This window comes from Coptis chinensis, chromosome 3 (genome assembly GCF_015680905.1).
Source record: "Coptis chinensis isolate HL-2020 chromosome 3, ASM1568090v1, whole genome shotgun sequence".
Classification (NCBI taxonomy): Eukaryota; Viridiplantae; Streptophyta; class Magnoliopsida; order Ranunculales; family Ranunculaceae; genus Coptis; species Coptis chinensis.
In genome coordinates this window covers 58,918,536-58,990,624 of record NC_141458.1, presented here as the reverse complement: position 1 = coordinate 58,990,624, position 72,089 = coordinate 58,918,536, and the positions used below count along the sequence as shown (strand labels likewise).

Genomic DNA, 72,089 nt, shown 5'->3' with positions numbered 1-72,089 from the left:
CATGGTTATGAGATCGAGGACAACAATCTAGTGATTTTAACCTTGTAGTTATCAAAGGCAGCCCTAGATATTTCACCAACGCGCAATTCACCCCTTAAGAAGAGAAGTGTCTATTCTATATATGTACTTGTGGCATCATCCACCCTTGTAAAGAATAAATTTCTTTTTTGTACATTCACTTCTAATCCTATAACTGTTATGAACTTATGGAGATTCCCTTTTAGTATATTGGTTGTACCATTATCACCATGCATAAATACCATCAAATCATCCACAAAAGATAAGTGAGTAATAATTGGATCAACACACTTGTGATGTAGCTTATACTGGCCTCCTCTCACACTGTGATGCATAATTTCAGAGAATAAGTCCATAACAAGCACAAACAAATATGGCGATATTGGGTCTCCTTGCCTAATTCCTCGACTTCCTCTGAAGTAACCATAAGAAGATCCATTAATCATTATAGAATATGAGGCTGTCTCCACACATACTTTTACACATATAATGAACCTTGCTGGCAGCCCAACTCTTCTCAAAGCAAACTCTTAGCCTCCCATCTTACTGAATCATATGCCTTTCTCAAGTCCACCTTAGCCGCACACCTTGGGGGATACTGATCCCTGTGATAACTATGCATTAACTCCTGAGATAGAAAAATATTGTCCTGGATGCTTCCACCACTAACAAATGTTGACTGGTTAAGATTAACCACTTTAGGCATAATTGCCTTCATCTTTCTTGTCATTATCTTCGTTATGCACTTATATATGACACCACATCATGCAATGGGCATGTTGTCTGACAATGACATAGGGATATGAATTTTTGGTATAAGAATAATACATGTTGCATTTACCTCCTTGAGCATCTGACTCAAGTGGAAGAAATTCCTTATGGCCTTAATGAAATCTTCCCCAATAATTTTCCATGTGCACTTGAAGAAAAAAGCTGAGAATCCATCACTACCAGGTACTTTGTCATTGCCAATATTGGCCAATGCCTCCGTAATCTCATCCCTAGTTACCTCTCGTTGTACTTCCTCATAGTCATTTGGGCTTAACTGCGGTCTCGGCCCAATATCTTGAAACACAGAGAAATCCACCTCCTGCATTGTAGTAGGACTATACAGTTCTCTGTAAAACTCCACACACTCATTACCAATATCATTTAAGTCATGTACAACATTCCCCGCAGTGTCTCGCAAACATGTGATCTTATTTATGACTCTTCTAGCTTGCATAGACTTAAAGAAGTATTTTGTATTATTATCCCCAGTGCCTATCACTTGATCCCTCGACTTCTGCCTATACATATCTTCTTCAGACGTGATTGCTTGGGCATAAGTTGTGATTACTTTCCTCTCTTTTCTTATAATGGCAATATCCCTCGGCTGTACTTGCAAACCAATTTGGATCCTATCCAGTTCAACCTTTATTTCTTGTACCCGACTAGCTACACTTCCAATTCTTTCTCTATTCCAGTGTATCAGTGTTTCTTTTGTCAGTTTCAACTTTCTCATGAATACATTCATTGGATTCCCTACTACCTCATTGCCCCAAGCTGCTGTTACAGTGCTCATGAAATATTTCTCTCGATACCAGAAGTCAAAGAACTTAAATGATTTCCTCTGCTGGTTCCTTTGTACTACTGAGGCTACAATCATAGGCGTGTGATCTGAGCAAGCCCCATAATTCATAAACTCCGTTTCATGATCCCCATACTCACCAACCCATTCTGCATTTTCCATAACTTGATCCAACTTGCAACTAATCCTGTTTTCTTGCTTATTGTTCCACGTAAACATGTTACCCTTAAATTTAATATCAACCAAGCTAGCTGACAAAACATAATCCAAGAGATCAGAGAAGTTCTGAGTTCTCACCTCCAGCCCTCCATCTTTCTCATGAGGTGCCATAATGGAGTTGAAATCTCCCATTAGCATCCAAGGCTTCTGTATAGTGTGTGACATTCACTATATCTCTCCATAGCTCTCTTCGATTATGCATCTTTGTACTCGCATACAAGACCGAAAATCATAAACTCCTCTCCAATTATCGTTGTCATCTCCATAGTTATATGTTGTGTATTCTTTTGTAACACTACTGTTGTGTAATTCCTTGGGTCCTAGCAGCACCATATATTACCTCCATCATTTCTAGTATAGTTACCCTCCATTTGCCACTGATTGAAAGTTCTTGTAAATACTTTCTCTCGATTTTTCAGCTTCACGTACTCTTGTCTCTACCAACCCCATCACACTAATGTCATATTTTCTTACCATATGCTTAACTTCAACTTGCTTAAAAGCTTTATTGAACCCCCCTCATATTCCAACAGGAGAAATTAATCAATTAGATTGAGGAGGGTGTACAAAGTGACTAGTCTTAGTCCCTTCCTTTCTACTGCTACTTGCCTTGTCACTCCTCACTGAAGTTTCTAGTTTCTGTGTTGTATCATTGATTTCTACCATCTCTTCATTTTCTTCAGTGTCCATGAACAAGTGCTTATACCTGTTATCCTCATGCAAGAGTTGCAGTCGTATACTCGTAGTCTCATCACTCTCTAATCCACCCTTTTGTTTATCTGCCACCACCAATTCACACTTCCCCATGTCTCCCCTGTTCTCATCTTCCCTTTCTGAATTTCGGTCATTAATGGTGCTCCTTGCTTTACATATGTGATTTTTGGTTGGTGATTCCCAATTTTTATCATCATCAACAGTGTGTACTTCTTGCACTTCTTGTTCGTTTTTGTCTTTTTCCTTTCGCTCTTGTTGATCGAGATTATTTGTTTCTTTAGTCCCACTTTCTGTTTTTGCATCTTTTTGCAACCATACTTTTCTCATCTCCATCTCTGCCTTTGGTTTCTTTGGGCAAGTTTGATCAGTGTTTCGGCAGTCAACTGCTTCAACACAACGAGAGCAATGGTGATGAACGCACTAATAAACAGAGGATTTTGATGTTGGGGGAGATGAAACTGAACCAAATAATGGCTGCCTACGTACCCAAGATCTATTATCTAGGGATCAAGTTTCCACGTAGTTCCTTATGAAAAATAGTTTGATATTTATAGAGGTAGAGTAGAGAGTCCTTGTAGCTTAAGTAATCTTGTATCTTGAGTAATTGTGATAGAGTATAACTGTCAACTGATAACTATCTCTTTGATGAGAAATGAATCTGGACATAAATCAACGTATATTGGTGGCAAGCCATGTGGCTAAGGTTAATGTACATTAATGGGCCTGTACATTAACCTTAGACACATGAGCTAATGGGCCTGTACATTAATCCATGATATTGCGAATTGGGCTTTAGCCCTGTTGATTAAATGAATAAAATAGAGACCCCTACTAATGGACATTTGCCACGTAGGTGGGGGTCGAAACAATCAGTATGCCCAAACACATTACACCCACTACAACACAATGGCTTCCAGTTGTACTCGAATGTTACCTTGTATGCTCTCCTTGGATCTAAAATCATTGGTATACCAGTAGGATATAGGCATTTAGAATCTATCTCAATACACACTCTTGCATAGGATATTCTAGCCATATTCTCTGTAAGCCTATCTGTAAACATTGGCACACCTATTGTACTCCCTACTTGACTAAACCCCTCTTTATTCCACATTTCCATGGGTAGTTCCTTTACCACAACCCAAATCAGAATCGTTTTCAGTTCTCTTGTTTCTACCTCCACAAAAAGCTTCCACGGCCTTACAACAAATAGCTTGCTCGCAATATGAAAGGAGCCTATGTCCAAGACTGCCTTCCGATCATCTTCCTTCTCAAATTGAAATGTAAACATGGTATCTCCATAAGGTTTCATAGTGAAATTCTTTAGCTGCCATGTTCTACTGACAATTTCCTTGACGTAGTTGTACAATTCAGCCTCTTCCCCATAAAGGACCCAACAACCAAGTTTTCAAACTTCTTATTGAAAGCAATGAATTGTGAGCTCTTTACATGAATGGTCGGTTTCCTATTAACAATGGTAGGCGGTATAAAGCTCAATTCATCTCTTCCCGCTGTTGTTTTCCCTATAACTTCTGCCCAAGTACTTTTAGTAGTAGGCTTCATGGCTGAAACCTTAGTGGTTTGCATATTCTCCTCATTCTCACTATCAACAGCAATATCGATTCCTTTTGTGGTTCTCTCAGTATTCATTGAAGAAGCACTCTCTTTCACTCCCGATGTCTTTGGCTTTGTAAAGTACTGCTCAACATGTTGCTGCAATTTCATGAGCGTATCTTTCATTTCCATTGCTTCTATCTCTGCTACCTTCTTTTCTTTTCCTTCATCTCCATGGATTCTCAAAGCTATGTCCAGTGCAAGATCCTCAATACTATGGTTTTCTAGCCTTCTAGATCCCATTTTTCCACGATTCATTCTTTCCTTGTATCTCTCCAATGAACCATCTCCATATTTCTTGCGTAGTATAGAAACCAATTTCTTCAAAATAATTTTGGTAGGGACACATTGTTCTAGCCGCAATTGTGAGTGGCGAGATTTTTTCTACCCGCCATTCATACTAGCGTGCAGACCATACGCTATATCGCTAAAATTGACGGTATAGATAGCTAAATTAATAGCGATAGTGTTGGTAGGTTAGCGTCTTGACGTACCATTGGATCACAATTTTCGTTATATTTGGTGGGATGGCACACCATTGGACTTAGCCTAAGTTATAATCAAGCAAAACAAGTGGGGTAGCAATGCTTAAAAGCTAGCTGAATTTAACATGTGCGTTTTGGGTCACAGAACTTTGGTGTCGGTGGAGAAGAGTCTGAAGCCTTTGAGTTTGTCACGCTGAAAAACATATCTTCTACCCTATAATGCGGCGTAGGCAAGTGAGCCATTTGGGCATGGCAAATCCGTTCGCACCACTTCAGACGATTTTGTCCTCGGTTTCTATCTTAAATTACAAGAGAGTCAGCTAAATGCAATTGTAATAGCTATTCTAGTTTAGGTGCTAAAATGTAATATACCATTAAGATAAAGTTTCATTTATTGATGACGTGGGCCAATTTCTTGATTGAGTTGTCTCCATCAATACAAACTATTTGGATGATTCTGTCCCTATTTTGCATATTAAATTACGAGATAATTGTTTTTACATCATTATAATAATTGTTATATTTTAGGGATAAAACATTATTAAGTGTTTTTTATTTATTTTTATAATAAAATTGGTCTGTGCAAACTAATGTGGGATATGCCACGTGCTCAAAACTACACAATTAATGGCGTCAAGTAGCAAGTTTGAAGAAAAAATACTAAAAATCATCTCTATAAACATACCAACTTGTTATTATTCACTGCGTAGTAACAAACGTGGTAGCAAATTTGCAGATATGGCATGACCAAAAGCATGTCTCAGTTGTTGTGTTTTTTATATTAATTTTTTGGGAGCGACAAATGAAGTGTAGCATAGAATTTTTCAACTAAAACCCAAACATTCCATCCTCACTTGTTTTGTTTTAGTAGAATTGAACTTTAAAATATTAAAAAATAAAAATATGAAAACCACTTTAACAATTTTATTAGATTTTGTAGATTTGCGGGTCCTTATTTGTTACCATTTACTTTATCAAAAGAAAACTTGTTACCATTTAAGATTTCACTAGTATGTATGTACGTAATTTTAAAATAACACATGAGTGACACATACACATATTTTTAGCCCGTCCATGGTTTGGTTGCAACCGCAGGCCCATTCTCTTTCTTTTAGTTAGGGGCATGTTTTTTTTTTTTTTTTTTTTTTTTTTTAATAATTCAGGGGCATGTTAAACGCATTAAATCCAAGTGTTTTGGTAATAACCTATTTCAACACAACGAGAGAAAATGATAAAGAATGCACTAAGAAACAGAGAAAATTGATGTTGGGGGAGATGAAACTGAACCAAGATAATGACTGCTTACGTACCCAAGATCTACTCTCTAGGGATTAAGTTTCAATGTAGTTCCTTGTTGTGAGAGAAAATGTTTTTTATGAATGAAGAAATTGAGTCCTACGATGACTGTGTTTGTTTGTGTCAAAAAAATTCTTATCTCTTTGAATCTCTATCCTTATATTCTACAATAATGAACCTTGACATATTCATAAATAGACCAATTATTAGGTGTATTTAGGATTAAGCCCTTGGGTTTAATTGATTTGGGTTGGATTCGTAGATTAATGAGCCACAAAGTGGGGGGTCTATATACATCGCCTCTCTTTTGGTGGATGAAAAAGCCCATAATGGCAAAAAAAGTTAATATTGAAAAAAGAATGGAAGAACATCGATTTAAAAAAAAAAAAAAATAGAAAAAAATGTTACTAAGTATTGGTGTGCGGAATCTCATAGTCAAAGGTGATAATAGGTGATGACAGTAGGCGAAAATTATTGGCGACAAAAGACGAAAAATAATTAGCGAAAATTATTTGCGAAAATTATTAACAAAAATAATTAGCGAAAATTATTGACGAAAGTTTATTGGCGAAAATTATTAGCACAAATAATTAACGCGAAAATTATTAGCGAAAGTTATTGGCGAAAATAATGTCTTAACTCTTAACTTAAGAAATAGTATGAGGTTAGCTAAAAGGCTAAAAATAATAGAGTTGTAAAAGTAAGAACATAGGTTGGAACTTGTTTGGTCATAAGAATAAAAGGAAAAAAATTAAATAGGTAAAAGAATTTTAGGGCCTGCTGGCCTGTATCGAGAGTTTAAAACTATATAGGAAGTGGGACGTGCCACACTTAATTGTCTTGGAGTGGGGTTGTGATATAACATTATGACCGGCTTGCTGTATTTTGGCAGGAAGAGACAAAATATTAGACCGGCCTAGTTTAGTCAGACTGTAGAACTTGAAAAAAAAGTAAAGAGTAGTGCAATTTCACTTTTTGAAAAAAGTGAAAGAACAAATTCAGTAGTATAAGGAATGTGTTTGGGCGGTTGACTTTTTGAAAAAAGCGGATAAAACAAATAACAAATAACGTGGTATAAGGAATGGTTGGAGGACCCATATGTGAGAAGGGAACGAATTATTTTTCGATTAGAAAACCAAGAAAAAGGTTTTAGAAGCGGTTTGAACTTAGAGTCCCATTTCATGAGGGAAATAGACGTGCAGTTCCAGTACAACTGAAACAAAATATTTCACCATTATAAATAACAAGGTACGACACATAGATAAAACATATTGAAGGAAAGAAAAAATAACAGAAAAGCGAGATTAAGTAATCTGATTTAACAAATTAGAAGAAAGAATTTGATACGATAATGGTGAGAATTCAACTTCAACGAAGATGGACCTAGACAAAAGGAACTCTATACATAAGAGGTCAACCAAGAAAGACTCCAATAATGGAGATAAAGAAACGTTTTGCATTACAAGAATTCAATGCGGACAGTGTGAAAAGTGTTTTACAAAAAACCAAAGAAGATGAAGTAGTAGCAACATGGCACCAATTATCATATGGGTTGAAATTTCTCTTAGATAATACTGTTGCAAGGATATTAGAATGGTGGCATGTTACACCTGCACAGATAATAGGCGAAAATAATTGGCGGAAGTTATTGGCGAAAATAATTAACAAAAATTATTGGCGGAAGTTATTGGCGGAAATTAGTGGTGAAAGGAGACGGAAATATTGGCGACATGAGACGGAAATAATTGGCGAATTTTTTTGGCGGAAGTTATTGGCGAAAGTAGGTAGAAATAATTGGTGAAAATAATTGGCGGAAGTTATTGGCAGAAAGTATTAGCAGAAATAATGAGCGAAAATTTGTATATGAATACTGTTAAAAGTTGCTCCGAAATGTGTGTGTGTGTGTGTGTGTGTGTGTGTGTGTGTGTGTGTGTTTTTTTTTTTTTTTTTTTTTCAGATGGAAAGTAATAGAACGTTGGTTGTGTAATAAAAATAGGAAAAATAATACCAACCTTTAATGGAAATGCAACATCACTTTTTGTTTTTGATCTTGTGTTGTCCGCTGCATGTTGATAGGTAATATTGATAGAAAAATATGATGACAATATAATGGGGGAATGCAGACGCCCCCAATATAAAATCAGTGTAAGAAAGTGTAAGTCTCGCCAGAATGTCCCGTTATTTTTAAATCGTATTTTTCTATTTAATTAATTAATTAAATTATTTATTTTCAAAATTATTTGGATTGGACTTCGGGATACGTGGGCACATTTTTGGGCCCGAAGTCGGTGTTATTCTTGGGTTTGGACCCAAAGTATATAAACACATTTTAAAATAAAATAGGGTTCGAGAAAAATAATATATTAAAAAATGGAAAATTGAAAGAGAATTTCTTGGAGAGGTGGAAATTGTCGACAGTTCGGACTTCTGATTTTGCTCTTTTTTTGATTCGATAACATTTAATTGGTGAGTAGCTATTTTGCTATTTCACCGGATTTATGGTTTTCGATGTATCGGTGTATATTAAATTGTTTAATGTTTACGTTTTTATATACCGCTCATTATATCGGCTTTATTCAAATCACATGCATTGAAAACTTCTGTTGAATTTGTCGTGTTGTTAAAACTTCAAAACTTCGGAAAAGTGAGGTTGAACTGTCGAACCTTGTTTGGGTCCGTAAAGGCGTTTGCAAAAGAAACCACAAATCGTCCCATATTTTGGTTTGAACTCTTTTTGGGGTGGGTTTTGAAACCGTCTTTGACGATGTGGTTAGGATTGAAGAATGATTTTGATTGGGGATGGTGGTGGTGAAGTGTTGGGGGTATTTGTTGGTTGGTTCCCGATTGGGTTGTAGTGGTTTTGGTGGTTGATTCAGAATGATGAAGTATTGTATGAATTAGAAGTTTTGTCCAATTAAAGTGGGCCTTGAATTTTCGTTTGTTATGAAAGCTCTTCTTTTGGGGTGGGGACGATTTTGTTGGTAGTTTGAACTTTGTGGGTTGTGTTTTTTGAATGTTGTGTTGGTTGTTGTTTGATTGAGTGTTGTAGAGTGGTGGGGGGCTTGTCGGTGGAAGCTTGAAAGCAAGCTTTAATGGTGGCGGTCGAAATTGTAGATCTAGTTTGGATGGAAAATCGGGATTTAATGATTAGGGGATTTTGTATTTGACAAAGTTATAGGGTTTTGTTTGTGATTAAAACCGATATGATGGAGTGGAAGATGGAGAAGAGTTTGTGGTGGCCGATTTTTGGGTGGTTGGTGGGCTTTTCTTGTTGGAAAGATGACCGAAACTTGGGCTTGGGCGAGTTATCGATCTTTTGGGCCAAAAGCTAATTAGTTCATTTATTTCAACTGTTTTAAGTTCTTGGGCCCTAGCTTGTTTTGTTTGGGTTGGATTCTATTTTTTAAGTTGTTGGGCTCGGTTTATATTAAGTTTTGGACCAATTTGGCTTTAGCCTTTATGGACCGGTTTCATTTTAATTTTGGGGCGAACCCTTTTGTTTTTGGACCCGGTTTAATTAAGTTTTGTTTAGGCCTTCTCCACGGATTAGTTTTGGGCGGATTCGATTATCGTTTTGGGCCCGTTTCTAATATTGCTTGGGACCAGTCCATTGGACTTAAAATAGATCTGTTTGGGTTTTCCAATGTTTAAACTTTATTAGTTCTAAGGTTGGGCTCGGCCGGTTTTTATGTCCGAACCATTACCTTGGTCATGAGCCCATGAGCCATGCACCTTTGCCATTAGCCATGAACCATGGCTATGACCCTGAACTGTCGAATCCGGAAAGCGACAATTTGACTTTGACCATGATATGTTGACTTTGACTTTGACCAGGACATGTTGACTTTGACCATGACATGTTGAGTTTGACCTTGACCATGATGCGTTGACCTTTGACTGTTGACTTTGACCTTTGACCGTTGACTTTGACTGTGGAATGTTGACTTTTCTAGTTTTTCACATATTTGATTATATAAAATATTGTCGATATTATATAACTTGGTTGGTCATTATCTAATTTAGATTTGAATTGATGAAATGTAGTGTGTAAAACATATATATATTGGGCTTTGATTGTGGGTTTTGAATTTTTCCATTTATTTGTCTTCGTTTTATGTGTATATTATATGAACACATATAGTAATAAAATCTTTTGTGGAAGCTTGTATAATTTGGTGGTCATTATCTAAGAAAAGATTTGACCTTGATGTTGTGTATTTTTGACACGTGACGATATTGAGATATTAGGAGATATTATATTCCTAATACGTTATAAGAAAAATGTATGTGATCGTTGAAGCATTGTGACATGAGATAATATCTTTGGGATATTTATATTAATACAATATCTTGGAGAAATGTATATACACTCCATTATTTTATATGTGAGATGCTAATATAGTATTGGTGAATATTTGCCTTTTTGGAGTGTGGTGTAGTGCAATAATATATTAGATGTTTCGTGAAAAGAATGAAAGTGACTATGAGATATAATTGAGATGTTTCTAGATATTATGGCTTAGTCTGCAATAAGGTAATTGACCTTGAACCATTGATATAGTAGAAATGTTTATGAGTCATTAATGTATGACACACCGGCCGGATAATAAATTACGTAACGAAAAATCCTAGAACCAACGTTACACTACCACAACTCATGTGATCTGCCTGTGTGGGTTATTTGATATATAAGATGTTGTATATATATGAGATGTTGATTGACCCATGTGTTGGGCAATCGTGAAATAAGTAATAGTGGCTTGATATATAAGATGTTGATATATAAGATGTTGTATATATATGAGATGTTGATTGACCCATGTGTTGGGCAATCGTGGCGAATAGTGGCTTGATTATTCCGTTATGGAAATATTGGAGCGAGACCATGCGATATTTTATGCGAAATAGGGGCATTACTTATATAATTGCTTCCGTGTGAGGATTTACTTATCTCGCGGCATCCCGCTCGGCTTGTGGTTACATTTTCGGAGTTTCATTCATTATATAAGGGGAGGCATGTGGATGTACATGTTAGTATTGGGTTGAGCGATTGTGGTAGCCAGGGGAAACTAGGTAAGACATAGATCTGACGTGATTTTAGGGACACACAAAGAAAACCTGAAAATAATCTAATTATGGTAATATGTTTGGTTGGTTATTTGTTTAGTTAGAACCTAAAATATCGATGGAGGAACTACATGCCTTATTTATGATCGCATTATAGTTTGTTGTGTGGTTAGTGGGAAGTTAAGGTGCCTCGATTGGAGGAACTACCTGCCTTAATTATTGTATTTGAGTATGTTATATTAGTCGTTGAAAGTTAAAATAAAATTTCATTCCATTGAATGCCTCGGTGGAGGAACTAACTGCCCTTATGGATTATGTATATATTTGTATAAGTATATGTTGTTTTAGAGCTACTTCCAAAGATTTTTTTTATAATGTTGACCGATTTGCATGTTTGCTTATCGGGTGTGTTCATTCAATAAACATAGTTGATAAGTTTTGACAGGTTTAGTGTTGAAGAAGAGTGGTTCTTTGCTTGTGGTTTGTGTTAGCGTTGCATCTTTTTTAGATTTGTTTTGTTTTCCCGAGGTGATATAAATTTCAACTAGACAATGTTTTGTATTTCATTTGTAAATTTTATTAAAGAGTTATTGAAAGGAGAGTTGTAACCTAATCTTATTTGTGAATCTTTGTCATGAAGAAGACTTTTGTTTAAGTTAAAATTTTTATGGGTTTTATTATCCTCATATTTAAACCGCTGTTTATGGGTTTTGGGAGTTGAGAAGTCGTCACACCTCGGAGATCGAAGAAATCGGGAACAAATAATGTTTTCAGTGCAATACGAAATTAGGGTGTGACATCGCCCCATTGTTGTCATTGAAAAACTAAGGCAAAAGGCCACGATGGTCCTTAATGACCTTAGCTATTCAAAAGTGTAACAACATATGTATCAAACGTGAGGCAAAGTGCGGAATTTTCAAGTGCAGTGCAAGGTTGTCATTCTTGCAAACTTGGATCAAACTAAAACACAACGTCATTGCCTTAGTAGTGGAATTCACCCACGGATATTAAAATTTGAGAGTATTCCAATAACCGTGATCGAGCAAGAATAACCATCTTATTGACTTCGGATTTTCTTTGATCTTAGGGGCATGAATCGACATACTTGGACCAAACAAGGCATAATATGGATGACCTCTTTGGAATTAATACTAATGAATGACAATATTGTTGAAAGGAGAGTCTGAGGAAGAATAGAGTAATGTAATAAAGGACAACCAAACATATGAGAATGAAAATTGAATGTCTTTATTGATGGATAACATGTTAAAATATAAAAGAACTTATTATTTTCATGCGGTAAAAATGTCGTTTGAGTCTGTTTCAAAGAACCATCGAGATGTCTTTGGAAATCAAATTACGTGGATGAAACCGATTTATTTGCCATATTCAAGGTTGAAAGGTGATAACGCAGTTGAATACTTCGGTGTTGTACTATAAGCCTACAAAATTACAGGTAACTCCTTTACCTAATTCCCCTTGAAAAACGACAAAGCTCTTCATGCCCGTGACCATTATTTGTGGAAGTTACATCAAAGGGACTTTGTGTTAAGCGGGATGCAATCCATTTCATCTAGAAGATTTAAGCAGACAGACGCCCCCGGTCGAGCTTATGTGGAGGATGACACGTGCCATTATATCTTACAAGAGTTGAAGATTTTAGGCGGTACACATGTTCGGGTCCGACTGGAGATTGTCTTTTTCTTTGTGTGTAACTAGCCTATCTAGGCCAGTAGCTTGTCTGGGATCGTGGTCTTCCCTCTAGCTGCTTCTATGACACCTTCCTTCCCTATCGGATCAAACCTGTCTAGGATGGCGATTTTCCTCAGGTCAATGAGGTCGGCCTTCCCTGTCAGCTCGGTCTCGTTTGGGATATTGGTCTTCCTTATATTTTCTTCCGTGATGCCTTCTTTCCCTGTCTGGTCGGACCTGTCTGGGATGACAATTTTTCTCAAATCCGCGAGGTCGGCCTTCCCTGTCAGGTCGGTCCGGTCTGGGATGACGGTATTTCTTATACTTTCTTCCGTGACGCCTTCTTTCCCTATCTGGTCGGACCTGTCTAGGATGGCGATTTTTCTCAAATCTATGAGGTTGGCCTTCCTTGTCAGGTCCATCCGGTTTAGGATGATGGTCTTCTTTATAGTTTTTTCTATTATGCTATATTTTTTTGTTAGGTCGGACCTATCTGGGATGGCGATTTTCCTCAAATCAGCGAGGTCGGCCTTCCCTGTCAGGTCAGACCTATTTGGGATGTCGGTCTTCCCTATCAGGTCAAACCTGTCTGGGATGACATTTTTTCATAACTTATCAAGTACCCTTCCTTGATCGTCAAATTTTAAATTCTGACATCCATTGACTCTCTATCGTTAAGTTCTTTGCAATCTACTATTTCAACTATTGTTCCGTTAGAGTTAAAGTATTTGCTCGAACAGCTAGATGCCCTCGGTCGTGCCCATGTGGAGAAGGATACCTTCCATTGTCTCTTATTGGAGTTAGAGAACTTTGGTGATATGCACAATTAGCTCCAACCGGTGATTGTCTTTCTCTATTCCTATAACCAGCCTTTTTAGGCTAGTAGTCACCCTTGGCAGGGTGGTCAATATAATTATAGCTCCTCAATGTTTTGTTGCTCTTGTCTGCAATGAGACATGTCTAGGATAGTAGTTATCCCTGCCAATCCGATTCTCTCCATAAGTTCGGGTAATAGGGTCATTACTCTTAGAGCGTGCACTGTTGATTGTGCTTGAGAAGTAGCACATTGCTGAGGACTAGAAGTGGATCTTCAAGACAGTCCCATACACTGGGATGGCCTGCATCCCTGCGTGGTTGCCTTGATGTAGTTGAATTGACAACATCGTCCACCGCCCTTTGTCTCTTTGCGAGCTTCCTTCTCAAGTTCCTATTCAAAATGTTGATTCGTCCTAACTCACGCTCAACCGTATTAGGGGTGTATTGGCTGTTACCATCATTTGTTCCATTAGTTGCTGTGGGAGTAATGTCCACTTCCATATCCATGTCAACTGAAGGATCAATATAGACGGACGGCGGACCACATAGAGGATTACTTACTTATAGGTTTTCTTATTGCAAGACTGTTAAGGGTGATGGCAGGGGTGTTTGTACTGTCATTTGCGGCGGCGGAGGGGTGGTGGTGGCGGCAGTACTACTGCAGTTGGATGTTGAAAATTAATCCTACCACTAGGAGCAACTCGATTGTTCAACGGTTCTTGCATTGGCCTAGTTGAATTTCGAGGGTTGTGATTCCTATTGGCAGGAGGAATATGTTGATAGTTCGGTCTACTTCTCGTGCTTACCATCTTGATTGCTTCACGTGATAATGGATTCTAAAAAACCCACAGACAACGCCAATTATGTTTCGGCAATAACCTGCTTCAACACAACGAGAGCAAATGATAAATAATGCACTAAGAAACAGAAGAAATTGATGTTGGGGGAGATGAAACTGAACCAAGATAATGACTGCCTACGTACCCAAGATCTACTCTCTAGGGATCAAGTTTCAACATAGTTCCTTGTTGTGAGAGAGAATGTTTTTTTATGAATGGAGAGATTGAGTCTTATGATGACTGTGTTTGTTTGTGTCAAAAGAATTCTTATCTCTTTGAACCTCTATCCTTATATTCTACAATAATGAACCTGGACATATTCATAAATAGACCAGTTATTGGGTGTAGCTAGGATTATGCCCTTGGGCTTAATTGATTTGGGCTGAATTCGTGGCTTAATTAGCCACAAAGTGGGGGTCTATACACCAAGGTTGGCCACAAAGGTATGAGTACAGTCTTGTCTATAGGATCTATCTAGGGGTGATTTCGGATCGGATAAAAGATTTTCGGAAAAATAAGAATATTGAATAAATTGAGACATGCACTAGAATGACAATATTGATTTTTTGAAGTTGTGAGAGAAACAATGTTTTACATCTGTTACACCCCAACTTTCCAAAAAAATTAAAAATTGATATTCAATCATCTGGAAACCCGGGGTGAAACAAAACCCACTAACATATTATCAACCACGATATTAAAATCTGAGATCAAATTAAAATTGAAAGAATAACTCTTCATTTACAAATAAATTTTTTTACTAACCAACTCTATTACATCTGTTTCAATTCAAAACCGTACACTTTAGAAAAACTTAAACCAGAAGACTCCAAGAGCAAATCCAAGTCACGTGTCTTCATCCACTGCACTCCATCATCTATGTTCCCAAGAACACACCCACGTTGCAAAACAAAGCAAACATGGGTCAGCAAATTGAATTTGCTGGTATGAGTAAACTAACAACAAAATATATATAATAATCTTTCAAATGAATAAATATAACATTACCAACCATTTCAACTTGGAAGACAATATAGTTCCGTTTTTCTAAAACGGCGTGTAGTTTCTTTCCAAGTAAGATTTCACCCCTAATATAAAATTTCAAGAATCTCATATAATAGTACTCATCATTCCCACTTTTCAAAATAGCTCACAACATAAATACCACTTACATTCCATTTATTAAATGCACATATGATAACCTAATTAACTATGAGTTTGGTATACTTTACCTTTAAGCCAACACGTCGTCTTAGGGTAGGATATTTACGTCCCTGCAGAAAAGATTAATAGATCCTACCCTCCTGCAAAACAAAGTTAGACATCACAATAAAATGATTTATCTCAGCCAGTCAAATTTTCATTCATAAGCAAACCTCATTTAAGACATTGAAGTCTAATTAATTCAACATAGTTTGTCCCGTATATTCGGGGAATACCACTTATCATAATACCTATATCAAGGGTAGTCATTCATATGACATCATTACGTCATAAAGTTTCTGCGTGCATAACCATAGATATCAAACTATCACAAGTCATTAATATTTTCTTAATAACATATCAAGTTATAGTCATTTCGCAGTCACGTAGAAATCACAATCATTTACTAATATTATTCACAGTCACACTTCACATCCATAACATCACACAATTCATATACTTTTACTTAAAAATCACTCGTCTACTTATGAGAATGGGGAAACATCACACCCAAGGAGTACATTCACCCTTTGTGAGTATCAACTCATACAAACCACGTATATATTTCTCATAAGAAATCATATACATCATATGCAATAACTCAGTCACACATAAAATCAATATTTTTACTTTGCTTATTAATTATCTTGTTGACTCATTTAATTATTCAAAGACACAGCCCAATCTTTAGTTCCTACTCCATGATTTGCACTACACACATTTGCCAAATCACACATATCCGTGTGCCTCACTCACACCGAGTACCACTATAATACATATGTCCCAAGCGGGATATCGCCTCCAGGAAATATACTTTCATCTTGTAAACTCGTAACTTGTGAGTTACAGCCATCTCTGGAGCTTTTCATACACATAATCACAAAGCCTCCTTTGGGCATAACAAAATATCAAGTCATTCATGGCACATTCAATGAATACCTTGGGTCATTCCCGCCACATTCAAGGAATACCCATCATAATACTAACGAGTCATTCATGACACATTCAATGAATGCCCTGAGTTATTCCCGCCACATTCAAGGAATACCCAAACCTACATTCCCGTACATTCAAGGAATATGACCAACCCGCAAGGCGAATACCTTAGTTCCTCTCTAGGGCAGTCAAAACTATTGGGTCATTCATGGCACATTCAATGAATACCCGGGTCATTCATGACACATTCAATGAATATCCATCTATCACATGACATCACAAGTCATAATATCTCATTACCAAATCCTGAGGCGTGGAGAGTTATAAAGATGTGGGCGACACATTAAAACATTATTATCACTTATAATTATAATAGCATTACTCATGTCAAAACAGACCACACATGCAGAGAGTCATTTTCGCGCGTCAAGGCAAATTAAACACTTAAATATCATTAAATGTAAACAGACTTATAATCAAACAAATACAATTTACATAACTACACTCATATACACAATATCGTAAAAAAATAGTTCATTAGCCCAAATTTAAGTCCACACACACTAATGTCCAAAACAAATCCACATATACTAAAGTCTATATTCATATATAACTTCTATCTCACGCATACATATTTATGTAGTCTCAAAACAACAGTAATTTCTAACACAATCACATAGTTATCACACAAACTAATATATATATTATAGATATAGTATAGTATAGTGGCTGCACTTTTGCTCAAAGTTGTCTACGTATCCAAATCTTTCAAGATTGGAATCAAGCCTTCGTAGTTCTTATTAGCCACATAGTCAATGCTATGGTTTTTCCTAAATTCATCCAAATGACATGTAACTTAATATTTAGAAACTAAGGTATGTAGATATACTTTTTCATGTAGAACTCGAAGTCCCAACCTCAGCCCATCTAGAAGAAAACTTAGGTTGAAAACGGTAAAAATCCTAATTTTCAGCAAACTAGATTTCTGACAGACTATCTTCCGAATGACACAACTCTTTCCACAGGTGTCCAAATGCATCGAGGCTTTTTGTGTTGCAAAGCTGACACACAGAACTTACTTTCTCATGTTTTACAAAAATACTCAATCACATTTTAAATGTGCCAAAACTAGGCTCGAACACAGTGCGCAGAAACTGATTTCTGACGCACTGTTTTCTGCCAGTCAAACTTCCAAACACCATAATTAATTCCACGGGTCTTGGAATACAATAAGGCGAATTGGAATAGAAAGAAGACTTCCAAATCTTACTTTTTTATGTTTTATAAAAATTCTAACTCTCACCCTAACTATTTTAAAACTGGACTTGAATACAGTGCGCAAAAACCGATTTCTGACATACTGTTTTATGTCAACCAAACTTCCAGACCTTATATCTATCACCACAGACCTCGGAATGCGACGAGGCCAATTGGGTTGGAAAGCAGACACATAAAACTTATTTTTTTATGTTTTGACGAGAGTTTGAATCTGACTCTAACTATGTGAAAACTTGATTCCAAACCAGACACAGACCGGATTTCTGCAGTCAGAAAATCTGATATGCTAACTTACGAATACCGTAACCATATCCACAAACCTCAGAATGCAACGAGGTCAATTGGGTTGAAAATCAGACTTCCAGACCTTACTTTTTCGTGTTTTCTAAAAAAACTAGTTCAAACTCTAACTAAACCAAAATTGAGCTTGAAATCAGACTAGCGCTAACCTTTCTTAAAATTTCAGCAAATCTATTCTTACCTTCAATAATTGTTTTCACATCAGCTATAGCTATACCAAACTTTTACATACTCATAAGAATCAAAGATTCAAATATATATTAAGGGCTTCCAAATAATCAATGCCCTATAGACCACCATCGACAATACAAGCAAACCCATATATACCAGAGTGTAGAGAGAATCCATGTCAGACCAGAAGTAAAACTATACTCACATGTAATCAATTCCTTGGATCTATACGGACACACTTTTTCTTGGATTTTATAACTGTTTTGTACTTTTGTAGAATCTATATTATGATAGTCCATTTATGTCAGAGAGCATTTAAACTATAACAAAAAATAGTGACTCCACGAAAAAGGAATTGAATTGCTTGATAAAACTTTCAAGTCTGTAAATACATAACTAGAATAAACAATTATTGTCAATCAACTGTATATATAAAGTTAGTCTACTCACTTGTGATATGCTCCTGTTGCCAGCAAATCCCCCAGCAAGAAACATCCATTTCTTCTTTGAGTAAAACTCTCTCTCTCTCCACTCAAGCACTCTCCCCCAGTAAACACTCATTTTCCTTTTTCTCTTGTACGTCTCTCTCTGTTCTTATTTTATTTTTTTTTTTCTTTTTTCAAAAACCAGAAAAAACCAACAAAAAGGAGAGTTCGGTTGTAACCAAACCCCTCTAACTCTCCCACGTTTTTATCTTATCTTATTTTATCTTTATCATTTTCTTTTCTTTTTAATATTATTATATTTTTTTTAAACCCTAATAAATAGGGAAACCAAAGAAAATAAACGGGGTGTTATAACTTCTCTAGGGTTTTTATTTGGTTTGTAAATTATATGTAGCATTAATTTAGTAACTATATGAAATAGACCGCTATATGTTAAAAATTCAAAAATTAATCGGAAATCGGATTGGATCGGATTTTGGAAACACATCTAATTCCGATCAAATTATTTTTCAGAAAAATCGGATATCGAAATTTCGGATATCGGAACACAAATATCATTGCCAAATTCGGAAAAATATCGGATCGGAATTTGAAAAAATTGTGGTTTCGAAAAAAAGAGACACCCCAAGCATTTTCTAAGTTTAGGTGGGGTAATTCTGGTATGTTTTGTTACTTTGTATCTGTCTGTCTTGAAGTAGGGGTAGATATGTAATTACATAGGGGAAAAGTTACTAACAACTCATTTCAGCCGGAAATTGAGGCGTGCCTTGAGTTTTACTAAAACAAGAAATAAACCAAAAATCCACTTTCTAATTTTAATCATAGTTTAGAACAGTCGGTGTCACACCTCAAATTTCCAGAAAATTTGAAATAGGAAATTATCCAAGATGTAATTATCTCAATCGTCACCCTATTCAATCATCTAAAAACCCATGATGAAATGAAACCCTAATAACATATTATCATATTATCAACCACGATATTAAAATATGAGAGCAAATTTAAAACCAAAAGAAACAATCCTTCAAATACATTACTAAACTACAAAGAAACTAACCAACTTTATTACATCGGTCTCAAAACAAAACCATACACTTCAGAAAAACTTAAACCAGAAGACTCCAAAAGCAAATCCAAATCATGTGTCCTCATCCACTGCACTCCACCATCTATGTTTCTAAAAACACACCCACGTTGCAAAACAAAAGAACATGGGTTGAAGAAATTGAATTTCTTTGGTATGAGTAAGACTAAAAATATAAAAACAATATATTCAATATTTCAAATAAAGAAATATACTAATACAATCATTTAAACTTGGAAGACAAGTTAGTTCCGTTTTTTCAAAATGACATGTAGTTTCTTCCCAAGTAAGATTTCACCCCCAATATAAAATTCAAAGAATCTTATATAACAGTACTCATCATTCCCACTTTCCAAAATAACTCACAACATAAATACCACTTACATTCCACTTATTAAATGCACATATAATAACCTAATTAAATATGAGTTTGATACACCTTACCTTTAAGCCAACACGTTGTCTTAGGGTAGGATATTTACGTCTCTGTATAAAAGATTAATAGATCACAGCCTCCTGCAAAACAGAGTTCTACATCACAATAAAATAATTTATCTCAGCCAGTTAAATTTCCATTCATAATTAAACTTCATTTAAGACATTTAAGTTTAATTGATACAACCTGGTTCGTCCTGCATATTCGGAGAATACCACTTATCATAATACCTATATCAATGATAGTCATTCACATGATATTATTACGTCATAAAGTTTGTGCGTGCATAACCATAGATCTCAGACTATCACAAGCCATTAATATTTTCGTAATAGCATATCAAGTTATAATCATTTCACAATCACATAAAATATCACCAGTATTCACTAATATTATTCACAGTCATACTTCACATCTATAACATCACACAAATTCACATACTTTTAGTTCATTCAATTCCACAATGTATCTTGTTTATTAATCACTTATTTACTGACCTCACATTTAGTTCATACTCCACGATTTGCACTTCACACATTTGCCAAATCACACATACCCGTGTGCCTCTCTGACATATGTCCCAAGCGGGGATATCACTTCCAGGAACATATTTACATCTTGCAAACTCGTAACTTGTGAGTCACAGCCATCTCTGGGCTTTCCATTCGCATAATCACAGTCTCTTATGAGCATTCAATATCTCAAGTCATTTATGACACATTCAATGAATACTTTGAGTTATTCCCGCCACATTCAAGAAATACCCATCATACACTAACATGTCATTCATGACACATTCAATGAATACCTTAGGTCATTCCCGCCACATTCAAGGAATACCCATTATAACGCTAACAGGTCATTTATGGCACATTCAATGAATACTTTGGGTCATTCCCGCCACATTTAAGGAATACCCATCATAACACTAACATGTCATTCATGACACATTCAATGAATACCTTCCTATCACATGACATCTCAAGTCATAATATATCATTACCAAATCCTGAGGCGTGGAGAGTTCTAAAGGTGTGGTCGACTCATTGAAAATATTATTCTCAACTCACTTATCATTGTACTAGTATTAATCATACACAACAATTGATCACACGTACATAGTTATTTTCACGCATCAATGCAAATCAATCACGCATTTAAATATCATGGAACGCAACACGAATGATCATTAATCAAATACAATTCAAACAGTCACAATCACGTACACAATTAAATGATAACATTATACACATATAGTTATCACAAATACTAATATATAATATATAATATAGTGGCTGCACCTGTACATAAGGCTGCCTACATATCCAATCTTTCAATATTAGAATCAAGCCTTACGTAGCTCTTAACCAATAAATATCAACATCCTTGTATGCACTTTTGAGAAAAATAACAATTTATATTATATAAAATCACATACAATAAGTTTCAAATACTCCCACTATCATATACGTAAAGTTTCATACCTAGAGATATACTATGAACCTTTAAATCTAAAAACTCACAAATGAATATTTATCTACTTTTGATTAAAATAAAAATGATCTTATGAACCATGTCGGTTCCAAATAAAACCACAGTCTAAAATAGTGTAACTCTTTCAACGTAAACCGAAATACTACGGGGCTTTTTGAGTTTGAAATAGGACAGCTAAAACTTACTTAACATGTTTTAATCAAAACCTATATCAATTTCTAAATACACTAAAAATCGTCTCCAAATCAGACAAAATTCCTAACTAGAACAAAAACAAAATAACATCAATATTGGAACTAAGTGTAAACCCATTTAAATAATTATCTAATTTAATAGAAGGGTTTATTGCTCAGGTAGGTCTTTTATACTAAAAGAAAATTAAGAGATAAGTTTAAAACCGATGTAAAGGTTAGGCTTATAGCCTTGTATAAGTCTGACTTGTAGGTTCATTATACAAAAGAGAACCAATAGTTAAAGATATTCAAAACTAATATATAGGTTAAGGCCCATGCACATTAATGTTTGACTTAGTTTAGCTTAACCTTATTATAACTAGGTGAGCAACAAATTAAGGTGTACCTCCTAGGTAGTCAAAACAGGAATGCTTTGACTTACAGAATTTAAGTCCACATATTCCTACATAATCATCACCACTTATTTCATATTTTAAATATCATGAAGGTTAACACAAATTGTTACAATCAAATATTCCTTAGATCATCACCGATCATATAAGACACTTCAGTAGCAAATAATTCATACAGACGCTTCAACTACTTAGTTCTCATACATATATATAAGTCATTTCTAATTACATATATATAAGTCATTTCTAATTCATAGACACTTCAAATGTTTATTCTCATAATATCTATAAGCCACTTCAAAAGCAAATAAGTGATGCAGACACCACCGACCATATAAACTCATTTATATCAAAAGAAATCTCAATGTCAGTAACTTAACACAGTATACCCTTTTCTTTTCTTTTTTGGCTTTGATCAACATAACAATTTTTCACTTCAAATTTCCAATAAATAAATTAAGTACATTACTAATATAATTCATATGATAACTAATCAATTAAATTTAAAAATAATAAGGTTTAGACTACTCACCTGAAATTGAATTTGCAAAAGAATACCAATACTTTCTTTTCTCCAATCCCTTTTCTTCTTCTTTCTCTTCTTTTTATTTCTTTCAATAAAAAATATTCTTTTTAATGGAGACTAGAGTTTTGTTTTTGAATAATAAGATTTTTAGAGAAAATTCGCAGGTATTGTTTATTCAAGGTTTTAAGTTTGTTTAAATTAACCTATGGCCCTCAAATGGGTCTAAAAACACCTAAGGTCCATACCTATATGAATGGGTATATTTTAACAATGTTTTCAAGCCCAAAAATAATTCTAAAATACCTACAAAAGTTCTAACAAACAACTTCAAGTAAAAACAATTTTGAAAAATCAACAACAGCCAAACAAATTCTATAACAAACTAGACTTCATAATATAATAGTTATTTTCAATTCAAATAATATAATTTATGTTGTTTAAAAATTAGGGTTGTTATAGTCGGGTTTTGAAACCATTGATAATGACATTTTTTGGGTTATAACTATTAGAAAACACTAGATTTCACATTTTAATTATTAATAAGGACAGACTTAATTTATTTATTTTCCACTTTTTCAATTTTACCCTTCTATAGTCTATGCACACCGACATTTGTGCATACCATTTTCTTGTGATGTTTGGTATGCACAGACAAAACTGATAAGAGCATCTCCAATGGGGGGTGCGTGTAAACCATATAGAGTGGAAAGTTTACACCCCAAGTGTCAAAAAACTCTATCCAATAGGGGTGCTAAAGTGTAGATAATAGACTATTAGTTGATAGAGGGAATGATAAATTTTTCTATCTTGCTATCAGTTGAAAAATAGCTTGGGCGACACTTGAACACACATCTGAATAAAAAAAACGTTCGGACGTCATTTGGAGTGACGTCCCTATCTATTTCTAAAGTCACAATTTGAAAATTTTAAACTCGGACGACACTTGAAGTGATTAAAGAAGGACGTCATTTCAAGTGTCATTTGATTTTAAAAACAAACTTTTTTACACTTCTCCGTTGGGAACAATAGAGAGTGGATATTTAAGGGCTATACAATAATTTGCAATTGTAGTTGTAAAATCCTAATGGCACCTAGGTGGAGCCTATGTGGAGGTGTAATTTTACACCTCCCATTGGAGATGCCCTAAGGACAAAATTCCGAAACCTTGATTTCAAAAACACTCTCAAAATCTCAAGGACAATAGTTGACTCTTGTCCGAAAAAGACAATAGTACCCCGGTATGCTATGCACAAGTGTCGGTATATAGCACTTTTGATCTGTGTATACCAAACATAAAAAGGTAAAATTGGAAAGAGTGAAAAATATAAAAATCAAATTTGTTCTTATTAATAATTAAAACGTGAAATCTGATTTTTCTAGTAATTACAAACAAAAAAATGTCTTGTCTTTATCAATGGTTTTAACTTTTAAAACTTAGTTGTCCTATACAATTAAAATTGGAAAGTGGACATTTTGGTTTATTTCTTGAAGCTGATTTGAGAGGGGAAAAATGGGCTGCTAGCCCGGCTAGGTAAGTTGGCTCGGGGGGGGTCGGGATATATAAGGCGTAAACTTTACACCCCGAAAAAAAAAAAAAAAAAAAAAAAAAAAAAAAAACTTCCAATGGAAAGTGTAAAACATAGGTAATAGTTATTATTGTGTAAAGCAAGGGGGGAATTCTCCAACTCAAATAACAGTTTGTAAAAAGCTCGGATGTTGGTTAAAGTGACGCGCCAACTTAAGTTCTTCTCAAACTTTACCTAAACCCATGCTTTTTTTTTTTGAGATTTTTTGTTGTTTGCAACGGACATAGGCCATCGTTTATTGGTTGTTTATGTTTTAAGTAACTACAAATGATACTAGGAGTTACGGTGTTTTGTTTTGGTTTTTAGTTCAACCTATTTGTGACGGACTTGGACCGTCGTTTTTCTCAAATTACTTTTACAAACTTGTAATTGGATACAATTTTGGATATGAAAACTATTAATTAGTGGGTAACGGGGTTATGAAATCCTAGTGACTCTTATGTGGATCATATGTAGATATGTATATTCATAACCGCATTACCCACTAATAATTTTTATACCCAAAATGGTATCCAATGCAACAAAGCTGATGAAGTTGTAAAATTAAAAAATTGGGAAAAAACGACAGTTAAAGTCCGTCGCAAATTGGTTTAACTAAAAATAAAATAAAATGCAAGTCATTTCGAGTAACGTCCATTGTCAACTAAAACTGACACAACCAATAAATGACAGTCTTTGCCCGTCGCAAACATTACAATTGTTAAAAATAAATAAAAACAGACATGAGTTTATGTGACGTTCGAATTTGTTTTTAGTTGGGATGTTATTTCAAGTGGCATCCTATATATTTATTAACTAATTGCTCGATGGAGAATTTACACCTCCCATTGGAAACAAATTTTTGATATTTGGAGTGTAAACTTTACACTTTAAACAATTTACACCCCCAATTAGAGATGTCCTAATAGTAGATATATAGAGATGACAAAATTTAGTATGCCAAATTCTTCCGAGTTTGAGAAAAATTCTTGCTACTATTCTAGAGATGGTTTTAGGTTACTGCAACATGAAATTGAAATTGAAATGTACACAAGAAAAGAAAATATCCCAACCTACCTTGTTGAAATTTCAAGAAATTGTTATGTAACTAAAACTAACTTTAACTATTACAATATTTTCTTGCTATCCCTATAGACTTGGCAAGATAGATATACTTTGACGTTATAATCTCCAATTTTCAAAAGCCACATGACATGTGAGTTAGCTAGCGTGTGAGAGAACAATATTCACTCGCTTAAAATAATGGGGAGGGGGGATTTGATTTAATAATATATTAGCCTATAATGGAGATTGTAAGTCCAATACTATCCCCTTAAACTACACTATATTTGGTATTAAATCTATATAACTGAACTAGTATGCGATATGTGCTACACACTAGTTCTTGTAAGCTTTTGCATAAAAAGATACATTATCAATATTCTTTATAGATCTATGTCGACTTGTTACATCAACAATAATAATAAAGAATCATAAAAATTAAAATTGTAGTGAGGGAGGTGCTTCTAAATGGTAGAAAAAGAGAAATAAAAAAGGGTTAACTAGTATTACCCCCCACTAGATGAGCCAATTAGGATTTTCCCCCACTAGATGGGAAATTAGGGTCTCTTCTAAATACACACAAAAAAATTTCGGTCAACCCATTTTGACTTTTTTTGTGTGTGTGTTTTTAGAGAGACCCTAATTTCCTATCTAGTGGAGGAGAAATCCTAATTGGCTCATCTAGTGGGGGGTAATACTAGTTAACCCAATAAAAAATAACTTATTTGATAGCGAGGGGTGCTTTGGGAAGTCCGATGGGTTGGCAGTATCACACTATCACCGATAGTTCATGATTTCGAATAGAATATTAGGATTCCATCAAATATTTCAGTGTTTCACGAAATCAAAATAACAATACTGTTTGTATTAGGGTCGAAAAATATAAATTTCAAATTTTAGTTGAAATATGTTGATAATTCTAGCAAAAATTCCGATTTTTAGAACTGTTTGAACTTTGAATTCCAAAATTTCCGAAATTTTGAACTATGGTTTCACACTTTCACCATATCGTGGATTCGTGAGAGAATTTCTAGCGTTCTGCCCAGGGTAGGACAGTCCTGACCTACCTAAGTGATAAAATAAATTACCTGTTGACATTTACTCAAGTTTATATTTTTCAATGAGAAAAAACAAATAAATCAATGAGTTGACTTATCTTCTTCCAAACCAAACCCGCCACCAGTGTTTCAAACACCACCAACGACTTTCCAACACCGGCTAATGGTACAAATATGATTTTCAGAAAGTAATGATTGCAACACTAATAAATTAGTCGATTGTCGGATCCTGTCATAGGTTTACACACCTTTTCCAAATTCCTTTAAATTTCGAAAAAAATATATGTTTAAGATTGTACAATCTTCAAACCCAATCTTAAGTTCAGAAAAACAAAGTGGAAAAAAGCAATTTTTTCTGGGAATCAAAGTTGTTGGGTTAAAACAAAAGTGTTCAAATGTTTATTTTTGTTGGGTTTAATTAATTATTCAAGAGTCTTCATTTTAACATAAACATATATAATATGAAAGTTGTTGTTTATACAGTGGGTTTTCGTTGAATTTGTGGATAGTGAGCATTTCTTTTTCCGATGAACTTCCGTGAGCAGTTTACATTGGTTTGCAAGAAGAAGGAAAGAGAGTGTATTGAGTTTATTTTTAAATTTTGAATCAAGTAACTGGTCGGGACCCTCCAACCCCCTTAAAAGTTCAGGACGCTAGCAATTATCATATCGTGATGGTTGGAGGTTGGTTCCATTCCACCGAATATATAAATGGTTGGAGCTGGTCTAAGTAATAACAAAGTTGAATTTTTGAACATGTTGCATTTCACAGTAACAGTAGGATGGGAAGCAAAGAGACAAGCTTAGTCCACATCAAGGACACACCCATGCAATTTTAAAATGTCAATTATATAATAATTTAAGGTTACTAAAGAACCTGATCTTGCACCTGATCTTCACCGTCGTCGAACAATCCAAATTCACCAACGTCAATCTGGTCAAGAATTAGAACCAAACCCATGGCAAAAGCAGCATCAAAACCAGGTTTAACCACGAGTGTGAACACATCTTTACCAAACACCACATTAGCAGACGCGTTCGCTTTCCTTCGAACCTCCGCCACTGTCTCTCGCGCCGCGTTGTAAAAATCACAGCACCGCCGGCTAAACGAACCATCGATCTGGTACTCCTCACCTGGATTATCTCCATAAACCTCTACAGTCACGGCAGACCGTCCTATTATTGATGATCTTCGTACACTAAAAATTGGTTCATTCTTTTGCCCTTCGATTATTTCTCCTAGAAATCCTTCCCATCTTTGGTGCAGACTTGGCCTCTAAAACAAAATTTCATTTAAAAAATTAATCAATTATAAGATTCACGTACTGAGTTCAGTTGAACATGAATACCAAGACCACTAACCTTTCTGCGAACAGTGATGAGGCATTTGCCAGAAACATCCATGAGGACAAGTTCATGTCTATCTCGGACATCGTGACCATACGAATCAACTCGAAACACACGCTCACCCTTGTTATCATAGGCCGCGAAACCATCCCCCGCAAAGAATAAACATGTCTTGAGTACAGTGAGATGGGTTTCTTCTTCGAAGACGTAACTTCCTCTCATCATGCTCATCAGCTTTTCCTTTTCTTTCCCCTCAAACTTGTTTTGTTATCTGTCTTTACTTCAGTAACACGCTATTCGAAGGGTGTCGGGCAAGTAGGTAAGTATATATTAGGGAAAGAAAATGGGTAGAAACGAAGCTAAAGGGAAATTGATTCCTTCTCAACGTGGTGGGACAGAGCGCTAGACATGTGGTTATTATTAATATAATATCTCTACTAAGATCCGCCAATGAGTACTGGCTGCTCCCTCTCACTTGTCACCTCTAGCTAGTCCTACTACTTTTCATAGGCTCCACGGGAAATAGAACCACAAAAATACAAAACCAAAACCCGTTAACATGAGCCGGGCCTTAACTTAAAATACCCAATCTCATATTCTCATTAACGAGTCCACCAATCCTCCCTCCCAAAAATAAACTTACCTTTCATACAAGTGGGCAAGTGCCATTTCAGTTCGGAGCTATGGCGGCTTATTCTACTACTAGTAGTTGCATAAAAAACACGAAATTTTCATTTGAGAAGCGTTACGATGGAGGGGGGTTTTCGAGAAGCGTGTCGTTATTTAATTGGGGTTCAAAAACTAGAGTTTCGGTGCTGAATGGACGACTGATGGTCTGTGCATCGAAAAGTCTCAGAGCAGTGACAATGCTGCCTTCTCTTTATCCGACTCTTCTGCTCCCAGAGCAAGGTCTAAGTAAGTATATTATTATTATTATTATTATTATTAGTTCAGTTTCTTTTTTTTGCCTATGTGTTGTTTACATTTATCGAATTATGGATTAGTCCAAACGTAGAGAGTAAACATAAAAACTGCATGATTTTAATTCATAATATTAATATTAAGTTTGAACATTCCATTATATGCAAACTTCTTTGGTATAATTCCACAACAGACCCATTCTTAGTCGAAATGTAACAGGATGTGGTGTGCACAACACCTTTCCGCAAAATTCAAAATTAGTTCAACCTCTCCTGTATGGAAAACCTAGAGTACCTTTGATTGGAAGATGGAGAGTATGATTTGAACTATGGACGCATTACTAGAACAATTTAATCCACCATTCATTAGACTTACTGAGAGTGTTAATCTCAGTGATCATAATAACCATTAAAGGCTTTGCAACCATGTAGGCCTGTGTATGGACTGCAATTACGAGCAAAATTATCAGGCATGGTAGAGAGTTTGAGATATGTCCTTATACTGTCTCACTGCTGGATTTGGCTTTTGCTTTTGATCTGTTTTTGAGGGGATGTCAAATTAACATTCTTGGAAGAACCATTCTCCTCCTTTAAATCCTGGAGCCAGGCTTCTTCCTTAATCTCATATCAGACCCTTAATCCTAAATCGTTCCAACAAGGAGGCAACTTGTTCATCAAGACAACTAGTGAAACCACTCATTTGTGTTATTAGGGCCGCAACCAATCTTTCCCATGTAATGCCTGGCCCTACCTTCAAAACAACCTTCGGCCCCTTAAGCACATAGATGACGCATTTGATGGCCTTGGCGACATGCTGACGCCTATAACAGATAAATGTCACCTGACAAGGAAAAAAGAAAACTAAAACAGCCTTAACATCTATATTATTATGGACAAAGACTTCTTTTTGTGTGGTTTCCGGTTATTTTTGCTATTTAATATTATTGCCAAGGTTACTTTCATATCTAAGTGCTAACTCAAACATTTATCCGGTTGCATTTCTGCAAGTTATAGTGATTAATGTCTTGTTAGTAGTGAACACCGACCAACTTAGGTTCATGCTTGACATTCCGTTTCAATATAATTGCAGAGTGAGGCGACACACAATTTCGGTATTTGTTGGTGATGAAAGTGGAATGATAAATCGTATTGCAGGGGTCTTTGCCAGAAGGGGTTATAACATTGAATCCCTTGCTGTTGGCTTGAACAAGGACAGGGCTCTCTTCACTATAGTTGTTTCTGGAACTGAAAGGGTCTTACAACAAGTTGTGGAGCAGCTTCACAAGCTTGTGAATGTCTTGAAGGTTCTCATCTCATCCCATCCCTGATTTTCAGATGATATGTTTTCTCTTTAGTATAAATCATTATCTTCTATCACAAAAACATTTTTATTACGTGGACCATCTGGCTGGAAAGAAATCATAGGACTTTTTGAGATAAGTTTTGCGATTTAGATTGCATTATTTGTAAATGCAGATATGTACTTTGGGCCTGGCCATCTCATCTTCTTACTGTTAGTAATGTGAGTTTTGATTTTATTGTAACTTCTTGTGTCTACTGTTAGGAATGTGGGTTTTGATTCAATTGATTCAAAGGAAGTTCGTCAAATTTCAGGTAACGCCACTATTACGTTCAACTGATTCGATAGAAAAGCAACGTTTCTTCCACCATGCGCTGCATCAAAAGCTCGAAAGGGCATCAAAAACTTGTTGATTCTACTAACAGAATACTAAGATATGGGTGATAAACAAGAGAAACCAATTTCTTTAAACAATTTTCATTAATTTTTTTTTTCGTTTTACAACTTAGTGGTATATTTTATAGCCTCCTACTAGAAACATCCCAAATTGGTTATACGGCCTAAAGGGGCCTAAAACTACTTAAAATACTTCAAATATCACTCAAGAAACATCTGAAAACACCCTAAAAAATGAAAATACTTAAAAATAATAACTTCTAAAGTTTCAAAAAATCACATATGGGCAGAAATTTTGAATCCCATTAATCATGCTTTGAAATTCAACCTGCACCATTAATTAAATCTTGGTGGAAGACAGGGAGACCTTAGAGAAACTGTTATAGGATGATGAGATTCTTGAAGCTCTCACTCGACAAAGGGGATCAAGTGAAAGGGATCTAGCCCCCGGTTCTCATGGTTTTCCTATTGAATTTTGCAAAAAATTTTGTATTAATATTAAAGGAGATCTTTTGGAGATGGTGAGAGATTTTCAACTGAATTTCTTTGGTACTAATCACACCTTTCTTCCTCTCATATCTAAGATGCAATGCGGTGGAAATGGATGATTTCATACCTATTAGTCTTGTGGGCATTGCTTATAAAACAGTTTCCAAAGCTCTCTCTTTGAGGTTAAAGAAGGGTTTGACTCAATCATCTAACAAGAACAAGGGGCCTTTATTTATGATAGCCAAATCCTTGACGGTGTCCTCATTGCTAAAGAAACTATTGATGATAGGATAAGGTCTTGTGAGCCAAGGGTTGTGTAAGGTGGACTTTTCCAAATTCTATGATTATGATAATGTGAGTTGGTACTTTTTGGATTACAGGTTGAGGTGGATGAGTTTTGGAGAGGTGTGGAGGAGTTGGATTCGCAAGTGTGTTTCTTCTGCGTCTTTTTCTGTCTTAGTGAATGGGTCTACTGCAAGGTAATTTAAAAGTCTTAGTGGCTTAAGGTAGGGTGATCCTCTTTCTCCATTCCTTTTGCTTATCGTGGTGGAAGCTATGAGTAGGATTATTCGAAGAGCTAATGAGTGGGGTGTTTTATTAGGTTTCACCGTGGGAAGAGACAATATTAGGGTCACCCATTGACAATTTGCTGATGACACACCATCATTTTTTTGGGTAATGAGGTGATTAAAATTAGATACCTTAGAGGTCTTCTTACTTGTTTTTAGGCGGTATCTTGTTTGAGGATTAACATTGCTAAGAGTAGGAGGGAGAAATAGTGCAATTCAGCTTGCTAAGGTCATAGGGTGTTCCTTGGGTTCTTTTTAAGCTTCATAATTAAGTCTTCCCTTGGGTGTTTTAGTATAGGTGTGTTTCTCTTTGGGACCCTATCATAGAATAATTTGAACACAAGTTGGCCTTCTATAGGGGACGATATGTCTCGGAAGGGGGTGGAGTTGTCGTCATCAAGAGTTCGTTGTCTAGCGGTCTAGCTCTAGCCTAGTTGTTTATTTCATGTCGCTCTTTAAAGATCTAGTGAGTGTCACCAAGCGGCTAGATAAGATCTCGACAAACTTTTTTTCAGGTGATTCCAAGTAGGTACATCACTACCATCTTGTTAGTTGGGATAGAGTGTAACTGTCAAAAAAATGGGTGCTTTGGTCTAAAGAAGCTAAAGACTCAATTTATGAATCGTGCTCCTTTGAGTATGTGATTTTGGAGGTATGACACTCAGAGTGAGAGACTTAGAAGGAGAACTATTGTCTACATGCATGACTTGAATCCTTTTTGGTGGGAAAATTGTGACATGACAACCCCTTATGGGTGAATGTGGAAGGGGATTATGAAGGAAGTGGAGGATTAGACAGAAAATTTTATAAATTTAATGAAAGGGACGGTTAGATTTTGGGAGGATATCTGAATTGTTAATAGAGCTTTACGTAAGGATTTTGGAAATTTCCTTAAGTTACATTGACACAGATACGTGTGTCCCTATCCGACACGGATACGAAAAGTCTTAACACGATGACATGTAAAAAGTTGAGGTATATCACATGCAATATGTGTCTGATATGTGTCTCACACATACATTTGGATACATATCCGACACAAATTATTTCTAAAATATGGCTTGTCCATGTAACATAGGAAATTTCTATGGCATGTCAGATAGGAACCATTCTTGTTGGTTGGAAGATTGATGATGTAGCCACCTTGAGGCAAGATTAGGGCCTCTGATTATTCTCACTTTTGAAGATGATCAGCAGGTCATGATACCGAAGAAATTTTCACTGCTAGATCTTGGTATTCATATATCCTTATCAGCTTGCCTAGCCAACCTCCTATCTTATCTTCTCCTAGTTATCCTTGGAAATATATTTGGAGGGCTTACTCCAGCCAAGGTCTGTTTCTTCTCTTGAACTCTGGGTGTTCGGTTCTGGGTAGGATATCAACCAGTGACAACCTTCGGGAAAGGTAAATGAATATTGTTAACTATTGTCCTTTTTGTTGTGCAAGGAATCCGTTTGTCACATCCTTATCCTCTGCCCCTATTCGTATGCCATTTTGAGCTATTTTCTTCAATCTTTATCAATTAGTTGGGTGTATCTGAGGTCTGTCTGTGATGTCTTGATGATGTGTTCTAATATATGGTCCCCCACCTATAATCTCTTGAGGAAGTTCTGGAGCATCATTCCCTTTGCGATACTTTTGGTATATGGTTGGAAAAGAACCGGAGATACTCTGAGGCTAGAAGCCTAGAAGCCTTTGCATTGCACAGTTGATTCTTTACATCAAAGGGTTGCTTTTCCTTTGGTGTAAGCGGTGGAGGGAGTTCAAGAAGACACCCTTTGGGTCTTTTGCACTTTCCTCGGAAGCAATCTTAGTTCAGTGTTGTTTATTTAGTTACATTTTTTATATTATATTTTATAGTTTTTTTATTGACGTTGTTTGCTGTTCTATACGCTCTCCCTTTCCTTAGTAGGATATCTCATCCTACATTGTACTTATTCCCGTTGTATTGCTAATTTATAAATTGATCAGTTACCTATTCAAAATAAAATTTCAGACCTTTTGTATTACCCCGCTGTAGTGTTTCATATACACCTATGGCAACCAGCTTTTACCCCAATACCCTTACACATCCTATCCCTCCTACAAACCACAACCACAATTCCTCCAAAGCTCCCATATTTGGTACACCGATTTGAACACAGATACCCACCTCCAGCAACTGTCAAGACACCTCAGGGCACCACCACAACAGCAATATGCACACCATAAAACGCCAAAATGTTCACCCACCTCTCCTTTATGAAAGACCTTCCTCTAATTTTTTTAATTCACAAACTACCCACACTAAGGCAAACTTTAACACCAATACCAATCCTAACGCCATCACCAGAACCAGTCCACAATCTCAAACTACCAAAAGTTAACAACACAACACATCCCCAACTTCAAAACCAATCCAGTGCGCCCAAGCTGAAATTTCCTTTCGAAGCACTTCTACCCAGACCCAACGGCCTGCTGAGGGCCTCAATGCCTTTATTTAAGTTGATTTCTGTGTAACTGTATATCTGTACGTGTATAAGCATGAGAATATGTGCCATGTATATGTACGTGTATATATTTAGGTAATATCTCCAAACAGTGTGCTCATATAGTTATTTTAAATAAGGGGATATCTAATACATTATGCTTGATGTAATTTATCAGGTTGAAGATCTTTCAAGGGAGCCACAAGTGGAGCGTGAGTTAATGCTTATAAAACTCAATGCAGATCCAAGCAACCGTCCGGAGGTAACTGCAATTCTTAGTGTTTTTCTTATGTTATGTTTTTATAGTTTCTCTACATCTAATTGCTTTCTATTCTACTTTATTGATTTTATTTTTTATTTTTTTTTATTTTGTTTTTTTTATTTACATAAGAAAAAAGGAACTCAATAAAAGATTACAAGGTGGATAAGAAATAACATGAACAGAAACACACAAAACTCAAGGAATCAAATTTATTAAATAATCTCATCTAAATAGTTGAAATTAACTCCTTAAAAATATTTCTTGAGTGCAATACTTTGGGTGAATATGGTGGCCCGAGACACCTGCCTATTTGGACTGTCCAGGGCAGGCCCTGGCGAGTCAACTGCCCTCGCCTAAACTCATGGATCCAGATCAGGAACCAAATTATTTAATGTTCATGTGGGTCAGATGCAGATCTAAAAGTCGAATCCAAGTCTTAATTGAGTCTGATACTTTTATGGGTAAAACTTGGATTCTCCTTGATTTGTCTCGTGCTGACCTATTTGCACCCTAGTCATCCTTGACTATTTCACCTGATGGTTTGGTCTGCTTCTAGGATGCGGTGGTCGAAAACTTGACATTAATGTCACTTGTACATTTCCTGCAGTAGTCCTTTTAAGAGACTAGATAGAGATAATTTTGCTTCATGTGTAACGAGTTTGATAATTATTGTACCAACGCAAGATTCCTCACTGGACCTTATCTCTTGACTATATTTGTTTCCCCTGAGAAAGTACTGTACTAGTCACAAGCAGCACCAATGTAATTAGCCATAATCAAATACCTGTAAGACTATTCAAATTGTTGAATGAGAATTTTCCAGTAAATGAATAGATGTTGATGATGTACGGAAAGCATCATTCTCATTGCTTCTAAGAACTTGTGAATGCTGTTTCGATGGAAATGGAAATTTAAGTTACATTGACACGGATACGTGTGTGTCCGTGATCGAAAAAGTGTCCTGACATGGATAAAAAATTGTCTACATGGTGACAATATATGTCCGTGAAATATAATAAATTGAGGTATACCACATACAATATATGTCCGTTAGTGTCCGACACCGAAAAAAATGAGTTTCAATGAGTTTTGGCAGTTTTAAAACACGTGCTATACGTTTTATCTCTTAGGTTAACCTGTCATACCCCCTTCTTTTTGGTATTGCTGTTATATTTTCCTCCCTTTTCTGAGTTGTAGACAGGAACTGAATATGTTCTAGTTTTAATTTCAGATCATGTGGTTAGTGGACATTCAGGGCGAAAATTGTGGATATTTCAGAGGATTCACTAACTATTGAGGTGACAATTGTTACATACTTGGTTTTGTGTTTTCACTTGTATATAGCGTTGGTAATGTCACTTAAGCTTTGATTTTTAATTTTTTTTAACAGTGTGAAGGGAAGATTTTTGAATTATTTACATATCTAAACAAGTATATTTTATCAATACAGAGATTTACAATGAAAATAATGATTATCACCTTTACACTAGTTCTTTTAGTCTTTTTAGATGAGTAACTTTTATTTTTCTTTTTTTTGATAAACATCTCTTAGATTATGTAGAGAGCTACTCTACTCTGACTGTGGGAGAAATCCGGAGAATATTCAAGACTATGGTATTGTGGCTTTTGGGACCATTTGACATGATTGTATTAATATTTTCACTCACCATGACTTAACCTATATAACAAATTGTACAAAAAAACAGTTCCTTGATTCCAATATGTGAAAATTGTACCATCTTGATAACATTGCAGGTCAATTTTGGGGGAACAGAAAAATGTAGTGACATAACAATCAATTCAAGGGTTGACGGGTGTCGCTTTTACTCAAAACACTTTATTTGAGTAAATTGGCGTTAAGATGCAACGGGTGTAAGGACAAAGGAGTCAAATTCAACTTTTAGATTCAAAATGTACAAACATATTTCTTACGCATTTTGGATTTCAAAGTTCAAAATGCTAGAACTTTTGATCCGCAAGTCAGTTTTTATTATTTGAAGGAGAGCCGTAGGTATAGCTTATTAAATTGGAAATGGCATATTTGACTAAGAGAGATAGGGGTTGGGATTCTAAAGGATGCACGAGTTAAATCTGGCCTTGATGGGAAGTTGGCTTTGGAAGCTTGGTTCGAAAAACATAGGTTATGGTGAAAGGTCTTTAAGTCTATATTTGGGGAGGCTAATCCCAGACGGGTGTTGCTTTACTCAAAACACTTTATTTGAGTAAATTGGGGTTAAGTTGCAACGGGTGTGTGGACAAAGGAGTCAAATTTCAACTTTTAGATTCAAAATGTCCAAACATATTTCTTACACTTTTGGATTTCAAAGTTCAAAATGCTATAACGTTTGATCCGCAAGCCAGTTTTTATGATTTGAAGGAGAGCCATAGGTATAAATTATGGAACTGGAAATGGCATATTTGACTGAGAAAGATAGGGGTCGGGATTCTATAAGATGTATAATCAAGTGTTTTGCATTCATTTTAATGCAAGCTCACTTGTAGATGCATTCAAACACCTGATTGAATGGATGAATGCATCTACAATTAACCTTAGAATGAATGCAAAACACTTGCATTCAACACCTGATTAATTGAATGAATGCATCATTCATTCTAACGAATGTGAGTTTAATCTGGCCTTGATGGGAGGATGGCTTTGGAATTTTGGTTAAAAAAACATAGGTTATGGTGAAAGGTCATTAAGTCTATATTTGGGGAGGCTAATCCCAGATGGCTGGCCCTGATAGTGTGGTGTGCAACACATAGTAAAACTCCAACCATAGATAAACTTATTAAGAGAACAAAGATTGTCATTATGTATTGTCCTTTGTCTATGTCTTGTGGGAAGTTGGTTAGTCACATTCCCATCCATTGCAAATATTCCTTGTTACCCCCTGATGTCTGTAGGGTGGAAAAATGTTTTGTCTGTTGTTGGAGAGTATTAGGAGACTTATTTTTGATAGAATGGCATCAGTAGTGAGGCAATTGTTTCAACCGAGGACTTTGTCGTCCTTTGGTTGAACTTTTTGTTAGATTGGAGGGACATGTCAATCGGAGCATTCATAATCTGTTGGGACTCTTTGTTGGGGGCTTGCCTTGTAGTTGATCTTGTAGCTAGCTTATTTTAGCTGTTTCCCGGTTTTGTATTTATGTATTTGTATTGTAGGATATCTCATCCTAACAATTTCATTCCCTTTAATAAAAAAGATAGTTATTGGCAGTAACATCAGTCTAAAACCAGTGCATGCCTGGTAACTATTGTCGCACAGAGAGTTTGATTACATTACCAAGAATAAGAATTGTAGGAAATAGATGGAGAACTTAGGTCAGGGTACTTTTCATTTATTTATGCATTTTTTTTTGGCTTGAAGATTGACTCTGTTACAATTGATGTTACTTGAGCTAAAGTGTAGAGATTGAAGAAGAGGAGACAAATTCTAGGGTAGGTCACTGTGATCTTTATCCTATACATATGTAAATAACTTGTAGATTACTGTATGCCGAAATGTATGTGTACAAGTGTTGGCCAATATGAGATGACTAGATTTTTTTAGGACCGATATATAATTCCAAAAGAGAAGCAAGTTCTTAGTTCTTACCCCAAATCAACCACCGTCCTTCTGTCCTCTTCTAATTTTATCCACCTCCTCTTCTTCCTCCATCAAACTCCAAATCCTCCATGAATCTGACAGTGGCACAACTGCTTCCGCAGGTTACGGGCTACTATTACTATTGTTGATTAATCCAAAGGGGAGATAGTTGTCGTGTTCCCTCCAACGTGTTTTCTTTATTTTGTTTTATTTTTTTCCTCCTTGTCCCAAGCTGAAAATGTGGGTGCGATGCAAGTGCTTCGCCAGTCATTGGTTTTCTAGTTTGACTTGTTATCGGGTTGCCTTATTTGAATTAGATGTTGTCGTGTGCCCTTACTAATATGTACTTAAAATGTGTATTGACGTATCATAAAATTTTCTTTCTTGCTAACTTTTGGCTACTGTTTTTCAATTAATTTTTGTTCTTAATTGATTTGATGGCCTAAAGTTTTATAAAATAGATCATTTTTCAATTGACTGTTAATGATGTAGGTGACGGGAGATCCTGGTAAGATGTTTGCTGTGCAAACAAACCTCAGGAAGTTTGGTATTAAGGAACTTGCAAGAACTGGAAAGGTATGCTACGTACTTATATTCAATTAATCATATGAAGTTGTCTTGCATTTCTAGTGCTCTGAACTAGCTGGTTCTTATAGATTGCTTTAAGAAGAGAAAGGATGGGTGAGAATGCTCCCTTTTGGAGGTTTTCTGCAGCTTCGTATCCCGACCTTGAAAGTACAATACCAGTAGATGCTGTTTTGAGGACCACAAATAGAGCTCTCAATGAAGAGTCAGAACTATCTATGGGGGTATAGATTTGTTTCTATTGTTGTTGATTTATTTTTATTTTTTTCTTAATTGGGGACTATTTAGTTTTTATTTGCATAAGAAATTTCTGAAAACTAATTTTACCATTAGGAAAGGAAAGAAAAATTTCGGGGAATGGTAGAAAATATATCAAGGATTGGAATGAACACCTTTCTTTTAAACTTTCTGCCTTAAACTATATAAATTGTTTAAATAGTGTTGGAATTCTTGAGTGCTATTTTTGTAATTCAAATAATAGCTACTTAGACAAACAAATAGTTTTAGATTTTTTTATGTCTTTGGTTATTAACCATTGTGAGCTCCTCAAGTTAAATATTTGGTTCTAGAAATCAATGGTAATGTATCCTCATTATAGTACAAACCAATGATAATGTAGCCTCATTGTGGTACAGCAAACGCCTCGATAATGGGTATGCTAATGGGTATGCAGGACTATTTCGACAATGTACAAGAGACAAATTTATTAGAATCAGTGTTATATAGTTATTTTTATTTGTTGAGGTCTAACTTTTCATAGTTTTTTTTACATTAAATGCATACTTTATTTGAGCCGCACGCAACTAGGTCTGTAGCTGACACTTTGGCCAACTTTCCTAAAAGTCGTTAGGACTCTGAAAAAAAAAGAAAACAAAAGAAAGGGTCCTTCGGGTTAGGTAGTTCCAACTTGGTTATTTGGTGGTCAGGAATCTCTTAAAATATGGTATCGAAAATACTGTTTTATTCCTTAGAATCCATGACGGCTTAGTAGAAAGTTCTCGTTGGACTGATGATCATAGTGACTCAATCTTAAAGTATTAGTGCTTGGCATTCGGCAAAGAAAATTCCTGTTAGTGAGTTTTTATACGGACAAAGTGCGATCCTCTTGAAATGCGTTAAATCACAATTTGTCTGGTACTATTCGTTTTGACTCACTTATTTATTAATTTAGCTTTGTAAACCCAATCTTATATCCTTTTCAGTACCATCGATTCACAAATTCCTCTCTCTCTCTCTCTCATACGCACACACCAATCTTTGCCTGTCCGTTTTATGGTATTGATAGTTCCTTACTTGCGCTTAAATTAATGTTTTATCCATTTCTTTTGTGTCGCATAAATACTACCACTACTACTAATAATAAAAACTATATTCCCAGAAAATCATAGCTTTTATCCTGGACCATGGATTGACAAAGTTTCATTGTAATAGACTAAGAGTGATGACACAATTTGCCACTAATCGTCTTCAACACTTAACTGACTTTTACCTCATTTTATGCCAATTTTGGTTAGCCTTTGTCTTCCTTAAAACACTTAATCTTTTAATATCTTGTGAAGGGTGATGTTTATCCTGTGGAACCTTATGATGGATTTATGATGAATCAAGTTCTTGATGCTCATTGGGGTGTTCTTGATGATGAGACTGTAAGACTTTCATTTCCTGCTCAGAATTTAAATAAATTTTGTTTCATAATTATAACTAGACTTGTTGATGCATGAGCATGGAATAATTAGACTTGATTTATTATTAGATTGGATTTATGAAATTCGTTTTTATTCATTAAACCCTAGTTTTGGGTATTTTATACATTGTGTATCTATTATTCTTGCTTCTGTGGCAAAAATACATCACTTGTTTTCTAATTCCCTATGGAATATATGGAAGAATGTATCCCCAATAGTTTGTAGATTTATACAACTCAATTCTTGATTATTAAATTGAACTCCAAGGTTTGATGGTTCTTTTTTCCCCCCCAGTCTAGTGGTCTTCGGTCTCACACACTTTCTATGCTCGTAAATGACACTCCTGGAGTTCTCAACGTAGTGACTGGTGTTTTTGCCCGTAGAGGTTACAACATTCAGGTTTGTTGGTTTTGGTTTTTTTTCTCCTTTTGTCATGGAGCCTTCATACTTAATAACACTGATCATTTCATGCTTTAGAGTCTGGCTGTTGGACATGCAGAAAAGGAGGGGCTCTCTCGCATTACTACTGTTGTTCCCGGCACTAATGAATCTATTAGCAAGTTGGTTCAGCAACTTTATAAGCTTATCGAGCTTCATGAGGTAAGGTTTATTTCTCATAGATTTACACTTTTAAGTGGAAGCTGTTAAAATTAGGGAAATTGTTTAATTTTTCGTATCCTAACAGCTTGAGAAAAAAGCAGAAAATACAGCACGACTAAGATTATGGATTTCATGATTATTTTTAATATGTTTGGAGTGTCAGATAATCTATAATAAATTGTTATTGCTCTATTTAATAGTTGAGTTTGAAAAAAAAGAAAAAAAGCAAAAAAGAAAACTCAAGATTCTATTGAGAAAGTTCATTTGGGAGCAAGAAGTCAACAAGGAAAGACTTCAACAGCCAACAGGGGAGGTAGACTAAACCGTAAAAACTAAAATAATCAAATGAAAACGGAAATGTGACAATATATAAAATTTGAAGTTTTGTCTGAGATTAGTTTGCATCTTTTTCTTCTGGATAAAGCAACCAGAAGAGAAAAAAACGGATTGAGATTGAGTGCAGTAATGCATAAGAGGATTAAAGCTTTTCTGGAGAGCCCCATCCTCAATAGATGTCCACAAAAGAATTATGTACCTAAGCAGTTAAAATCGGATTTAATCGGCGATCAATCGGTGAGTAATTGCATATCGGGACTGAAGCGAGATGTTTTCCACCGATTTATCAGTTAGTACTCAGTTAGTGATATTTTCGGTCGCATATCGAACGATAACACCGATTTCTCGGAGAAATGAGAAAAAAAATCTCGCCGAGATTATCGAACCCAACAATTAAATAGAAAAAGAAGAAAACATAATCGAATTATCAACCACTTCCGATTCCCCGCGGCTTGTGTTTCATCTCTCTTCTTCAACTATGAAGTGAATGATTAAGAAAACATGTATGACTTATTCTTTGTTCCCTCTTCTCCTCTCCACTCTATCGGAATAGGGTAGTGTGTTAACTTGTTCTGGCTGGTATTCTGAAGGCAAACCACCAGAAACTGATACATTTATGCAAAAATCCGTAACCCCTTTGCTAGAAAAAGGTGAGAAACAGAATGGGTAAGTTTAAATCCAAAGAAATTGAATGAGCTAAAAGTGGAGAAGAGTTGAGTGTGCATAGTGGTACCTTTTTATTATGACTCATCCTGTCACTCCTTGGTTTGGGTGCTTCAAGAAATTAGATGCAATTGTTGTTGTTTTGTTACATGTGTACATGGGTTGGTTTGGTTAACTTCAAGTGGGTCGGTGACTGGTTGATTCCACGTGTCAAGAGTGTGGGTAAAGAATAATTGAAGAAAATTTTCGTTTGAAAAATAATTAAGAGAAAATAATAATGGCATATGGGAGCATAGTCTGTTGATAACACAGTTGTAATTTTGTACTTGAGAGTTGCAACTATTTGTTATTTTGAACTTGTAATTTTGTAAATCTACCTATACTTTGAACGAAAATGGGATATATTAGAATTTACAACTTGTGTTTTACTAAATTGTTTCTTAATTATTACACTTAATGTTGTTGCTATTCTAAATTTCGAAGATATAATTGTATTATTTGTATATAATAATATAAAACCGATTAACCGATTAAATTTCCGATTAATCGCATATCGCTCCTAGACCGATTACTTTTGAAAACCGATTTTAACTGCTTAGTTCTGTACAGACCTTGGACCTTCTTTATCTGTATGAGACACTGATTCATCTGCTGTCACTTGTGGTCCTCATCAATTGGTATTTATTTCGAGTAGATGACAGTGAGCTGTCCAAAGTTGTACCTACTGAAAAAAAAAATAAGAATTAATAAAATTTAAAAGATTTGATCTTACATTTGATAAGTTGATTCTTAGAAAGACTGTTTCGTTGTCCATAGCTCACTATTTCCTTCCTCTAGATCTTTGTATAAAAAAGTAATATGCTTGTTTTATTAGAATTGCTGCTCAATACCCCCAAAAATTAATGAGGAATTGTAGCTTATGTTGGCCCATACTGGACTCCTGGCAGGCCGTTGCCCCGTTAATATACATCAACTTTTGCAAAGATCAAATTTATCCTGAGGGTTCTCCTATTGATTTTGCTAAGTGATCTGGATTTTATGATGAATTGATGACACTGTTGTATATAGTTCACAGTAATGAATATCAAATTTATTAAACAGAGTTCATGACCTTTTCAGGTTCGATCTTACCCATCTTCCGTTTGCTGAGCGAGAACTGATGCTAATAAAGGTTGCTGTAAACACATCTGCTCGAAGGGATGTGCTTGACATTGCTAGCATATTTCGGGCAAACGCTGTTGATGTATCTGATCACACAATTACCCTTGAGGTGTGCATCCTTTCCCTTGAAGTCAAATATCTTTAATTTATTAAACAGAAAAGATATCTTTCCCTTGAAGTCAAATATCGGGCAAATATCTTTCCCTTGAAGTCAAATTTATTAAACAGAAAAGATATCTTTAATTTCCTTTTAGATTAAATTTTGCTGAGTAATAGTACTTTTAATAGTGGATTGGATTAGTTTTTGATGGTAATTGTTTGGGACTGGACCTATAGAACAAAAATCTTAAAACGGATACACAGTGTTATGGAGTCAGTTTAGCAAGGCTATCCATCTCGCAATACAAGTGTATCCCAATAGGCCAATACAATAAAATTTACAAAGTAAACCTCTTTGAATGTTGGACAACCTCCTGCCCAGTAAAATAGTGTCTCCTTACCTCCACTTCCAATTTGTAAAAACTGTCCCAACCAATTGCTATACTCCTCTGTAAAGTAAAGTAATCCATGGGGATTACGCAGCTCCTTCAAATACCACTTGGTTTCCCCTTCCCCATACTTCTCCACTACTCTTTCCATGATTCCATCAAAGTTGGTCCTCCTCTTACCCAAACCTCCTAAGCTATTTACCCAACAAATCTTGGTTCAGTAGCAAAGTGTGCTTACACCCCCAAGGCATCCTCTTCCTTGGAAAGGGAAAGTCTATCACACTTGATCCAATTAATATTCGACTTTCCTTCCTCACCATCGCACAAAGATTCTTCTAAATACATGGATTCTTTGACAATGGAGGGGATTGGTTTCTTTGCCATATTCTTTGATAGTTTGGGATCTTATAGCTTCCTTCAGATCCTCCCAATTGTGCTTGAATATGCTAGAGATGTAAGAACGGCTTAGGTAACTCTGTTTGAGTTATTACCAGACATTGTTCTGAAACCGGCTCACTCACCTATCCAAAATTAAAAACAGATTATAAATGACTTAAGCCAGGCTCTACAGAACTGGAAACTACTTCTGAAAAGTTGAAAATACTGATCCGAGGTTTTAAGGTTTTTGTTGGCACTTGGTAACTAGCACAGATGCTGTAACATCGAGTATACAAATATGCTATATTAATGTTGTATTTCTAGTTCTACATCGACATGTTGTGCCCTGGTACTCTGATTTTAAACTAGGCGATGTATTTCTTTTAGGTAACCATATAATTGTTTAGGCTGTATATTTTAACCGGGCGGTCAAGTATCAATTGTGTTGGGTAATATCTAGGTCATTCTTTGTATTCATCTGCCAAACTTTGGTCCTTTCTCTCGGCACTTCAAAAAAAGCAAAGGATTGAAATTTTAAAAAACTACTGTTTTGCTTATTTTTGCCTCCAATTGAATTTGGTTTTAATGAGCTCCTTCTTTCTTTTTTGGTAAATTCCCTAGAATGCATAGACTCCAAGAGTACTATGGCAGTAGTAGCTTCTCCTGCAGTTATTTGACATTAAACCTTAGATATTCATTTTGGTTTCTTTTAGATATATTTGGTTGTAATTGAATCATGCCTTCCACATTTCAGCTTACTGGAGATTTGGACAAGATGGTGGCATTGCAGAGGTTGTTAGAGCCTTATGGAATTTGTGAGGTCTGCACCACAAACTTGACTTCTCATGGAAAAATAGTGTTGAAATTCTTGTTAAGTTTGATATTATATTTACATTATCTTGGTAAAAAATGTGGGATGCACACACAACGAACAAGGTTTCTTATCTTATAATTCATATACTTGGTTACTACTACAGTTTTGACTGGAATTTTAAAAGTTTATAAACCAAACTGCTTTCTAGTAGTTACACCTTGGACACCTGGTGCTCCACTTTTTAACTCTTCCTTTGCATCTTGGCCTTTTTTGAAGGTGGCACGAACTGGGCGGGTTGCACTGGTTCGCGAGTCTGGAGTGGGTTCAAAGTATCTGCGTGGATATTCTTTACCTCTGTAGTATTGGTTACTTTGGCAGCTTGAAGGAATTGGATGAAATCTGTAGGACGTTCTGCATAGAATATTTCCTTTAGTTAGATCTTATTACCTTGGGTAATTAAGTATCTGAAGAAACAAACACAAAGTGGATTCATATATTCGTGGGTTTTGGCATAATTTTAAGTTTTTAACTAACTTTATTTGTTGAGTTCTGTATATATATATATATACTAGCTTGTAGGCCTCTGCATAAGCACCAGTTTTTTTGAAAACATTTATATTTTTTTTAGAAAATTGGGACTACCGTTTTAATTTTCTAACAAATTGTTTTAAATTAAGTTTTAAAAATCCGTTTTTTCAATTGGTTGAGAGATTTTGTTTTATTAATAAGAGAATGATTCCCGTTTTAATTATATACGCTAGATTTTCGTTTAATTTTCAATAGGGGAGGAATTCTCATTTTAATAGGATAAGAATTCTTGCTTTAATTAAAAGTGTTAGAATTTGTTTTAATATGAGAAGAATTCTCATTATAATAGAAGAGAAATTTCTGTTTTTTAAATAAAAGAAAAATTCTCGTTTTAATAAGAGATGACGTAGAATTTTAATAGAGTTCGAAAAATGTTCCTATGGGAGCTTTAATATTAAGATATTGGCTTGTTCAAGAAAGTCATTCTAGCCACTAAGTAGGTAATGAACCAAATGAAGTGGGGCAATTACTCTTCTGCGATTAAATTGACAAAATCAAGATTTTAGTCTCACCCATGGCGATTTGAGAGCAGTAACTTCATTTAGAGTTTTTAATGCAACTTCCCATTGGCTTCTTTTTTCTTCAAACAGAGCCCGACTTTTCCAATTTGGAAATCATGCTTTGTTTGACGTAACCCAGGTTCGTGGAATCAATCAATGTTCGTAATTCCGAACGAAACTTTGAAATTTCGTCCAATATTTCGGTTTTTGAGAAAACCGAACGAGGGATATTATTGTAATTACAGTTAATTATTCAATTAACAGCTAATAAAACAGATCTCAGTCTCTAACCCTAGCTTGACATCTCCAGCCAAAACAATGTTGTAAAGAAATACAGAAACCTTTGTTGTAAAGAAACACTTTGCATGGGCGTCATGGCGACCATAAACAATGTAAAATAGCCCTAATGATGTTTTATGCTCCCGTGCTTATGTGGTGTGGCTGCTACACTAAAACCACTTTTTCTCGCTTTGAAATTCCAAATGTTGGCTCTCGTTTCCTCTTTTAAGTTTTAATTAAGTTGTAAAGGTTACTATAATACAGTTTATGTTTCTCTTCGTTCATTCCTACCAAGATAATGCTATCTAATTTGGAAAGCTATGAGGTCACTAGGAAAGTCATGTGTATGAGTAATGCAAAAGGGATTCATTGCTCGAGATAGTTGGAATGTTTGTGTAGTGGCCCAATAAAGAGAAATGGACTAGGTCAACAAATTAAGAAATGGGATGTAACGTAATATGAGAATTTGAGGAGTAGGGAATCGTGGCCGCGGAACTCTAGACCACGGACGTAGAATATATATGGCAGGAAGGGGAACCGAGGGATGAGAAGACAGGTGGATGATCCAGATAAAAGGGGGAAGGGGTATAAAAAGAAGAGGCCGCACAGTGAGAAAAGAGAGTGAAGAGAGGCAAGAAAGAGAGAAAAAAGAGAGGAAAAAAGCTTGGTAGAGAGTACATTTAGGTCTTCGGTTTATATTAAAGGTTTTGATGTTCATACATTTGGCGCCATCTGTAGGGAAGATCAGAGCAAGTTAAAAATGGCACCAAAAGTGAAGAGAAGGGTAGGCGCACTGTTAAATCTAATATTTTCCCACTGAGGAGGCGGCTGGTAAGAAGAGCCAACACCGGAGGCGGTGATTGATGAGGAGGGAAATCAAGAAGAGGAGCACGAAACAGAAGAGACCCGGCTTATGTGAGAGGAGATTGTGAGGCTGAGAGAGGAGAACGACAAACTGAGAAGAGAAAAGAAAGAGCGGAGGAAGAAGAAGGGGCAGAAGCAGAGGAGGAGTCTGATGATGAGGAGGGTGGGCCGAATCTTGTCAAAAATCCGGTTGTTGGCTTGACCATGGAGCAAGTCTAGGAGATGATAGATAATGATAGAGAGCTTAATCGGCAAAGCTGGCGGAGGATCGTGGGGGAGCGGCTAGTCAAGTGGTGGCCGGACTGAACCGCAATCCATTAGCAGATGCCATTTGAGCTTCAGAGGTCTTGAAGCGTTTCACTCAGCCGAGGTTCGAAAGATATGTGGGCACGGGAGACTCGGCGGATCACATCCATCATTTCCAACAACAGATGCCTCTTTGACAAGAGGCTGGGTATGATGGGCTGCGGTGTATGATGTTCCCGGCCAGTCTTAAAGGAAGGGCGTCGGATTGGTATTACAGATTGCGAGCAGGAAGCATAAGTAATTTCCAGGAGTTGGAACAGGCGTTCATAGACCACTTTATACGCCAGAAAAGGCGAGTGGTGGATATCGCGGCGTTGTTCAACGTGCGACAGAGATCCGCAGAGTCAGTCAGAGAGTACTTGTGTAGGTTCAAGGCTGAGACATTGAAGGTTGAGAATCTAGATGAGAGAACCGCAGTGATCGCATTTGATAGAGGACTGCATCCAGGGACAGGAGTGCATCAGTTCGTGGCGAAGAATGAGATCGCGACCTTGCACGAGCTATATCCGCGGGTGGAAAAGTATATAAGATATGAGGACACTATGCATAAAGATTCCAGGATGTCAGGGAAGGCAGTGTTAGCGTTAGAGAAAGACAAGGAGCACCAAAGAACAGAGACATCCGTAAAAAAAAAGGGGTATCCGCGTGGAAAGAAACCGGGAGGGGATTCGAAGAGATAACAGGGAGAGGAAGCCATACCGCGAGATAGAGGTGACACCGCTAAATAGACCCTTGGGTGAGATTTTATCCCTGATTAAGAACATGCAGGGATATGAAGGTCCGCGGAGCACACCGACAAAAATACCGGATAAACTTTTCTGCGCATATCACCAAATACGAAATCATGAGACTAATGACTGTTACGCAATAAAGTGGTTGGTCCAGAGATTGGTGGAAAAAGGGAGGATGAGGGAGTTTGTGAGGGGCGCACAGAATGAGGAGCGCTTGCCGCGCCAGGACCGAATATTGAGAACTATTAATGTGATTTTTAGTAGGGAGGTTCTAAGTCATAACGCTCATAGAGATAAGGTAAGGAGAACCGCGAGCATCCAACAGATCAACGAAGGGACAGATAGGTCGCGACCGAGGGTAGGGGCAGCGGAGGAGAGAGACAGGATTGTCTTTTGCAGTGCGGATCTACGGGCTGTGGATTCCCCCCATGAAGACGCGTTGGACATCACAGTAGCCACTACACCATAACATCCTATTTGTAACAGATATACATCCGTTACAAAAAATATTAGTAATGGTTATCTTGCGTTGACACAAAAGCGTGACTAATATTAGTAATGGATATCTGTAACACTTATTATCCGTTACAAAATTTACTAACGGTTATAAAGTGTCACTAAAATTAATTTCCGTAACAGATACATAACCGTTAGAATTTATTAGTAACGGTTACCAAATTTGTTTGCGTCACTTTGATTTTCTATTACTAACGGTTCTATATCCGTTACTAACAAATTTTCATTGTATAAAAAAAATTTATGTTGCTAACGGTTCCATATCCGTTGCTAATGAATTTTCATTATATATAAAAAAATATTGGTTTCTCTGGCCCTTTTATATGTGGGTCACCTGTACTGGTGCACGTACCCGTACCTACACCTTTTTTTTACTCCACAATGTATCACTAATCACTTTGAACAATTGATAGTCAAACAACACTTCATTAAATAATTACAACTCAAGTCTAAAACTTCAAAATATCATATAAACAACTTAAGAAAGTAAAACTTAAGTATAAATAAATCCGCACCACCTAAGTACAAGCTAAATAATTATTCGAATAAGCAATCCTTACACATAAGAATGAAGATCTTATCTTCTCCGACAAAACTATTTTAAGTACAATTTTTACAACACCTTGCAAACTATGATTCGATATCTCCGAAGCATGTAGTCATTCACTCTTCTATATGACATCTTAATTATGCACTTGTGACTCGTCAACATACAATGAATGTCACCTTTCCCTACAAACAATAATTGAAAACAGTGTAAGTGAAGACCCTTGCAACCAAAGATAACACACTAGCACATAATAACACACTAACACATACCCTCTTAGTTCCTTACGCACAATATCCTATAAAGGATGAAACAAAACTTGCCCCATTGACGTAACTTAGAAAGAAACCAACTTGATAAATATTATATTACTAAGAAGAGGATGAATAAGGCGACAAAAACTAACTTAATAAGGTCGTTAAACCAGAAACTAAGGTAGGTAATGAAAATTAATCTAGTGAAACTATTTACAGTTAACCTTCTAGCTAAGAGTTCTCCTGCAAATAATACACGGTAATAAACACAAAATAAAAAGAATTGTTGACAGCAACAAAAAGGCCCAAAACTTCCTTTGTAAGACAGAGTAAATCACAAAAGCCACCATTGGAGGTTTGGATAGTTAGTAGAGGAACAAAAGGTTTGAACATTTAAACAATGTCAGAATGAAAGAAATAAGATCTAAAAAAATCTTATTCCTTCAGCCTTTTTTATTAAGCCACTAAGAAGAACCATAAAACAAATACCTTGCTCGATACAAGCGAATCGGTTTCTACGTGTCTCGCTTGTTATAGCCATACCAGCAGCAACAAGTACCAGTAGGTTCATGGCAAAGAAGCGGCCGGCCGGCAGCAAAGAAGCAAACGCACGGCAAAAGCACCAAGAGGTTCATGGCAAAGAAGATCGACACCAAAGCAGAAGCAAAGCACCAAGAGGTCCATGGCAGCAACAGCAGCAACACCCAACTAATAAGGAGTTATAGATAACAGCTAATCTATCAACAATCTAGCATAGCAATGATTCTACCTTCAACAAAAAAAAAGGTCTGACAAGCATCACAACCAAAATACCAACATTACCTTGATATGTTGACATTACAATGCTTCTACACAAAGTGGACTTTGCCGTCCAACACATGGATTAAATTGCCTGTAGGGTATAAGAAGAGTTCATGAAAGTACACAGGTTAAACAAGACAAACAACCACGATGCTAAGGCAAAAGGAAAATACCTTTGAAAAGCCATCATCACCAAGCAACCCCCCTTCTTCCTCTTCCTTTGTTCAGACTTGGAATCGGCAATGCAAAGACTTTCCTAAGTTTGCATTAGCGGAGTTAGAAACAGGTTAAATAATCATAAAACTTGTCATTGAAATAACATTATCTCCAGCAAAAGGATATTCATAAATAATTTCAAATTTCCTAGATAAACAATATAAGAAATTAGGTATGCAAGGTGTAACAAATTAAGTATTAAATCTGATAAGAGCCCAAAACTGTAGTTTTAACCCTGTAACAGACATACTTTTAGACCAATTATGTGAGTAATAATTAAGAGTTAACATTGATTACGTGTTTTTATGCATTTCAGGCTTCAAAGTCCATTATGTGCAGAAATGTGCCACTTTAGTGAGATAAATGAGCAAAGGTCGGTTACTAAGGAGTTCCGTGATTAAAGGCCAAGATTCAAGAAGACAAAGCCTTTATAAAGCCCCCGTCAAAAGCTGAAAAATCGACGCGCGCGTAAAACAAAGACACAAAGTTAAAGAAACTTCCGGCCATATCTTTGGACTCAGACTTGAATGGGGCCTACCTTATGTCAAAACGACCGCCTCGGAAAGAGCTTTCCAATGGTCTAAGCCGTGATCCAATCAGAGGAGCAGAAGTGGACGAAAAGTCTGTTGAAGCCAACTGCAGCTGAAGAGGCCTTTTGGATCGAAGAATTGGGTTTTGGGCCTGATTCTCTGGCCCAAAACATGGCTCCAAGCCCATGCACGATTTTTGGATCTGAAAGTATAAAAACATTAACTAACTCTTTGTTAATAGTAGATAGTTAATGGTAGATAGGTTAGAGTAAAAAGTAGCCATTAAAATAGCTTCTAGATCTAGTTTTTATTTAATTGTTTTTAATTAAGTTTAATTTCAATCCAATTCTTGTTTTAGATTAAACTATTAGAATCATTACTCTTAATTAGTTTGATTAATAAAATAGCTAGTTGTTAAATTTCGATTCTTGTCATTTACATTTGTGTTAGATCTGATTCATTTATTACTTGTTATTCAATTCTTAGTTATTAATTAGATTTTAATTATTGTTTAATTTAGATTAGTAAATTTCAATTCTTTATATCATGTTTAGTTTAAAATTAATCGGAAATGATTGCGTAATGATTCTCTCGCTAAACCTCCATTAGAGGGGTTGAGAAGCCTTGATGAAAGCTTGATTCCGACTATCGTAGAATCGTCGTAATTTCCTTTCCACTCTAGAAACGATTAGTTCACCATGAGAATGGGTTTAATCGTTCACATGCTAGTTATGAATTGGTAGGAATGTCATGTGTAATTAGGGATTAGGAAGAACCAATTGTTCTCTGGCAATTCAATTACTTTACTGACGATTCGTCGTTAATAGGATTAAGTCGAAGTTAAGGTGGAATCAATCCCTCTCTAACTCCTTATCATAGAATCAATGTAGCATTCCCTTAGTTGTCCTAATAGTTGACTAGTGCATCTTGTGGGTAGTTGCATCGTAGTCTAGTTGCCTTTTCGTAAATCTCTTATTAGACATTAAGTAGAGTAATTACACGTGATAACAAGCATGCGGAAGGACTAGGAGTGGAACGAATCACTCTACTCCACTATATCTCATAGGATTGAGAGTAGAATCTTTGATAAATATAGACACATAAGATAGTTTTAGTTTACTTACGTTTTGAGTTTCATCGTTCATTTCGTAGGTAAACTATCAATCATATGTTTTATCAAAATCATAAAGGAACACGAGATAGAATTCGAAATTAAAAAATGTTGGCGGAAAAAATCATCCGTTAAACAAATAACTATAAGATGCAACCAGCCTTAACAATAGCATAAACATCAATATATAGATTTTAAGACTCATGCATACCTGTACAAGCTCGTGTAAGGTCAGCTTGGCTTCATCATCTACATAAATTTCCATTGGCTGAAGACAAATGTTCACATTTAAAAAATTAGGAGCGTTTCCTCAAGCTAATAGATTTGAGTACTAAATCAATGAAGAACTGATAAATCTTCAACTCATATCCCAATCCAAATAATTTAAAGACATATGCTCACATTCTCAGTGAATCTCACCCAAAAATATCCTACTGCTCCCCAAAAATGTCAACAATGCAAGCTAAAGTGGCATAATACTAGAATGACGCCAGCTAAAGACAGATGCTCACATCAACGAGGTAAGATGCTGATCACCCAAGTACTAATGAGTTGCACAAGATAATGTTAATAGATGACCTAATCACATTACAAAAGGTAATCCAGGCAGCAATTTCTGGATCCGTGCACCAACATTAAAACCTAAGGTACCAAAGGAGATAGCAACTACTTTACGCTTGAAATTTGTCCGTGATTAAATATTGAAACCACCAAGTCCATTAATGTGATTTGTTGCAGAAACATGGCATTACAAAAAGGATGATCGCTATGTTAAAGTATTGGCTTAAGGACATTATGTCTTGCATAAATCTCTTACAGAGTGGCCGTATCTCCTTGCTAAGGGTTGCAGAAAACATCATGACTTGCTTATCATGAGGAGTCATCTTAAAATTCTCCTGCACATCTTTTCGCATGTCTGCATAATTAAAAACATCCAACAACTGGAATCAAGACAAAAAAATGTAACAAAGTAATTTACATAGAGGTCAAAACCAGAAACTATAGAGTCAAAACTGACTTATAAAGTATTAAAATGAATTACCGAGTGACTCCAGCATCTTGTCACATTCATCAAGGATAAAATGTCTCACATTCTTCAAAGGAAGGTCCTTCTCTCTTGCCATTGCCAATATCCTCCCAGGGGTTCCAACAACAACATGTGGGCACTCATTTTTTAGTAGATCTTTATGATTTTTAATATGGACACCACCCATGACAAATCTGCCACAAACACCCATTATCAAAAGTAATCAGTTACCATCACCCACAACAAACGGTGCAAAAGAATGTAGTTATCATCAAAACATTTTTTTTTCAAGTTCTAACAAGTCACAGATTGCAAGACATACCTGGTAAGCTAATTCACTTTTATGGCATAGAACAAGAGCAGCTACTTGACCAGCACTCGGTTCAATCTGCCGCAGCATTGACAGAACAAACACAACCGTTTTCCCCATACCGGACTTTGCTTGACAGATGACATCCATCCCTAGGATAGCTTGAGGGATGCATTCATGTTGCACTGATTAACTAAAAAATCAAAGTGAGCGTCCCTCGGTAAACACAAATTACCTTCTGGATCCTTTTGAATGAAAGGTTACCGGACCAGTTTGTCCTTGATAATCAAGATATGGAAATAGTATATTACCTGTGACGCATAAAAGAATAAAACAACTTAAGAAAAGACCACATAAGTTTAGAGCTTCTTGTTATTCTTTTCTTAGTTTGAAGAGAACTAAAATGTAAAATACCTAAATAAGGAAACAAAATAAGCATGTACAATTTGGTATAATGTAAATCGTTCTGTATCTTTTTTTCCTAGATTTAGATGAATGAAAAATAGAATGGGGAACTACGCATTTATTGGGAAAAAGATTCATACACCAACCAAGACACAACATAGCTTCAAAAGTGATGGAGTTCAACAGCTCTCTAATACCCAGCCCACTTAAAAACTAGTAGTTTGAAGACGACAGAAAATTGCCAACAAAAGTTCAAACTTTGAAAAAAAAATCAATAACCAGTTATCATGTTAATTGTACACTGACTGCAGATTATCAATGTTTTAAATAAGAAATTAAAAATTTAAATAGCAAATAAGGTTATTTTTTTCTAGTACTAAACAGTTAAAGGATATACTCCTATCAGATAAACACAGTCCAACACAGTATTCAGCTTACACATTGTACTAAATATATCCTAGCTTGGTTCACTAAAAAAAAGAGGCTGATTGTAATTAAAAGATAGTATACTAATATGCATCTAAGTTAAAAGCCTAAAAGTGTATACAGTTCATTCTTATTAACATCAACAAAATCATGTTACTTCCACAATGAGTACAGGAAAAACAATGGGAACATATAATGAGCCTACTTCCTTCTCTCTTTTTCTCGATAACTCTACTTCATTCTATAAATCATTAAATATTACATGGAAATCATTCTATTTAGCACATCATGGTAAAAAAAACACTCCATCCGACGAGCTTCCAAGAACATTAAAAAAAAAATGCCCAATGGGGTTAGGAGTTAACCTTCCGAAGGATGCTCGAATCCTAAGTCAACAATCGCACGAAGAAGTTCTGGCTACAATAGGAAATCTCTAAAACCTGAGCTGTGAATTCCAACATGGTCCCTGATAAAACGCTTTTTATACACGTTTATTGGTTTCAGTTACTTATTTTCTTAAGTCCGAGGTCCACAGTCTAAAGTCCGAAGTCCAAGTTCCAACGTCCGTATAGTCGTACGTTTTAGTCAAGTTACCTTACTCACGTGGGTTTGGTAGGATAGGTCGAGTAAGGGATTGTCCAAACCTTAGGGCTCGGATAGGTTCACAACTGGAAATTACAACTTTTAGTGAGTAGGATTTTTAGGTTTCTTTTTAGTTGGTTTTAATTAAATTAATGGTAATGTAAATTACTACGGCGATTAAATGTAGGTAAACAAAATTAGAGAAACAGGGAGAGAGTTAATCATGCTCATACAAGAATCATTTTTCAACAGCTTTTTTATTACCAAATCACTATATCTCTAGTTCGCCTCGCTTCGAGACGACGCCGAAAGTATTGATCCCTAGTGCATGCCCACATCTCTAGGTCGCATTTCACTAGCATAAGGAGTTTCAATAATACCTCATCTCTGGTATATTATTTCAGCTCCTGGCTCGATTTCACATCACCGGACGAATTGAGAGTCAGCCCGACACTGCAGAGTCGCTACGAGACATTTTTGTCGCGCTAGCGCGACCGCCCCGAGCATCGCCATCCAACTTTGTACAAATCTCTCACCATTTTGGGACCGGATGTCAATTCTATGCCTAATTCCTAAGTAGTGATTCTAGAATAGTAACGAGTCAATCTGGATTTTCACACGAGCAACATAACCCTCCCGGGGGGATTAGCTCATGGTCATAGAAGGAATAATAAAACTTGCTGTATACATTAAGTAAATAAATGCAGGACAGAAATTAAACTAGAAAAGAAATGATCTTATTAAGGGTAAAATAACTTACGATTTTAAGTTTCACCAAATAGAAATGGAAGAATGTAAGTATTGAAGAAGAAAATCTAACTAGGCGTAGCTAAAGCATTAATATGCTGAAGCCAGATATATGAAGACCCCCCTCACATATATATAGGCTGGGGACCCTTCACGTGAAATCTTAATATCGAATCAGGTTTGTTTTTTTAGCCCAATTCAATTTGTTAGGATCAAAATTTCCGTTTTTATAAAGTTTTGTTTTATTATCATTTGTTTTGTCCTTTTATGTTTTGGTTTTGTATTTTAGCCCAATTCAATTCAAACATTGAATTGGTTCGTGTCTTCCTCATTGCAAGGTGGCACTAAATTGAAACCATCCTTTGCCACCTGCCTATGCTGATTCGTCATGCCTTCTGGGCCCGCAGAGTGGGTCCACTTAGTGTGTCCAGTGGCTGCGCCGATTTTGGCGTTTTTACGACTTTTTGTCCTTGCGCCGAGTTCGTCGCCCGGGTCGCTATGGCATTTTCACTAGCCAACGTCGGCATCTAGATTTATCCGATTTGAGCTTCGGAAGTTTGCTACTTCTTTATATGTGGACCCGCTCTGCACTGGTTTTGTTCTTTTAGAAACTTCGGCTCTAGTCGCCTCATTTGGGCTTCACGGGGTTGAGTGGGAAACTTCAAATATTCCCAGTATTCCGCATTTGGCAGCTTCACTAGCCAACGCGTCGGCATCTAGATTTATCCGATTTGAGCTTCGGAAGTTTGCTGCTTCTTTATATGTGGACCCATTCTGCACTGGTTTTGTTCTTTTGGAAACTTCGGCTTTAGTCAGGCTTTGTTGGGCTTCACGGGGGTTGAGTGGGAAACTTCAAATATTCCAGTATTCCCGTACTAAACAACAGGAAAGAAGGTAAAATGATTGTGATGCATCAAATTGGGGATGGGCAAAACACTAGATTTTGGCTGGATCCTTGGCACCCACCGAATACTCAAGAAGTTCTTTCCACGCACAATTTCTATATAACTCGACAGTAACCTTAATGCAAAAGTATCGCAGGTTATAGAGAATGGAAACTGGGAGATACCACAAAATATTAAGACGCACTTGTCAGATATAGTGATGCAAATGGAGGAGGTCGTGGGAATAACAGGAGGGGAAGATAAACTCATTTGGTCGGTTTAAGCAGCAAAGGGAATTATAGTATGAAAGACACTTATCATCATGTTAGGAAATAGAAAACAAAAACTGAATGGAGTCAGTTGGTATGGTACTCTATTCGGATACCGAGACATTCTTTCATCAGCTGGATGGCTATACAAGGAGTGTTGAAGACACTCAAGAAGCTTAGAGAATGGGGATGGTATAAATCGGATGTTTGTATTCTTTCTTTGGCGAAAATTGAAGATGAAGAGCATCCGTTCTTCGACCGTTACTATGGACAATTTGTTTGGGCCGTTATTTCAAAGAATTGGGTACGAGGGCAGAGCAGCCACATGGCGGGAAGAACTGGAGTGGGTTATTCAAATAACAAAAGGAAAGGGAGTGAAACAAGATGCAATGAAATTAGTTTGGAATGGGATGATTTATTGGATTTGGAGGGAGCGAAACACTAGAATTATTAAGAAGAAGCAAAGCACAGCAGACCAAGTCGTGGAAATGATATTCAATGATGCAAGAACCAAATTGCAATCAATGAGAATCATGATGGAACCAGGGAATGAGGCGCAGTTCATTAGTAGCATCTGGAATGTGCAAATCAAAGAAAAGGTTGCCGCTCGTAAAAATGCAGATGGGAGCAAGGAGAAGATGACAAACATGTGTTGAATACAGATGGGACACTTCAAGGAGATATGGGAGGATGGGCTGCTTGGATCGAGATGCAAAGGGGAGGAGTGGTTCATGAAAGAAAAGGGAAAGTCGACTATGGGACAATTGCAATGATTGAACCGCAAGGAGTGGAGAAGGGACTGAACCGCAATGAGGTCGGGCATTAGAAGGTTAGAGGCAAGAACAGATTCCACAAATGTTGTCGATTCATGAGAGACACAGGGCAACAGCCATGGCAAGCGAGAAAAGATGCTCGTGAACATCGCGACCGTGTTGGTGGGACAGCCGAAAATTTCAAAATATATCATGTGTATAGAGAAGCAAATAAATTGGCTGATGCATTAGCCAATAATGTACCTAATGTGCGTAATATTGATATTATCGCTAGCTCTTTTTCAGAGGATATTAGGAAAATTGTATACGAAGATGCGATAGGCATGGAATATGTGAGATTGTAACAAGCTGAAATTTATTTTTTAATTTATGAAAAGGGACCTCTTTAAAAACCTCGCTTGCCTACAAAAAAAAAAAAAAAAAAGCAAAGAAGAGACATTAAAACGATAAGTGATCAAAAAATGTGTTGTCCTAAGCTAAATCTCATTTCGCAGAGTGCGGTTGCATTGACCGTATGCAACAAGGCCTTGAACCACTAGGAATTCCCTAGTGGACAAGTTATAGCCTCGTGAGAGTTTTCCAGAGAAGATACTCACAAACTTCATTTATACTACAACGACTCAGTAACAAAGGCTTGTTTCCTTAATTAATCTCAGGTATCTAGACATCTCACTAGCAGGGGCAACAAGGATTTTATTCTTTCGAAATTCAAGTTAATATACATACAATAATTGAAACATCTACGTATGAGCATGCATGCAGTAATCTAATAATGAAATGTACGAGCAGGGCCGTTTCTGGATCCTTTGGATAGCGTCCTTAATTAGGTTCTCACAGGTATGTGTCGAATCACAATTTCTCTCTTATTTTTCCACTCAAGCTTTGCTATCTCCAGTGTGCAGTGGGCACACGTTTCCTCACATACTCAATGACAGTTAGAGGAGCCGAGGTCGAGAAGTCACAACTACTACTTATTATCACACTATCCTATTCCTAATTGAGCTAGAGGTCTTTATTAGGTGTTATGGGGCTTAGGTGGTAGTGTAGAAGAAAATGGAATAGAAAATTCAAAAATGATAAGTATGAGAGAATAAGGTCTTCGAGATATTTATACTAGAGGATCCTTATTTTCTTTCCTGCTTCTAACATGGGTTTCCATACTTGGATTTTTCAAGCTTTTGTATTCCCTTTTGATTTGATTTTTTTTTGGGGAATTCTAACCTTGACATTTCTTTTGATTTTTGGAAACATATTTCTATTTCTTTTGATTTTGAAACAGGTAACTGATTTTGATTTGTGACAAGGTTTTTCTTTTCATTTTTCTGCACTTCATCCTATTTCTCATACTCATCATCTAGGTAGGCTTATTTATTTGTGGTTACTAGATGGGTAATGATTTTTTTTTTTTTTTTTTTTTGTGAAGTAGAAAGGATTAATGAAAGGTTCATTGGGGCGACTAGCGGTAAATTTTGTTTTACAGGTGCGAATTTTTGGCTATATCGATCCAAAGAAAGCCTAAATTCTCACATAGGATTTGGGTAGTGATCAAGTAAGTAGACGTGTGAACTTCTCTATTCGGAAGAACTACTCCTTTGTGTCATTACTCATATATCCTACATTTTGAGGCTTTTGGTTAGATTCTTACAGGATATGGAAATTAAGTTGTCTAACCGTGGGTCCTAGAAACTTACTGCTGTGATACATTTAATGATAGTCAGTGCATGAATGCTCATTAAAAAATGTAAAAACTATTGCATACGTATTAAATTAAGTTTCTCAGAACAAGTCCTAATTTTGATGCTAGGGTGAGATTTCTAAATATTTTTCATCATAGAAAGAGAAACGAGAATTTGTCACTAAATACGCTTATTTAGACATTAAGTAACTATATACAACTATGCATGCCTAATTTTTGCAAAAAGGTTCTCACCACCCCCAAACAAATCGGACACCGTGGTCTTCAAAGTGTTAAGAGGAAGAAGGAGTATACCCGAGGCGCTTGAGCAAAAATAAAGTCGACATCTTCCACATAAATTTATTGTAACACACTATATATTATACATCATAAAAGTAGAAGCACAATCGTTAGAGTAGCACACTCATTAGGTTATTTATTTATTTCACATCAAAACGTAAAACAAATATGTACATGCATCAACTCACATTGCCCCATCCTTGAACCGGGGATAGTCCCTCTTTGCCTCGCCCCCTCAGAGAAATGCCATTCCTTCGCATCCCGCCAATCTATCATAGCTTTCCGACTTCACTCCACTTCCTCTTTTTTGCATTGTCTAGATGAGCTATCATTTTATCATCATCGTGGAAAGAACGAACTTTCTTAAGATACCTTGCATGCGGTCCATGTCCGGAAATCGCAAAGAACGAATTATCTTGTTTGTTGGACACATAGAGTCCACCTTTACCCAAATTCCGAAAGGTGGTCGCAAACTTAGGGAAGTACGCCCTCACTATCTTACATCTTTGAATCGCGTGGTGATATAGTGTTGCCGAAAAGACCGAGCCTTCTTAAGATTCTCAATTACTAGTTCAGAATGTCGGAGGTGGTATGTTCTTTGGGCCAATGCATGGAATGTCTTACATGCCGACTTTGATGCAGCTGGAAAAATGTCAATCCCCCATGATGTTCAAAGAATAAATAACATGGCAGTTCCAACATTCATGGTCATAATCGGCTAGTGGAATAGTGAATTCGCCATCGCCGCCTTCGCACGCTTCTTTGACGTGGGCAAGGCCATCGCCATACCGGGCAACAAAATCTTCCCTAGAATAGTCATTAAGGTCATTCTCTATCATGTATTGAATGGGGAGATCCGGGTGAAGAGGAGGAAGATCTAGAGCCATAGCCACCGCTGGCTCATAAAAGTGTGTCGGTGTTACCAATACGTAGTGTAAAACCATTCAAAGGGAAACCCCCGACACCGGGTAGATCTTCCATGTTATCATAAAAATAAGTTGCCAAACCTGGGGAGTATGTCCGCTCGGTGTAGAAATGAGAGAGTTCCAACCAACTTGAGTTATGTACTCTCCGAAAAAGATGTCCATATGCCGGAGAATTCAAAGAATGAATGGAAAGATTGTTTTGAATCATCTTTGAGCTTCCATTGTGTGAAAAAAATGTGACCTGTTTAGACAAGGATAAACAAATATTAGAGTATGATGAGAATAATTAAGTAAAAACAATTTACCATACCTAAAATTAAAAACTAAAAGGAAAATGATAAATAATATAGAATTGCAAAATTTAAATGGTTTCATTGGCCCAAGTAACGGCGAGGATCCTTTTGTGGGAGGAATCCGCTTATAAGATTCTCTATGCCGTCAATCCGCGGCAAATGCCTTGCTGCAACATTTTGTTTTCTCATCCGTAAATCTCGCGGGTTCTCCATTATGAGAGTGTGATTTGCCAAGAATTGGTTGTGGGTGTGCAAGAATTGTGATTGTTCCTCTTCGCTTATTGTCCGCAGTCCCGAAATTCAAGAAGGCCGGTGATAATAATGTTCGACGCTTGAATAATGTCATAAGTCCTTGTTGAATTAAGCCGGCCCTTCCATGGGATTAAATACGCTGCATAATGCATTTTCAAGAAAGATGTTGTCGGTGGAACAATCTTCGCTTTGGTCCCGTGCATCGACATAGTTCTTTGCAACGCCGGGTTCCGTAATCCGCTCCTACATACTTGAGTGAATGGTAAGAATGTTGGCTGCTCAAGAGGTGTATGAGGAGAAATGCTAGAAAAACCCAAATGTATCATGATAAGTGTCACAATGGTTGGTAAAGGAGCCGTCTTTTTCCGCACGCGCGATCTCATTCCAGAAATTTAATAATGCAAAATCATTGCAATTACTCTGCAAGACCCGTGAGTAAATGGTGGAGGGTTTGGTTATTTCGAAGTCTTAGACGTGCCTAGGACATTATGAGCTACCCATTGGATCACGATAAATTGGTCTTTTGTAAAGATCTCTGATAAACAATACAGTTTTTCCGGTTGTATTCGCCGTGAAGGATACTTGCAAACATCAGATGCCGGATATTATCGAAAGGTGAATCCTGAAGGTGTACTCCTTGGTTTGTAATAGGAATTTGAAGTACCTCAGAGATGATTTCCATAGTCAATTCATTTTTGCATCCGTTAGCACGGACAAAGAATTGTCCGTTTTGGAAATAACCGCTTTTATAAAATAACAAGACCAATTCTTTGGAAGAAAATGCTTGCTTATGGTGTAAGAGAGGGTACCATCCTCGCCGTAATATTTCAGTGTCAAAAAAGGGATGAAAAAGACCATTTTGAAAATTTTCCATAAAATTTTGCTCGGGCACGAAACTTCGAGTGAGGGCCATTAAAGATGGAGTGGTGGAAAATTATTTTTGAAAAAGGGAAGTTAAATTTTTTGAGGTGCCTATCCTTGTTATAAATAGGCACCCATCCGAAATGTAAAAGATACGTTTCGAGGTGTCACCGGGTAGTTAGACCACGTGTATCTTCTAAGATATGCGCAAAAGTGGATGGTGTGTGGATGAGAAGAATGGGGCATGTGACAAGGAGTGCCCCCTTTGTTTGTTTGTTTGTTGTTGTTGTTGTTGTTTTTTTTTTTTTTTTTTTTTTTTTTTTTTTTTAGAGGAGAGTGTTTTATTTATAAACAAAGGAGATATATGTGAAAAACATTGGATGTCCAGGGGAGTCACCATCTTAAATCATAGACAACTGTCATGTCGGCTCTGGAGCGAACCCAATCCAGCCAGACTGTGGCTTCACCTCTATGTATTATGGGGTTAGGGGCAGGACGGTACCATCCCGACCGTCGGCGCTTACGGTCTAATAAAATTGCCCTTATTACATACAACTATCCTCAAACCGCCCCAAAGGGAACTCAAAGTAACCAATTCTAGGGTTGGTCTGGTGGAATCCATTGCCCGTTTGTGTTCCAAGTGTGCAACATCTGAGGTTGGACACGAATCTCATGTGCAAAACTTAATGCAAAGGGAAAAGGCAACAATATAAACATATCTACAAGGTGAGTCTTTTAACGTCATATCCTCAAGACGAGTCCCAACCTGTGGGAGAAACGGCGCGGCGACAAAGATTATCTTGTGCAGCTGGTGTTAGGCAAAAGTATACCATAAACTGGCTAGTATCGGATAGGAAGTCGGGCCTAGATGTAAGGGTGTTTGGCAATGCATACACCAGCCCCATTCTTCTTCGCGCACGCCGCTTACGAAAGCAAAAGAACTATGACCATTCCCTATTCGTGGATGAGTGAGACTTACACCAAATGATTAGCGGAAGTTCGCGAGGTAGAGAGTAGAAAAGGGAAGAGAAGGAAGGAGGTGAAATTTTAGGTACCCATCGCTTATCGAAAAGCACGCTTTGCTCGTGTTCGCGTAAGACATTTATACTCAGCCTGAAAATGAAGTTTTCGTGGACTAAGGTTCCGGGCGCTTGCAACCACACACTTCAAAGAACTTTGGAGATCATAAGATAGAAGATGGCCCGGCTACCAAAATGGCGCACTCTATAGAAACAAGATCGAAAGTATGCCAAACGAAAACATCTAGTCGGTGTATAATCGGATTCTCAAGAAGAGTCCGCTCAACATCCGGTGAGCGTAATTCGTGGTAATGTTTTAGGCGTTGTCCATTGACTTGAAATTCACCGTTATCTTTTGGATTAAGCAAAGAGATTGCCCCATAATGTTTCACAATGTACGACACAATGAAAGGACCGCACCATCGTGTTTTTTTAATTTACTAGGAAAGATGTGTAACTGGAGTTGTACAAGAAAACTTTTTGGCCAATTTTGAAATCCTTACGCGAAAATGTGCTTGTCGTGGCACTCTTTTCATATTAGTTTTGTAGGATTTCGAGAGATCATAAGCATCACTCCGAATCTCCTCCAGCTCATTTAATTGCAGTTTTCACTTCTCGCTTGCCTCGATGATATTGTAATTGAGGCTTTTGATGGCCCAAAAGGCACGATGCTCAAGTTCAACTGGCAGATGACAAGGTTTTCCAAAAACAATGCGGTAAGGAGACATCCCTATAGGTGTCTTAAATGCTGTTCGGTATGCCCACAGGGCATCCGATAAGCAGAGAGACCAGTCATTTCTTGAGGGGTTGACAGTTTTCTCCGGAATAGACTTATCTCTCTGTTGGAGACTTCCACTTGGCCACTTGTTTGTGGGCGGTATGGAGTAGCAACCTTGTGAGTAACTCCATATTTCTTCATTAAAAACCCAAAAATTTTGTTACAAAAATGTGTACCCCCATCACTGATGATAGCTTTGGGAACACCAAAATGAGAGAAAATGTTTTCTTTTACAAATCTCACGATGCATCCTTATGGTCATTTGAGCGACATCGCGAAAGTGCCTCAATCCATTTGGACACATAGTCTACAACAACTAAAATGTATAGAAAACCTTGAGAAATAGGGAAAGGTCCCATAAAATCAATGCCCCAAACATCAAAACTTTCCACAATCAAGATAGGATTTAGGGGCATCATATTTCGCTTTGGTAATTCGACCTAGGTGTCGATTAATGAATGCAAGCTATGCAATGTTCGTGATGCATCGCGAAAAAGGGTGGGCCAAGAAAACCATATTGTAACACCTTGGCCGCAGTTTTTTCCCATCGAAATGACCTCTCGTAAGATTGTTCATGGCAAGGATAATACGCCGGTGTGTTCCCGGTCGGAATGCAACGATTTAATGAGTTGGTCGGAACAATACTTAAAGAGGTAGGGTTCATCCTAGAAATAATATTTTACATGGATAAGAACTTTTATGATCGGGCGTGACCAAAAGGAGGGACTTCCTCAAGAATCCAGGTAGTTAACGATATCCGCGCACCATAGAGATGAGAAAATAGAGTACAAGTATTCGCCTGGGAAGGAATCACCGATGGCTTCGTAATCACTATCGATGTCACCAACCAGCCTTGATAAATGGTCGGCTTACGACATTTTCGGTTCCTTTCTTGTCTTTGATTTCCGGGGTGAATTCTTGTAAGAGAAGGATCCAAATGAACAATCGTGTTTTAAGTCCCTTTTTCACGAGTAAGTACCGAATTGCTGCATGGTCAAGATATACGATGGTTGATGTTCCAACTAGGTAGGGGCTTAAACTTATCCAAAGCATAGACAACAGCTAGGAACTCTTTCTCAGTTGTGGTATAATTACGCTGAGCCGTTAAAGAGTTTTACTAGCGTAGTAAATGACAATGGGTTTGTCGTCCACGCCGCTGGCCTAGCACGGCACCAATAGCAAAGTCGCTAGCGTCACACATCGTTTCTAAATGGTTGAGACCAATTAGGGGTTGAATGATAGGAGCGTAGTCGAGCGGTTTTAGAGTATCAAAAGCTTGTTTGCAATTGAAATTGAAGTCGAATACGCATCCTTAAGTAGGAGATTGGTTAAGGGTCGAAAGCAACTTTAGAAAAATCCTGAATGAATCTCCCCAAAAAACCCAGCCGCGGCCTAAAAAGGCACGGATATCACTTAACCGCATGCGGGAAAGGTAGCGAAGAAATTTTACAATTTTAGCTTTATCGACCTCTATCCCGCCTTTTGAAACAATATGACCTAGAACAAGTCCTTTGGTAACCATGAAATGACACTTCTCCCAATTGAGTACCAGATTTTTCTCTCGCAACGCTGCTAATACTTTAGAAAGGTTGGATAAACAAATCGTTAAAGGAATTTCCATAAATGGAAAAGTCGTCCATGAAGACTTCCATATAACGCTCCACCATATCACTAAAATGTGAAGCATGCAAATAAATATGGAAAGTGCACGGGGCATTACAAAGACCAAAAGGCATTTGTCCGTATGCAAAGGTTCCAAAGGGACATGTGAAAGTTGTCTTTTCTTGATCGGGGGATCAATGACAATTTGGAAGTATCCGAATAGCCATCAAGAAAACAAGAGTAAGCATGACCGCTAAACGCTCTAGCATCCGGGTCAATGAATGGGAGAGGGAAGTGATCTTTACGGTTCCCGCATTAAGTTTGCGATAGTCAATGCAAATTCTCCATTTCAAAGGAATGCGAGTGGAGATGCACTCACCATTTTCATTTTGCACAACTTGAATGCCGGACTTTTTGGGAACAACGTGGACAGGACTAACCCAGTCACTATCTAAGATAGGGTATATGATACCCGCATCAAGTAAACATAAAACTTCCTCTCTCACTACTTCCTTCATGGCGGGATTAAGGCGGCGTTGTGGTTCTCACGATGTCTTTGTGCCGTCATCAAGATGTATACGATGCGTGCATATGCTAGGGTCTATCCCCTTAATATCATCTAAGGACCATATGATAGCATAGCGGTGTTCACGAATGACGTGAATCAAATGTGCCTTTTCGTCTGTAGTTAAGTGAGCAGAAATTATTATAGGGTGACTGCCATCGAGATCGAGATGCACGTACTTCAAATAAGAGAGTAGAGGTTTTAAATCCGGAGTTGGAGGATTGGGGATCAAGGATTCGTGAGGGATCATCTCTTCAATGGAAAAGAGCAAATCCGGTTTTCCGGGCAGGTTTGCACGAAGCATTAGGGTCAAATAGTGGTAATCGACTCTAATAATGCATGGACATCCCTTTATGTAATGAAGTCATCGTCAAACTCAATTATCAAAAGAGAGGAATTGGTGTATCTCGTCTGGGGAAAAGAGTTTGTGAAATAATCATGACCCGCACTATCAACCAAGCTAATCTCGCCTCCATTATAGGATCGAAACTGTTTCATTAATTTGAACACGCTGAGTTTGACAGAAAGGTTCCCGAAAAGACAATGTCATTAAACCGTCCGACAATTTATGAAAGCGCTAGCGCTTGCAAGAAAAGGACGCCCCAAGATGATAGGGATGGAGTCACGTGCTACTTCAAGATCTAGAATGACAAAATCCACCGGTAGTAAAAATCTTGGACCTTTACTATAACGTTCTCTACTATGCCTTTTGGGTATTTGATGGAGCGATCCGCGAAGTCGCAGAGTCATATTGGTAGGTTTTAATTCATGAAGACCTAACTGCTTAAATAAGTAGTAGGGAAGTAGGTTAACACCGCACCTAGGTCTAAAAGTGCGATGGCGGTATACTTGTCGTCAACGCGTGCATGGTATACGGTCGAATTCGGTCCTTGTAATTTTACCACACCATTGGTAGTGGTAATCGAGGGGAAACCGCTCAGTGAGGAATGCTTGTTGAGGTACATTAAGACGTCGTTTGGTGGTGCACATGTCCTTCAAAACTTGGCATGCTTGGGCAAATGCTTTAAGCGATCTAGGAAAGATAAGTTTATGGTCAAATTTTTTTGAGGTTTCACGGATCTCATCAAAATGTTCATCATGTTTGTTCTTTACCAAATGGGCAGGAACGGAGCTTTTGGACGGAATCGCGATATAAGGATCAGTGGCGTCTTTCCCTAGGGGCGTAGGTGTAGATTTTGAAGGTACAAACGTCCGCTATAGGTTGCGAGGTAGGAGTTGGAAGGACGTCGGTCGTGACTTCGCCGATTCCTCGTCCGCATAATGATATTATTGTTGATGGTTCGCCGAAACGAAGAGTGGTAATGGCATTTACCTCACCTTGGCTTGAATTACTAGGTCCCGTGCATTGTTGAGTTCAAAGGCGGTGTTTGTAGGCTTAGGGTTTGGAACCGCTTGCCCGGGAACACGCCTTTGACTTTTTATCCCCGAAAACAAAAAGAAGAGACCGCTTGGATAGAAGCTAGGATTTGATTCTCCTTGATTCATGTATGTCGGAAAGTTTCAGCCGCTTTATCGGGCCGTGGATTGACTAAAGGGGCAAAGGAGCTAGTTCACGATTATTACGCCAAGCTGCTCGATTCGGGGTTTCCGCTATAGCCAAACACGAGGAAAGATCGTTTATACCGATCTTACGACAAGATCATGTTATCGGGTAATAGGGACACTCTAAGCATCCCATTAGTTATATACCAACGTTCCAACAAAAATACTTGTATGCATCAAAACCCCCCGGTTACGCAGGTAAATGTATTAAAAGGGACAAGTTTTAGCGGACGGTCTTTGCAGCTCACAGTTGGTGGCGAGCTCGCTTTGGGAAAAAACGTATTAGTAGCTTATATGCCATGGGAGGGATACAATTTTGAAGATGCGGTACTTATTAGTGAACGTTTGGTATATGGAGATATTTATACTTCTTTTCACATACGGAAATATGAAATTCAGACTCATGCGACAAGTCAAGGTCCCGAAAGGATCACTAATGAAATACCGCGATTTAGAAGCCTATTTACTCCGCAATTTAGAGGACAGAAATGGATTGTGATGCTTGGATCTTGGGTAGAAATGGGTGATATTTTAGTAGGTAAATTAACGCCACGATGACGAAAAGAATCATCATATGCCCCGAAGATAGATTATTACGAGCCATACTTGGCATTCGTGTATCCAATCGCAAAGGAAACTTGTCTAAAACTACCTATAGGTGGCATAGGCCGAAGTTATTGATGTGAGATGGATCCGAAAAGGGGGTTCCAATTATAATCCGTAAACAATTAGGGTATATATTTCACGTAAAACGTGAAATAAAAAGTAGGTGATAAGGTAGCCGGAAGACACGAGAATAAAGGTATCATTTCAAAAATTTTGCCTAGACAAGACATGCCCTATTTGCAAGATGGAACACCCGTTGATATGGTCTTCAACCCACTAGGAGTACCTTCACGAATGAATGTAGGACAGATATTTGAATGCTCGCCGGGTTAGCGGGGATCCGTTAGACAGGCATTATCGAATATCACCCTTTGATGAGAGATATGAGCAAGAGGCTTCGAGAAAACTAGTGTTTTCTGAATTATATGAAGCCAAGAAGCAAACAAATAATCCATGGGTATTTGAACCCGAGTATCCGGAAAAGCGTAATCTTTGATGGAAGAACGGAGATCCTTTCAACAACCTGTTATAATAGGAAAGTCCTATATCCTGAAATTAATTCATCAAGTTGATGATAAAATCCATGGACGTTCCAAAGGGACATTACACACTTGTTACACAACAACCCCTTAGAGGAAGGGCCAAGCAAGGGGGACAACGGGTAGGAGAAATGGAAGTTTGGGCTCTAGAGGGATTTGGTGTTGCTCATATTTTACAAGAGATGCTTACTTATAAATCTGATCATATTAGAGCTCGCGTCAGGAAGTACTTGGTACTACAATCATTGGAGGAACAATATCTAACCCCGAGGATGCTCCCAATCTTTTCGATTGCTTGTTCGAGAACTACGATCTTTGGCTCGAACTCAACCATTTCCTTGTGTCCGAGAAGAACTTCCATTAATAGGAAGGAAGCTTGATCGAATGAATCAGAATTTTTCTTCTATGATCGACCGATATAAACATCAACAACTTCAATTGGATTAGTTTCTCCTCAACAAATAAGTGCCTGGCCAAGAAAATTTTACCTAATGGAGAGATGGTTGGAGAGGTGACAAAACCCTATACTTTTCATTACAAAACTAATAAACCGAAAAAAGATGGGTTGTTTTGTGAAAGAATTTTTTGGGCCTATAAAAAGTGGAATTTGTGCTTGTGGAAATTATCGAAAGTAATTGGAGATGAAAAAGAAGACCTAAATTTTGTGAACAATGCGGAGTCGAATTTGTTGATTCTCGGGTACGAAGATATCAAATGGGATGCATCAAACTCACGTCCAGAACTCATGTGTGGTATTTGAAGCGCCTTCCTAGTTATATCGCTTGAATCTTTTAGATAAACCTCTTAAAGAATTAGAAGGCCTTGTATATTGCGATGTGTGATTTGATCTAAATTCTGATTTTACAGTTTCGAATGAGAAACCGTCATCCCGCTCAATCGATTGGGATGCCCCGGCTCGACATGCCTCTTAGTAGGAGTAACATGAAGCTCAGAATTATGGGTGTATTCAATACTCCAAATATAAGGGGATTTATCTATGGTCGATTCCGTAATGATAAATAGGAATTGCTAGTTGTACCTCGTTAAAAAGACTTCCGTGGAATTAACCATTCATTCCGTTTATTTTAGAAAAAAAAATTTTTCTGTTCAAGTAAACGTAAATATATATGGCATGGTTACAGGAGTCTATCCATCGTATATAGGCTTTAACAGGACATAACCGCCGAGGTGAAGTAGGGACCTGAAAGATCAGATGGAACGATATATGGACAAGTAAATCCCTTGTGGGTTCTAAGGTATTCTTTTAAGAAGGGGATTCCTCATTCAAGGGAAGTAGACTACTCAAGAATTTAATATTTAATTTATGTTATGTCGAATTGATTAATTTGAATTTTGAATAAGGAATTCAGAAAATCTAAATCAAAGATCTAACTAAAAGGAAGAATGAATCAATGAAATGTTGGTTGGTCCTCACTGGGAACTTGAGTAAGGAGTAGATCTTTGGGGTCTTTTATATAAAAAAATGTAAAGCGAGAACCCCTCTGTTTATCTTTTTTTGGTGTAACTACTTGAGCCGGATGAGAGGAAACCTTCACGTCCGGTTTTGAAGGGGGAATCCTATAGGAACCTATCCCAATTTTTTCTTTTGCTAGGCCCAGAATTAAAAACCCACTTTCTTTACGATTCTGAGGGTTCATTCAATATGAAATCCAATCATGGAAATACAAGATCCCACTTTTTTTACTACCCAAGGCTTCGATACATTTCAAATCGAGAAATATCTACCGAGCAGGTGCTATCAGAGAACAATTAGCCGATCCGGATTTGCGACTTATTACAGATTCTTCATTGTTAGAATGGAAAGAATTAGGTGAAGAAGGGCCCACCGGTAATGAATGGGAAGATAGAAAAATTGGAAGAAGAAAAGATTTTTTGGTTAGACGTATGGAATTAGTTAAGCATTTTATTCGAACAAACGTAGAACCAGAACGGATGGTTTTGTGCCTATTGCCGGTTCTTCCTCCCGAATTGAGACCAATCATTCAGATAGATGGGGGCAAAACTAATGAGTTCGATATTAATGAACTCTATCGATGAGTTATCTATCTGAACAATACTCTTACCGATCTATTAACAACAAGTAGATCTACGCCAGGGGAATTAGTAATGTGTCAGGAGAAATTAGTACAAGAAGCCGTGGACACACTTCTTGATAATGGGATCCGCGGACAGCCAATGAGGGACGGTCATAATAAAGTTTACAAATCGTTTTGATGTAATTGAAGGAAAAGAGGGAAGATTTCACAGACTCTACTTGGTAAACGGGTCGACTATTCTTTAAAGCCCGGTCATTGTCGTGGCCCTTTCATTACATCGATGTGGATTGCCTCATGAAATAGCAATAGAGCTTTTCCACACATTTGTAATTAGGTGGTCTAATCGGACAACACGTTGCTTCCAACATAGTAGTTGCTAAAAGTAAAAATTGGGAAAAAGCACCAATTGTGTGGGAAATACTTCAAGAATCTATGCAGGACATCCTCATCTGTTGCTGAATAAAGCCACTTTGCATAGATTAGGCATACAGGCATTCCAATCCATTTTAGTCGAAAGCCGTGCTATTTGTTTACATCCATTAGTTTGTAAGGGATTCAATGCGGATTTTGATGGGGATCAAATGGTCGCTCATATACCCTTATCTTTGGAGGCTCGGCGCGAGGCTCGCTTACTTATGTTTTCTCATATGAATCTCTTTGTCTCCAGCTATTGGAGATCCCATTTCCCAACTCAAGATATGCTTATGGGACTCTATGTATTAACGGGTCGGTAATCGCCGAGGTATTTGTGCAAATAGGTATAATCCATGGAATCACGAAACTATCAAAATAAAAAAATTGACGATAATAAACATAAGTATACAAAAGAACCCTATTTTTGTAGTTCCTATGATGCGCTTGGGGCTTATCGGCAGAAACGAATTCATTTAGATAGTCCTTTGTGGCTTCGGTGGCGACTAGATCAACGCGTCATTGCACCAAGAGAAGTTCCTATCGGGTTCAGGTGTGAATCTTTTGGTACCTATAATGAAATTTATGGTCACTATCTAATAGTAAGAAATGTCAAAAAGAAATCCTTTGTATAGACATTGAACCACCATTGGTCATATTTCTTTTATCACCGCGCAAATCGTTCAGGGTTCCAAACTCAACGGTGGCAACTAAACACCGAGGTTGGCGCGTTCGGGGACTAACCCAACACCTTAAGGCACGAAATGACCATGCAGCCATGCACCACCAGATCCGCGCCTCGAGGCACCCTCTCTTTCAAGAGGATTCGCGACATGTCAAGCCCCTCGGTAAGGTTCTTCGCTTTGCATCGAATTAAACCACATGCTCCACCGGGCTTTGCGGGCCCCCGCCAATTCCTTTGAGTTTCATTCTTGCGAATTACTCCCAGCGGGATACTTAACGCCGTTAGCTACAAAGATCGCATCGGTCGATACGCGACAGCCTAGTATCCATCGCTTACGGCTAGGACTCTTTCGGGTATCTAATCCCATTCGCTCCCCTAGCTTTAGCCTCGTTGTCGGTGTCGGCCCAAAGAGTGCTTTCGCCGTTGGTGTTCTTTTTCGATCTCTGCGATTTCACCGCTCCACCGAAATTCCTCCTCCTCTACCGTGCTCGGCTTGGCGGTTTCCATCACCGCTGTCCGTGGTTGAGCCACGGGATTTGACGGCGGACTTGAAAAGCCACCCTGGGGCGCTTTACGCCCAATCATTCCGGATAACGCTTTGCATCCTCTGTCTTACCGCTGTACGGCAGTTAGCCGATGCTTATTCCCCGATACCGCCATTGCTTCTTCTCCGAAAAGAAGTTCACGACCGTGCCTTCTACCTCCACGCGGCATTGTTCCGTCGGGCTTTAAGCCCCATTGCGGAAAATTCCCCCGCTGCCTCCC

At 37.1% G+C, this 72,089-nt stretch overlaps 2 protein-coding genes and 2 pseudogenes across 4 annotated transcripts in view; 1 reads left to right on the top strand and 3 right to left on the bottom strand.

Annotated features, from left to right (window-relative positions):
* The window catches only part of LOC147510201 (uncharacterized), a 2,197-nt gene extending 258 nt beyond the window's left edge, over positions 1-1,939 (bottom strand). Inside the window, exons 1-3 of the mRNA XM_086598051.1 lie at positions 860-1,939; positions 606-751; positions 239-432 (exon numbers count right to left, since the gene is read on the bottom strand). Of these exons, the coding sequence (XP_086454177.1) occupies positions 239-432; positions 606-751; positions 860-1,939 (1,420 nt within the window). The remainder of the gene's footprint in view (positions 1-238; positions 433-605; positions 752-859) is intronic.
* Positions 1,940-27,201: 25,262 nt separating this feature from the next.
* Positions 27,202-28,265, bottom strand: LOC147510200 (protein LURP-one-related 12-like). The gene is made up of 2 exons (XM_086602224.1): positions 27,837-28,265; positions 27,202-27,750 (listed from the first exon to the last, which is right to left on the bottom strand). Exons 1-2 carry the CDS (start codon positions 28,050-28,052, stop codon positions 27,343-27,345), a joined length of 624 nt encoding a protein of 207 aa, XP_086458350.1. The 5' UTR covers positions 28,053-28,265; the 3' UTR covers positions 27,202-27,342.
* A 239-nt stretch (positions 28,266-28,504) lies between these two features.
* On the top strand, positions 28,505-45,102 carry LOC147510199 (acetolactate synthase small subunit 1, chloroplastic-like; annotated as a pseudogene). The gene is made up of 12 exons (XR_015215996.1): positions 28,505-28,740; positions 29,832-30,045; positions 34,143-34,226; positions 35,458-35,524; positions 38,309-38,392; positions 38,473-38,625; positions 39,961-40,047; positions 40,381-40,485; positions 40,564-40,691; positions 42,805-42,955; positions 44,467-44,532; positions 44,803-45,102. The product of XR_015215996.1 is annotated as an acetolactate synthase small subunit 1, chloroplastic-like (transcript).
* Positions 45,103-52,467: 7,365 nt separating this feature from the next.
* Positions 52,468-53,295, bottom strand: LOC147510198 (DEAD-box ATP-dependent RNA helicase 15-like; annotated as a pseudogene). Its single transcript, XR_015216746.1, has 2 exons — positions 52,812-53,295; positions 52,468-52,685 (listed from the first exon to the last, which is right to left on the bottom strand). The product of XR_015216746.1 is annotated as a DEAD-box ATP-dependent RNA helicase 15-like (transcript).
* Between the last annotated feature and the right edge of the window lie 18,794 nt (positions 53,296-72,089).

What these genes read in the sequence shown, in the direction of transcription:
- LOC147510200 (XM_086602224.1), bottom strand. Translation starts at nt 28,052, where the DNA reads ATGAGCATGATGAGAGGAAGTTACGTCTTCGAAGAAGAAACCCATCTC. An exon ending in TCATCACTGTTCGCAGAAAG is followed by an intron (nt 27,751 to 27,836) that starts GTTAGTGGTCTT and finishes ATTTTGTTTTAG; the next exon opens with AGGCCAAGTCTGCACCAAAG.